General features: G+C 32.7%; 6 protein-coding genes and 1 long non-coding RNA gene across 12 annotated transcripts; 3 read left to right on the top strand and 4 right to left on the bottom strand.

Moving 5' to 3' along the window:
* Positions 1-5,742: 5,742 nt before the first annotated feature.
* LOC112712597 (uncharacterized) lies at positions 5,743-12,437 on the top strand. Of its 2 annotated transcripts, none has more exons than XM_025765527.2 (14): positions 5,743-5,978; positions 6,433-6,793; positions 7,003-7,101; positions 7,800-7,956; positions 8,059-8,136; positions 8,498-8,572; positions 8,686-8,805; positions 9,204-9,368; positions 9,526-10,048; positions 10,139-10,295; positions 10,451-10,560; positions 10,960-11,072; positions 11,486-11,846; positions 11,957-12,437. In XM_025765527.2, the coding sequence occupies exons 3-14, from the start codon at positions 7,055-7,057 to the stop codon at positions 12,265-12,267; spliced, it is 2,217 nt and encodes a 738-aa protein (XP_025621312.1). In that variant the 5' UTR covers positions 5,743-5,978; positions 6,433-6,793; positions 7,003-7,054; the 3' UTR covers positions 12,268-12,437. The 2 variants fall into 2 exon arrangements, with proteins under 2 accessions (XP_025621312.1, XP_025621311.1); XM_025765526.3 differs by having other exon boundaries at positions 5,783-5,978; positions 7,003-7,241.
* An 846-nt stretch (positions 12,438-13,283) lies between these two features.
* LOC112712600 (GCN5-related N-acetyltransferase 4, chloroplastic) lies at positions 13,284-16,013 on the top strand. The gene is made up of 3 exons (XM_025765530.2): positions 13,284-13,688; positions 14,425-14,821; positions 15,556-16,013. Exons 1-3 carry the CDS (start codon positions 13,514-13,516, stop codon positions 15,851-15,853), a joined length of 870 nt encoding a protein of 289 aa, XP_025621315.1. The 5' UTR covers positions 13,284-13,513; the 3' UTR covers positions 15,854-16,013.
* Positions 16,014-16,121: 108 nt separating this feature from the next.
* On the bottom strand, positions 16,122-23,001 carry LOC112712598 (uncharacterized). Of its 4 annotated transcripts, XR_011866247.1 has the most exons (19): positions 22,678-22,997; positions 21,847-22,080; positions 21,495-21,573; positions 21,106-21,289; positions 20,594-20,646; positions 20,029-20,117; positions 19,300-19,536; positions 19,048-19,112; positions 18,735-18,795; positions 18,488-18,605; positions 18,329-18,410; positions 18,152-18,224; positions 17,932-17,993; positions 17,661-17,756; positions 17,219-17,373; positions 17,027-17,123; positions 16,772-16,849; positions 16,388-16,683; positions 16,122-16,304 (listed from the first exon to the last, which is right to left on the bottom strand). XR_011866247.1 is itself a non-coding variant. In XM_025765528.3 (18 exons), exons 1-18 carry the CDS (start codon positions 22,682-22,684, stop codon positions 16,570-16,572), a joined length of 1,884 nt encoding a protein of 627 aa, XP_025621313.1. In that variant the 5' UTR covers positions 22,685-23,001; the 3' UTR covers positions 16,312-16,569. The 4 variants fall into 4 exon arrangements, 2 of the variants coding, with proteins under 2 accessions (XP_025621313.1, XP_025621314.1); XR_011866248.1 differs by lacking the exon at positions 21,847-22,080 and having other exon boundaries at positions 22,678-22,978; XM_025765528.3 differs by lacking the exon at positions 16,122-16,304 and having other exon boundaries at positions 16,312-16,683; positions 22,678-23,001.
* Positions 23,002-23,476: 475 nt separating this feature from the next.
* Positions 23,477-28,775, bottom strand: LOC112712601 (uncharacterized). Of its 2 annotated transcripts, none has more exons than XM_025765531.3 (3): positions 28,301-28,775; positions 25,492-25,593; positions 23,477-25,034 (listed from the first exon to the last, which is right to left on the bottom strand). In XM_025765531.3, exon 3 carries the CDS (start codon positions 24,967-24,969, stop codon positions 23,515-23,517), a length of 1,455 nt encoding a protein of 484 aa, XP_025621316.1. In that variant the 5' UTR covers positions 24,970-25,034; positions 25,492-25,593; positions 28,301-28,775; the 3' UTR covers positions 23,477-23,514. The 2 variants fall into 2 exon arrangements, with proteins under 2 accessions (XP_025621316.1, XP_025621318.1); XM_025765533.3 differs by having other exon boundaries at positions 23,477-25,001; positions 28,301-28,633.
* On the top strand, positions 27,782-28,791 carry LOC112712602 (uncharacterized). Its single transcript, XR_003157835.3, has 3 exons — positions 27,782-27,917; positions 28,006-28,125; positions 28,226-28,791. It is a non-coding gene; the product is annotated as an uncharacterized lncRNA (long non-coding RNA).
* A 10,602-nt stretch (positions 28,792-39,393) lies between these two features.
* On the bottom strand, positions 39,394-41,835 carry LOC112712603 (auxin response factor 16). Its single transcript, XM_025765535.3, has 2 exons — positions 40,692-41,835; positions 39,394-40,463 (listed from the first exon to the last, which is right to left on the bottom strand). The coding sequence occupies exons 1-2, from the start codon at positions 41,685-41,687 to the stop codon at positions 39,789-39,791; spliced, it is 1,671 nt and encodes a 556-aa protein (XP_025621320.1). The 5' UTR covers positions 41,688-41,835; the 3' UTR covers positions 39,394-39,788.
* A 17,896-nt stretch (positions 41,836-59,731) lies between these two features.
* LOC112712604 (GATA transcription factor 8) lies at positions 59,732-63,324 on the bottom strand. The gene is made up of 3 exons (XM_025765536.3): positions 62,910-63,324; positions 61,941-62,216; positions 59,732-60,978 (listed from the first exon to the last, which is right to left on the bottom strand). The coding sequence occupies exons 2-3, from the start codon at positions 62,187-62,189 to the stop codon at positions 60,169-60,171; spliced, it is 1,059 nt and encodes a 352-aa protein (XP_025621321.1). The 5' UTR covers positions 62,190-62,216; positions 62,910-63,324; the 3' UTR covers positions 59,732-60,168.
* Between the last annotated feature and the right edge of the window lie 8,561 nt (positions 63,325-71,885).

The raw sequence follows: 71,885 nt of genomic DNA on the forward strand, positions 1-71,885 counted from the left end.
GAATCTGTCCAACACTTGTTTGTTACGTGTGAGTTTGCTTGGAAGGTATGGTGCACATGGGTCGCTCACGTGGGTTGAGTCTGGTGCATCCCGGGGTCCATAAGAGAACATTTTGAAAGTTGGAGGACGATGCCTATGAAAAAAGATGAGCGTAAAATATGGTTTGTAGGGTTCTTCTCAGTTATATGAAATATCTGGTTATGTAAAAATGAATTCATTTTTTAGAATAAGATAACAATCGTGATGGAATGCATTGCTAGATCATTTTGTAGCTCAAATGAATGGTGTGAAACTAACTTATGTTAGTGATGGCTATGTCAGAGATAACACAAGAGTTAGTTGGTATCTATTATTTGTTTTGTATGCTCCATCGAGTATGTTGAACTTGTTTTAACTTTCAAAAAAAATTTGTCAATTAAAAAAAATATAAAAATTTGATAAAATATTATATATATGATGATAGAATAATTAAATTTTAAAAAATTACTTCAAATATAATAACGAGTTATTTTATTTTTATGTGAAACGTAATGCTAAGTAATGAATTTTTTTCTAGCTTACATTGGTCAATTATTTTTAAAATATGTTTTTTTTTCTCTTAAATATAAACCCTAAGTCATAAATCATTAACTCTGAATTTTAAATTATAAATTTAAATTGATTAATGTTGATTAACTAATAATTAATTCTTTATACTTTTTCTTTTATCAAATATGGTCGAATAATTCTAAAATACTAAAATTTATTTCGACTTTTACTTAATAATTAAATTATTGACTTGATGTACACACGTGCTAAAAATTATATTTTATTAATTTTTGTTATATTATATTTTAATTTATTTTATATTTAATTTAATTTTATCTTATAAAATTTTTAATTCCACCACTATTTTTTTTTTTTTGGTAAAATTCCACCACTATTTAGTGCAGTTGTACAGGACAAAAATTTTGTTATAACTTATAAGAGATGGGGTTAGTGGGTTACATCCCAAAAACAACAAAAATTAAAGAATAAATAATTATTTTAGCACCTAAAAAATTTTAAATTTTGACTACAAACTTTAACCTTTATTTCGATTTTTCTGTTTGACAAAGCATATCAGCACTACCTGATGATGGCCATTATTGGCAAGCATATCAGCACAGAAATGGTTGATCTTCACCGCCGATTCTGCTCATCATATCTTTGATTGAGCGAATTAAAGAGGCGCCTCCATAGTAGTTCACCAAACATTAAATTTATTTGTATTTTTGTATAAATAGTTTGGGTCTAATCTTACCAAACAAAAAATCTATACTCACCGTATTTGCATCTTTGATAGAGACACCTACTAACCAAATTTTTTATGGTGGCGGTATGCCTCCTAATAAAAGCACTAGCTCGATCACAAAAGCTGGAACACTACTAAGTTTGGGCATTAAATAATCCCCCTTTTATTGAAAAAATATATATATGAAAATAATTCCGCCGATGTTACTCTTGTGATACATAGCTGGTCTCAAATTCGGAAAAAGGAGAAGGGTTGTGTTAGGTTTTTGACAACCAACATAAAAATATAGTCGAATCCCCATGACATGAATCAAAGATATTATTGTGTTAAAGTTAGGTCGTTGCTCAGAAGCAACGCACTGTATGACTCAAGTACGGTGTCAAATGAGTAAGAGTCGCTGCATCAGTACCCAGATGTAGTGTTAAATGAGTAAAGGTTCCCGCATTTTCGTGAACGGACGAGGGTAAATAAGCTAGTTCACAAAGTAAAATGTAAAGATCGGAGCAACAGAAGGTTGAGATTTGGGACATGAAACATCGGTACTCTAACAGGAAAATCCACGGAGGTGGTGGGCACCATGACAATGAGGAAGATTAACATTAAGTGCCTACAAGAAACAAAATGAGTTAGTACGAAGGCTAGGGAGTTGGATACTTCCTGTTTCAAAGTTTGGTATACAGGAAATGTGAAGAATAGGAATGATGTTGGTATTATTGTGGATAAGCAGTTGAAGAAGAACGTAGTGGATGTCAAGAAGGTGGAAGATCGGATCATCTCTATCAAACTTATGGTGGAGGGAGGTGTTTTGCATGTGATTAGCGCCTATGCACCTCAAGTGGGTTCGGACAAACAATACAAAATAAGGTTTTTGGAGGATTTAGAGAGTTTGGTCCAAGACATACCTTCGGAAGATAAGATTTTCTTAGAAGGAGATTTAAATGGCCATGTTGAAAGAGAAGTGACTAGGTACGAAAGTATTCACGGAGGCCATAGTTTCGAGGTGATCAATGCCGAGGATAAACATATTTTGGACTTTTCCTCAACCTTTGACATTCTCATCGCAAATACATGTTTTAAAAAGGGAGACGAACATCTTATTATAACCTATAAGAGTGGCATGACAAGCTCTCAAATGGACTTCTTCTTGTTAAGGAGAGTCGACCGAAAATTTTACATTAATTGTAAAATTATCCCAGGAGAGAGTTTGACAACACAACATAGGATGCTCGTCATGGATTTTCACGTTAAGCAAAAATTGAGGAAAGATATCATACGAAGAACCCAAGGACGAGGTGGTGGCAGATGAAAGGTGAGGAGCAAATAAGCTTCCTAAGACAGGTAGGAGAAGAGGCAAAGTGGGATGAGAATGGAAGCGCAGAAGAGATGTGGAGGGAGATGGCAGAAGTTATTAGAAGAACAGCAAAAGAAAGTTTTAGTGAATCTAAAGGAATAGGACCAAGAGACAAAGAGTTCTAGTGGTGGAATGCGAGTGTACAAGAAAAGATAAAGATAAAAAGATAGTGCTTTAAAGAGTGGTTTTTATGCCGTAATACAGATAATTGGAAAAAATATAAGACGGTTAAGAAAGAGACAAAAATAGCTGTAAGTGAAGTAAGAACAAGAGCATATGAGGGTCTCTACCAGTCTTTGGGCACGAAAGAAGGAGGAAAAGGTATATATAGAATCATAAAGAGTCGTGAAAGAAGAATGAGATATTTGGATCAGGTTAAGTGCATAAAAGATAAGGATGGAGAGGTACTGGCTCAAGAGGAGAAGATTAATGAAAGGTGAAAAAGCTACTTCTACGAGTTATTTAATGAAAGACATAAAACTCTTTCGAACCTTGGTCGGTTATGCACAAGGGAAGAAGATCAAAATTTTGACTACAATCGAAGGATTCGAATCTTCAAGGTAAAAGAGGCTCTAAAGCAGATGAAAAATGGCAGGGCAGTAGGACTTGATAATATCCTGATTAAGGTTTGGAAGGGCCTTGGAGGAAAAGGCATCAACTGGTTAACCAAGTTTTTTAATGAGATTTTAAGGTCAAAGAAGATGTCTGATGAGTGGAGAAAGAGAACTTTGGTACCTATCTACAAGAATAAAGGGGATATACAAAGTTGCGAAAACTATAGAGGGATCAAGCTCGTAAATCATATCATGAAGTTATGGGAAAGGGTGATAGAACGTAGGTTGAGAAAAGAGACACAAGTAACAGAGAATCAATTTGAATTTATGCCAGGTAGATCTACCACTGAAGCGATATACCTATTAAAAAGCATGATGGAGAGGTATCATAGTAACAAAAGGGATCTACATATGATTTTTATTTATTTCAAAAAAGCCTATGATATGGTGCTAAGGGAGGTCTTATGGAATGTCTTGGAAAAGAGGAGAGTAAGGATCGCATATATTCGTGCAATTAAAGACATGTATGATGGGCCACAACTAGTGTGAAGACTCAAGGTGGTGTGAGAGAGGAATTTCCTATTGGTATAGGATTATACCAGGGATCATCCTTAAATCCATACCTTTTCACATTAGTCTTAGAAGTACTCACAAAGCACATGCAAGAGCCTGTGCCATGGTGCATGCTTTTTGCCGATAATATCATCCTTATGGGAGAGTTAAGGAAAGACCTAAATAAGAAGTTGGACTTATGGAGAGAAGCTCTAGAAGTGAATAGTCTACGTATAAGAAGTAGCAAGCCGGAATATATGGAATGTAAGTTCATTTTGAGAAGAAAAAAATTCTAATATAGAGGTAAAGATTGGAGAAAACATTCTACGAAAAGTTAAAAGTTTTAAGTATCTTGGGTGTATTATACAAGATAATTGAGAGATTGAACATGATGTAAATCATAGGATCCAATGCGGAGTGCATCTGGTTTTATATGCGACAAAAAAAGTGCCTTTAAAACTTAAAGGTAAATTCTATTGCACTGCTATAAGACTGGCTATGCTTTATGGTACGGAGTGTCGGGCGGCCAAAGAGGAGCACAAACATAAGCTAAGTGTGGCAGATATGAAGATGTTGAGATGGATGAGTGGTCATACACAATTGGAGAAAATAAGGAACGAGAATATAAGGAAGAAAGTTGGAGTAGCACCCATTGTAAAAAAGATAGTAGAATCGCGTCTCAAGGTGGTTTGGACATATAAAAAGAAGATCGACAGAACACCCAGTTAAGAGGGTGGATGAGATGGAAGATTGATAAGGGATGAAAGGTAGAGAAAGACCTAAGAAGACCATCCATAAAGTGGTCAAACGAGATCTACATATAAACAGTCTCTCTGTAAACATAATACATGACAACTCAATGGCGTCGTTTGATTCATGTAACCAACTATACGTCTTTACCTAGTGGGACAAGGCTTTGTTGTTGTTGTTTATATATATGTATGAAAATTTTCGCGTATAAGTTTTTGGGTTTTTATTAAGTTTATATTAATTTTTAATTTCATGAATAACTTTGTCGAGATTATTACCAAAAAAGAAAAATTGCAAATTATCAATTGATAGGAATAAATAAAAAAATTAATGCAAATATCATTATGTAATTATGATTTAAATCTAATTTTTTTTAAATAACAACATAACAAGAGACTCCAGAAATCTACTTTGCATTGTTTGTAAAATTTAATTAATATTAATATTGATAATATGAATATTAATATTAATATTATTTTATAAAAATAATAAAAATAATTTTACTTCTGTATAAAAAATTACAACTAATTTTTGTTAGAAGTGAGATAAGTAATATACTCTCAATATTATAATTTTTCATGTTTTTTAAAATTGTGAGAGGAATTAAAATTAAACGATATAATTTTTGTACTTCAAACTTTTTAATCTTTATGAAATAAAAATAAAAATATTCAATTTTATCCCTTAAAAATTAGAGAGTTTAATTTTTGTACCATAAATAATACCATATTTGAAATTAACACTTCTTTAGTTGATAATATTAAAAAAAATCATTGTCAACCTAATATAAAAATAAAAAAAATAAAAATTTCTTATATATTTGTCAAGTCTACCTTTTCTAATTCCAATAAAAAATTCTATAAATATATTCAAATATTTTATAGTATTTTATTTTATTTAAAAAAAATATTTTTTAACCTAAAAAATAAACGATTTTGATAAATTTAAAAAATAGTTACTTTCGTTTAAGTGATAATATATAGTAATCAGACGTGCATATACAATATTTTTAACGGAAATATTAGAAAACAGATAATATTTATTATTTTTAATTAGTAATTAGTTAATAATATTTAAAAATTTAAATTAAAAATATATTATTAAATTATTAAACTAAAAAAATTAAACTAACAACTAAAAATATCAGCTAAAAACAATAAATCCCACATGTCCTCTCGTTTTTCTCTATTTTTAAATTGATAATATTAATAATAATAATAATACGTAAAAGCACAAATTAATGCCAAAACAAAGAATAGAATAGATAGATAAATCTTTCTCAAACGAAATTTGAAAAAAGATAAAAAGAAAAAAGATAGAGAATATCTTTGAGTTAAATATATAGAACCCAAAAACACACAGCACTTCAGTTTGGGTCAAACCACCATCTCCAATTCATCGCTACATAACTCACTCTCAAGTCTCAATCCCACTCCCACTCCCACTCCCACTCCGTTCTTCTTTCTCTTAACCGTATCATCATTCAATTCTCACACAGGTTCTCTTCTCATCTTCTTCTCTTTCGTTGTTTCATTGCACTTCCATAACGATATCAATTATGTTTATTCCGTTGACTTTAATTGCCTAATTCGCTCTCTAATAATCGGTCTGATTTGGATTTGGAGATAAATATATGAATGGGATCAAGTTAGTAGTTTTTTCCCTTCTATTTATCAGTTTATGTTGTCCGGGGTTCAGAATTATTCACTTGTTTTTAGTTTGTTCAATTTTATAGTCCTATTCCTATAGAACGATGTTACATTATCGGTTGTTTAAAAGACTTGTTTTTTCTTGTGGTTTTGCTCAATTTGTGAACCCCAATTGAGAACTATTAATTGATCAATGAATTGCTGGTATTGGTTATATGCCATTATAGTTTTCTATGTTGGTAGATTTTATATTGTAGCATTGCACTGATCATTTTTGTACATGTCTTGCACGAACTTGAGCAGCTAATTGTCACTAGATTCGCTCGAAATGCGGCAGAGGCGCGAAACAGCTTCAGCTGCATCTAAAGGGTCAAGCAGTGGTGAAGCAAGTGAAAAGCCTAGTGATGGTGTTGAAATCCGCACAAATGTTCGGCTCGGGAATCCAAGGAGGTCTTCATATGTGTGGCTGGCTTTGTTATTGATAATCACTTATAGCTGTTCATCCATTTATAATTACCAGTTTCAGAACATGCCTATGCCTCTTACCTCAGAACAGGCTGGCAAAAGAGGTTTCTCAGAGATTGAGGCATTCAAGCATGTCAAGGCCTTGACTGAGTTCGGCCCTCATCCTGTTGGTTCTGATGCTCTACATAGCGCCCTGCAGGTTGGATCCTTGACTTTGTTGGTGTTTCCTTTTTTAGTATTGCTGTTGAAGTCAGTGAAAGAACTTACTGGTACTGTATTGCGAGTAAGAAAATAATTTGCGGGATCATAATGTGAATAGGAAAAGAACAATCTATTTAAATTCAGTGTGGTCTTGATAGTCCATTCTCTGTTAATTGTGCAATTCATTTAACATGCTTCATCTTGCAGTATGTTTTGACAGCATCTCAAACCATCAAGAAAACAGCTCACTGGGAGGTGGATGTCGAAGTGGATCTTTTTCATGCGAAGTCTGGTGCAAATCGCCTGGTCAGTGGCTTATTTATGGGGAAAACACTTGTTTATTCAGATCTGAGTCATGTCGTAGTAAGAATCTTGCCAAAATATGTATCTGAAGCAAGAGAGCATTCTATTCTGGTCTCTTCTCATATTGATACTGTTTTTTCAACGTATGTTTTCTTCATCTATCTACTCCCATACTTCTTTTTATAACAATGTTTATTTATAAAATTTCCAATATAATGCTAACAGTTTTGGGATGTACTCATGTTTGGAACTGCAATTTACTGACGAATATGTTATGAACCGGGGGAGGGTAATATTGTTGGATCCCCTATATGCAAGGAGAAAGATTTGATGTTATACAAATATGTTTGTGTTTTGCTGAATTGTTAACACATTAATCACTTTAAACAGTGGAAAATGTAGTTCTTTGATCTATAACTGTGAAACATTAATATATCACTTCCTGCTATCATAATGATTTGAAACTAATGTACAGGAGTAGGACAATTAGAAGATTAATGATGAAATACTAGTACTTTTATAGGAAGATCACTTTATTAGAATATTATTCAACTGCCATTCATTGTTTTACTTGGAGCTTTGTTTCTGAAATTCTACAAAAACCTGTGAAGGGTCAGCTTTGAGTATATGACATATGAGATAGTTAATGATTTTTTCCAATCTTATCATTTGCCACTAAATATATAGCATTGATTTTACAGGGAAGGGGCTGGAGATTGTAGTTCATGTGTCGGTGTCATGCTGGAACTTGCTCGTGGAATTTCTCAGTGGGCTCATGGATTGAAGAGAGGTGTTATATTTTTATTCAATACTGGCGAGGAGGAGGGTCTCGATGGTGCTCACAGCTTCATAACCCAGGTTTGGAATTCTACTTTCAACGTATTCTTAAATTGTTACCTGAATTTTTAATTTATTATAAAATAATCCTTGCTGGAAAAGTAAATAAATTTGTTGATGCAGCATCCTTGGAGTAGTACTGTTCGTATGGCAATTGATCTGGAGGCCATGGGCATTGGAGGGAAGTCCAGTATTTTTCAGGTCTGGTTATTGATACTCATAGTGCTATTTCTTTTGGTTCCACTATTTGCAAGTTGCCTCTCTTCTTTGCTAATTGAAACATATAGAATGTACACAGTAATGGTGTCATAGTTGTGTCTTTTGAATCATTGTGAAATTAATATTTTCACTCCAAGCCTTTTTTATAACCTACAAATGTTCATGCCTCAAGTTTGAAAACTGAATTTCCCATTAAATAAAAAGTAGTTAAATCAATTTTCGAAAGTAGCATGGTGATTTAGCTATTTTGACATCCATATCTGATTCTTCCTGGAATTTGTCTGTGAATACTGATAATAAATTTATGGGTCTACATTCTTATTATTGCCTTTGCATTTAGTAGGCTGGTCCCAATCCATGGGCTATTGAGAACTTTGCTTTGGCAGCGAAGTACCCATCTGGCCAGACTATTGCACAGGTTTGTAGATTCCTTTATTTAACCTTTTTCTTTTTTGGTACTGCTTTTTGTCAATGATTTTATTTTTAATGTCTTTAAAATATCCCTTATATTAGCTAACATTAATGCTGCAGGATCTTTTTGCTTCAGGAGCCATAAAATCTGCGACAGATTTCCAAGTATACAAAGAAGTTGCTGGCCTTTCTGGGCTTGATTTTGCATATGTAGATAACACCGCCGTATATCATACCAAGGTCTTCTTCTGTTCTTGCAGTTTTTTCAAAATAATGCGACTGCTTTTTAGTACTTTATTGCCAAACATTGAAATACATAGTGTTGTTGATGTGCTGAAATAAGTCATTGAGAATATATATTATTAACTTGTTTTAGTTACAGAAGAACATAAGAATAAGAATTAACCACTTGATAAGTGAAGGTATAGTTATTACAAAGAACTGATCAGATGAAGAATGTGTGTTCAATATAATTTTGTCACTATGGATATTTTAGGCTTGATTAATGTACTGTACCCTACAATTTATTGATGAGTAGCATTTATGAATAAAAAGCGGTGGTGGCAGAATTGGGAGATGTCCGGCGTAAAAACGGCTTCAAATGTTTGCATGTCTCATGTATCTTTTCCCTGATGCAGAATGACAAATTAGAGCTTCTGAAGAAAGGTTCTCTTCAACATCTGGGGGAAAATATGCTTGCTTTCCTGCTTCATATTGGTGCAGCTGCCGACTTTCCAGTCGGCAATGCAACAGAGTCAGAGGATGATATGAGCAACAACAATGCCATCTATTTTGACATTTTGGTACTATATAATGCCATGTTTTATTTATTTTTTTGTTTTAAAAAATTTTCAGAGTCATGGCAACTGTATTTCCATTCCCTGCTTTATTATGTATGTGGTGCATTGTTTTCTGTATGAGGATGATTATAAATTTCTTTGCCGCCTTTGATCTTTTCAGGGGACATATATGGTTGTTTACCGTCAAAAGCTTGCAAATATGCTCCACAACTCGGTGATAATGCAATCACTTCTAATATGGACTACATCGTTGGTTATGGGTGGTAAACCAGCTATGGCTTCACTGGCCTTGTCGTGCTTGAGCGTTTTCCTGATGATGTTTTTTTCCCTAAGTTTCGTCTTCCTTGTTGCGTTTATTCTCCCCTTGATATGTTCATCACCTGTACCATATGTTTCAAGCCCATGGTTGGTGATTGGATTATTTGGTGCACCGGCTTTTCTTGGAGCATTTACTGGTCAACATTTCGGTTATCTTCTACTCAAAATTTATCTTTTAAATGTACACTCAAAGAGAAGGCAACTGCCAGCCATTATTCAAGCTGATATCGCCAAGTTGGAGGCCGAAAGATGGCTCTATAAAGCCGGATCCTTTGTGTGGCTTATTCTTCTCACTTTGGGAAACTACTTTAAAATTGGGTCTTCCTACTTGGCTCTTGTTTGGTTAGTCTCTCCGACGTTTGCATGTAACTATCACAACCTCTTCTCTCTACTTGTTAGAACAACTTTTTTGTTCTCCCTCTCTCCTAATGCTAAATTTCGATTGAAATATTCAGATGGATTTTTTGAAGCAACGTTAACCCCTGCCAGGTTACCGAAACCACTCAAGCTGGTAACCTTACTCATAGGATTGGCCATACCAATTTTATTTTCTGCTGGAACTTTTGTTCGGCTTGCTGCCACAGTTGTTGGGGGTATGGTTCGCCTTGATAGGTAAATGTTATGTTTTTTCCCCCTCTTTCTATTCTTTGTTTACTGATAGATACAAGAAACAACCTTTATACGAGCCATGCCTATTGCTTATAAGTTTGTCATAAAAAGATTTAGTTTTGTAGTCAGGTTCTTATCTACTTTTCATTACTATGCAGGAATCCTGGTGGCACTCCTGAGTGGCTTGGAAATTTTTTGATTGGTGCATTCATTGCTGTTGTCTTGTGTCTGACATTGGTGTATCTCCTTTCATATGTCCATCTATCAGGTTTTCTTTACTATCTAATCCGAAGTAATATTGAAAACTTATTAGTAATAATCGGATGTCAACTTTGCTTGGCTTTTGATGTTGCTGAGTTATCAAAGAAATTCAATTATCACAGCACATGTTTACTGAAACTAACTAAAATTTTATCGTCAATGATTTTACTAAGTAAACCATTAGCTTTCAAAATTAAATTAATGATTAAAATGTATGTATACTTAAAAATCCTAATTCATCCTCCTAGTACCTAAATAGTTAAATGGGAAAGAATTTGAATGTATATCAAAATGATAAAGTCTAGAATTAGGAGGATAGTTTAAGACTTCCAATCATATATATATATATATATATATATAGCTCTAAAGCATCTGATGTTTATCTTAATGTTAAATTGGTGTGCAGGTGCGAAAAGGGCAATCATCTTAGCTACTTTGGTGTTGTTTGGTTTATCACTTGCAATTGTATCCTCAGGTGTTGTTCCACCATTTTCTGAAGACACTGCTAGAGCTGTGAATGTAAGTTTCAATCGGCGTGTATATTATTCCGTTCTTTTTGGTTCTGGATTGACGATCACTTCAGAGTAAATATACAAAAGTACTCACGAAAGAGTGTAGAGGGGACAAAAGTATTCCCAAAAGATTAGAAAATAGTCTGATATGCTCTCCCAAGATTGTTTTTACAATTCAAGATTGCCTCCCATTGTGTATACAAACTGGAAATGGAAGAGCAGTTTTGACTTGTGGAAAATAATCTTTGGGGTATATCGGATTATTTTATAATCATTTGAGTGCACTTTTGCTCCTTCTATACTCTTTCCTGTGTACTTTTTCCATTTATGCTAAAAATAAAATTGAACTGCATTTGATGAATTTAAGTTGATTAGCCATCATAAACAAGTATAATTCAGTCCTTGTTTCTGTACTTTTAGGTTGTACATGTTGTGGATGCGACTGGAAGAAAACCTTATGCAAGCCAGAATCCTGAGTCATATGTATCTTTATTTTCTACTACTCCTGGAAAATTGAACAAGGAGGCAGAACAGATTGATGAAGGTTTTGCATGTGGGAGAGACCAAACAGTTGATTTTGTAACCTTCTTGGTCAAATATGGTTGTCGGACCAATAACGATGCTTCAAGCGGCTGGAATGAATCAGATATTCCTACAATGAATGTCGAAAGTGATACGAAAGGAAATCGAAGAACGTCACGAGTTTCAATTAATACAAAGGGTTCCGTCCGGTGGGTTCTTGCGATCAACACCAACGAAATAGAAGATTTCGAATTAAAAGGTACTTATTTTTCTCTTGTAGTTGTTCATATGTTTATACTTCTATTTGTTTTCCAATTCTTTTTATGATACCCTCTTAAGTCGAAGTAATGTTTGTTTTTCACTCCTCAGATGCAGAGAATTCAGAAGAATTGATTTCAGTTGACAAAAAGACTAATGTGGATGGTTGGCACATTATTCAGTTTTCCGGAGGAAAGAATGCACCAACAATATTCGATCTGAATCTTTATTGGAGATCGGATTCGACTCGGACAACTCATGAAACTGACAGTCCTCTGCTGAAACTCAGGACTGATGTTGACAGAATAACGCCAATAACCGAACGAGTTCTTTCGAAGCTTCCGCGATGGTGTTCTTTATTTGGAAAGTCTACCTCTCCCCATACCTTGGCTTTCTTGAAAGATCTCCCTGTTCAGTTTTAGGTGTTTGAAATGTATCCTTGATTTCTGGTTACTATAGCCCAAAGTGAGACATGTTAGAATCTTCAATTTTCCACTCATATTATGGGGGTTCTAACTTCTAATCTATTCTTTCAAGACCATTTTTTGTTCTGCTATTTGTGAAAATGAAATTAGATTTAATTGTTGATGAAGATTTGTCTAATTAATGCCTTTATTTTATTTTTCTTTCGGTATTGTGAATTTCTTTTTCATAACTAACATTAAATTTTCTCCCTAAAATTGCACACGTTTATATTTACAATGCAAAAGCCAGTTAGTAGGTTAAATGAACAATTAACCAACTTGAGTTGGTTTAGTAGTATTTGTCCGTTTAAATAAGTGTCAGGAGTTCGAATTTTATTGTGCATACAGCAATCTATTAGTGACAGACTCTTAAATGGAATTCAAATTCGTAACAAATTAGTCTTTGACCTATCGGATTGAAAATTATCGTAGACAAAAAAAAAATGTTAAATTAACAATTATCTTTCTATTTTATTTTTTTTCAATCGGCTTATAATTTGTAGGTAACTATTTTTTGTTTTAAGAATATATTTAAAAAATATAATAATAAAATCTTATAATTTTTTTATGTATTTAATGCATTAATATAAATAATTTTGTGAATATTTTTTTTATAATGATCCTAAGTGCTTCTTTAGAATATATGACAAGACCTTAATTTATAATATGAATTCGTGATGCACGTGCACATGCAATGCAGTAACTTGGTAACCATTCAAATCAGGTAAGAATTGCAAGGTTGTTCTATTTGCACGCTGCATGAGTTTTATTAGTTTCACATAAATGTCTTTCATAATTTCTTACAAGTGAAAAAAGTTCTGATTATTGGAACTAATATGAAATTTTCATCTTGATTTTTTTTTGGGGGATAAGATTTTTCAACTAAGCTATAGTTATAAAATCAGATTTACACTGAATCTAATAACAGCCTGATAGGAACATGAAATAACACATAAATAATAATAAAAAAATCCGAAGACATGGATAGAGATGCAAGGTGAGTGGACCCCACAAGTTTGGAAAATCAGTGGAGACAACCAATCTTGTAAGTTAAGCAGTCCAACTTGGCAGCTTAGTAGTTATGATTTTTTTTATTTTTTTTGATGTTGTTCTTGTTCATGACTTCTCATGGCTCTCCTTACAGTAACCATAAACAGAATCTTAGGATTCTTCCGAGACCAATACAAGAACACCCTTCTACGAAATGCGGTCTATTCTTCTTCCTCTTGGAACCTCACTCTCTCTAACTCCTATTACACTAAACACCTCAAAAATCTCACCTTTCAATCTTAATCTCAAGAGACCAACCACTATCCCATCTTGGTCTTCTTCTTCATCTTCACCTCATCAATTCTCACTTCTTTCTCTCTCCCAATCAGGTACCTTCCCTTTCTTTGTGGCTTAATTTCTTCAAGACTTGGTTACAGTGATTGCTGGGTCATGCATGTTCTTTGAGTTCTTCTTCTTTTTATGTTGAAGTTATTTTCTTTTTCAGAAATTAAGTTGATGGGGTGATTAAAGCAACCATTTTTAGCTGTGTACAAGATGAAGAGGGTCAATTAATGGGGTGGCTATTTGGAATTCATTCAATTTTTGGAAACTGATGGGGTTGGTCAACTTGGCTTATTAGGAACACTAGCATAGCAGCAAAATTGGGCAAATGAGGGAAAGATGATTTGATTGGTGCAGAATTTAACTAGATTGTTGATGGGAAAGCATGATTGTGCAAATGAATCTTTTAAAGAACCAATTTTGAGTTTGTGAGAATGGTATTTAGCAAACAGTAGCACATAATTTAGTTCATAAAATTTAAAACTTCGTGATATGCTACCTTAGTAAACTACATTTAGCAATGTAGCACAGTATACTAGATTATCCAACAATTTTCCAGTTTCATACTTTAGGTTTTGATTTGATCTAGTACAGAAGCACACTGGTTTCTTGGCCTCTTTGATTTATTCATGGAAGTCAGTGAGTGAATTATGAATATGTGGGGTAAAGCAATATTACCCTTCCTTTGTTTCGAATAATAACTCATTACAATGAATATGAATGTTGTCCTATTCAAAGAGAGCTTCTCTTAAGTGGTATAAAGGCTTTAGTGTTTGAATGTAGGATTATGCAGGGCAAGTCAAGTGGTTGACTTGTTCCCAACTGTGTCTCCTGAAATCATAGTCCGCGAGGCGAGGTTAGAGGACTGTTGGGAAGTTGCAGAAACTCACTGCAGCTCCTTCTTCCCTGAATATTCTTTCCCATTGGATTTCGTTCTGAGGATGGACAGATTGGTTGCTATGTTAGCCGGAGTCTCCATACCGAGTGGCTGCAAAAGGACCTGTTTGGTTGCTGTTATCGGCAGCTCACTCGATCAAACTTTCTTGTTTGGAAGTGATGATTTCAAGATTGGTGGATTTGATGGCAAATTCAGCCTCAATAAAGGTTATGTGGCTGGTATATTGACTGTAGATACTGTTGCAGACTTTCTACCTAGAAAGGGACCATTGAGACAGAGAAGGTAAGTTAAAGCTTGCTTTTTTTTTTGGAATTTGGATAGTGAGGATTTGCGTGTCTTTAAGATTTTTTAGCTAAATCTGGCCTATGTTCTTGTCAACTTTTGGCTTTGGTTTCTTCCTTAAGAATTTGGCTTTCTAGATTATGTGTTCTTTTCTTTTGTTTTTTTGTCTATATTCCTCATAAAAAGGAAAACTTGTTTAAAAATGTATGCACATATTGGTTGTTGCACCTAACAGAAATTTTATTTTATAGAAAGTTATTTTATGTTAAAACCTACAGACCAAAATCTAATGCTAAAAAATTAACTGTATTATATCCCTGTATTACATATCATACAAGTTACCTTCCAATTGTATTATGAGTTTATTTTTGACATATTGACCGTTTAAAAGTGTTTTATACAGTAGTCCAATCACATTTGTTTTTTTGGATGACCATTCACATTGTCAATGTAAAACTGTTTTATACTTACGGTGTATCAAAATTAAATTCTTATAATATATTGTAAACTTTTGCCTGTTTGAAACTGAAGGTTAGATCTCTTCAGACTGATCACTATGAAAAGTATACAAACAAAAAACGCCAAAAATATTGTCTTTTAAGACTTCTATTCACCTGGAATCTTTTCTTTTTAATACATGAAATCTTTTAAACCCTCCAACCCTTGAAAATAGCTAACTTTTAATCTTTACACATGGTTTACATTTCATTTTAATGGTGAACCCTTTCTTGTAGGACTGGAATTGCATACATATCAAATGTGGCAGTGAGGGAAAAGTTTAGGCGAAAAGGAATAGCTAAACTATTGGTAGCAAAGGCAGAATCACAGGCCAGAAATTGGGGTTGCCGCGCAATTGCATTGCACTGTGATTTGAAAAATCCGGTGGCCACCAAGTTATATCAAGGCCAAGGTTTCAAATGCATTAAGGTTCCAGAAGGAGCAACCTGGCCTCAGCCAAAGACATCACCTGATATTCAGTTCAACTTCATGATGAAGCTTCTCAACAATTCACCTGCTTCTGTATCTAATTAGATACATAAGAGGAAGAAATATCTATGTTGTGATATATTTAATGGGGAGGAAAGGTGCTAGATGTGAATGGCTTGTAATTGGAGTGTGTGTATATAAGTAAACCAAAGATAAATCAAAATCACTTTGGAGCATTTTTTAGTTTGCTTCAGTGTCAAGCAAATTTATAGCTATTACAGAATTGAGAATTGTCCAGCCATTCTAAATTTCTCGTTTGAAACAAACGTTTAACTGAATCCAACATCCAATAGAAATTTGCACATTAAAAATCTTAATAAAAAATGTTTTGCTAATTAAGGAAACAAATTAAGTAATGAACATTCAAATTAGCTGCTTTTGTATTGAACTTCCAGAGCAGTGGGACTCTGCTTTTTTCTTCTAATTCTTTTCCTTCAAACTGTATTTTTCTTATGTCTATATTTTTCTTTCATTGTAAACATAGAAAAATAATAACCTGGAGATGGATTCAGAACTAATATTAGCACATGCAAAGTTCAACAAAATTAGGAATTTAGGATGCTGCTCTCAAAATAGTACCTCGCACTGCAAATTTTATCACAGATATGTCGTATATTTCTAACCCTGGGACACTGAACGTACCCTTCACATCCATACAACTGAGCATCTCTGATATGTTCATTCACACTCACATTTGCAGTTGCTAAGAAATATAAAGCAAACGCTTTTCCAGCACAAAACTCAATTCTACCATGAAGCATTTAACTTGCTTCTCTCAAATATTTGTCCAAAGCCGATATGTCTAAACCTGCAAAGTCCTTCACAGCCGCTAGCACAGCAAGTGCAAGCTTCACAGCGTCACCCTTAGTTGGTGCCTACAATTCATTTTTGAATTAGTTGCAGACTTGCAGCATATTAATATTGCGTATAAAAGCTCAAGCATAAGCCGTGAGAACGTTTTACCTCAATGTTAAGGGGAAGTACAGGATCATGGAGTGAAAGTCTAAGAAGAAACCACCCACCATAGCCAGAAACTCGAACCTGATTGAAAATTAGATCAGACAAGATACATTCTACAAATTATTGCAGAAAATTCGAATACTGGTTTTGTATGGTTCGAATGCCCAAAAATATAGCCTTTATAACTTCTTGGATAATAACTTTTCTCAAATGCTAATCAAACATTAAAAATCTAGCAATAAGAAGGGACAGACATACCCCTTCATAATTTACAGGAGCCTTTCGTAGGTTTGGATCAGAGCCAATTGATTTCTCCAACTGCTTCAGCACAGTTTCCCCATATTCCCGGAAGGATCTAAAAGCTCTTGGATGTCAGTGAATTCATAACACATTTTTTCTAGTGGAGGAAGAATGTGGTTTCAAACAGAGAATCTCTATGCACAGACTTACCCTCCTTTAAGATCTGGGTGGTTTTGGTTTATCTTTAATCTCAGTTCTAATGATAAAGCCGGTTCTTGGAGTCCTTCTATTAAGTCAGTCAAAACCTTGCTTCCACCATCCATTCCTGAAGCTCTCACTGAGGCAAGTTTGTTTAAGATCTTGACCTGGACATGATTACATACAGAACTTGAAACTAATCTTGACACGAACTTAACTTACGCTTTTAGGTTGACTGGTTGAGCAGTTCTTTACATAATACCATCGTCTCTTTAACCAAGTAAACTACATTCCATGTTCAGTTTTGCAAAAAGGCACCAAAAATAGAGAGAGAGAGAGAGAGGGGGGGGGGGGGGGGGAGGAAGAAAGTATTCATATGATGAATGGAGTAATAAGAGATGATTAATTTGGCAATGAGTTGTCTGGCCAATACAATTAAAAATTTAAAACATACCATTAGGTATGCACCATCATCAAGCCAATGGTTCTCCTTGAGAGCTCCATGTCCACTAGTTTCAATCGCCAGATGTGACTCCTCACCAACAGAGTTCTGGCAACAAGATTGCTTCCATAAGTCAAATAGCTTATATTGTTTGAAATAAAATAACAAAGAAGCTATTTGATAATGGTTACAGTCAAGCACTCAGATGAAGGGCCTTTCCTTGACTAACTACAATGATTTGTATAATTTATTTATTGAATAACAGGCAAAGCATTCATCATACCAAACGAATAGCTTCATCAATCACATTTTTGTAGCCTCTTTTGAACCGATGGTGTTTCCCGCCTGATACAAAATAGCATTAGTAAGTTATTAACCGTTTCTGAATACAAGAAATTCACAATTCAAATTGAATTATTGAAATGAATAAGGTTATAATAAACCCTTAAAGTGAGGTGGGAGAGGGAGACTATTAGATCATGTCAGCTTAGATTCTGTTATACCAAGTTTATTCTCAATAAATGTGGTAAGGCCATCAGAAGTGACACTGTCCGTGACAATAGTTGTACCCGGATGCTAGAAAAAAAATATGATATAACGAAATAATTAGTAATATTAACTATTCAGTGAATAAGGATTATCAAGCAAAGGCCAGATAAAGCAAAAATTAAGAGCCTTACTTCCTCAAGAACAATTGCTGCCATTAAGGCAATTAAACGATTCCGATTGAATTCACGGCCTTGAAAATCCACAGCAGCAGATCTAGTGAAGGTGATAGATCTTTAACAAACTTAAAACAGTATGCATGTGGCAAGACCAATTAGGAATAAGATCCTTACCTGTCCACATCAGTATCAAAGATAATTCCAAGATCAGCTCTGCTTTGAAGGACTGCCTTGGTTATAGCTCTCATAGCTGTTTTGTCCTCTGGATTGGGGATATGATTTGGAAATAAGCCTGTATACAGGAACGATTATTAATAAAGTCCAAGAACTAAAGCTAGCTGAAATCATTCCTTTAGAGAGAGAGAGAGAGAGAAAAGAGAAAAGAGAAAAGGAAAAAGAGAGGGGGGGGGGGGATAATTACCATCAGGCTCCAAAAATTGACTACCGGTAGTAAATGCTCCAAGTGGTTCCAGAACCTTTTTCTGATTAATTATCAAAACGAAACATCAAATATTAAGTTTGGAGAAAGAGTCAAATGCACATTGCACTTCAGCATTAGGCCTATTGAAGACTTATAAATCATACATTTGTTGCTCTGCTAAGCTCATCCCTTTTGATGGATTTTTTAAGAAAAAAATCATTTTACAAATAATTTTTTTTTTTTTGATAAAAGGTTTTACAAAAAGGTTATTTTAAAAAAACAATTAAAACTAAAGATTACAAAGGCTACTTACAACAAAGAAACCTCCTGCTCCATTGCCTGCATCAACAACTATATGGAAACCACCCAATGGCTTCTCTGTCAGTAGACAATGCAATATAAAAGATTAGCAAATACGATCAGAACATTCAAAAAAACGACAGAGGAAAAACTGTAAATGCTACAATAAAAATAATAACACATAATGTCTCCCAATTAGAACTCCATTATTAACCACTTCATTTACCAAACAACTATTTATTATCATACCAATATCAAGCCATACCTATGCTTCCCGCTGCTTTGCGAACTGCCTTTACTAGGTCAGATGTATATACATTCATGTAATCAACTTGCTTAATAGATGATGAAGCCTTTCTCTCAGAATTTGCTAAACTTTCAGCTGTAAATTGATTGTATATATCAGCAGCTCGCTCTAATACGTCTTTGATATCAGTCTTTCCAAGTCCACCAGCATTTGTGAAAAATTTGAATCCATTCCGGTTGAAGGGCAGATGACTCGCTGTTCACATATAGAGATGTTTCATAAACAATTGGTGAGTTAAATATTCAAAATTTCATTTTATCCATGAGAAATTATTTTTCAATTACCAAAACCAAACTAAACTAACATAAAAGTGTCTGTCAAAACCCATGGATGTTAATTATTAACAAACAGGAAATAGTAAAAACAATTCATGACCACCAATACAATAACAAGCTAGTAAGGAAAACCACTCAGTCTAACAGCTAAGGGTTAAGGCATAAATAGTAGTTCCTTGACATAGTATATCAGGTTTCATGGCTAAGTGATTTTGTTTGAACCCTCCTTTCAACATTCTCCAAGATTCATTATAGTTTCACAAGAAGAAGCATGTGCAACACCAATCTCTACAGATAACTCAAAAGGGCTTTTGCATTGAAGAGCATGTTACAAACAAAATCTAAAGCTTTCAAACAACTATGATGTCTTACAGTTAGAATAGTGACATTCAGCTACAACCTCATCATGTACCTGTTATCATAATGGATCCATCAACAGGACACAAGAATGCTTCATCCTTTGTGAGTGTGCTATTGAACATGGCTGGTGTTGATGCTAATCTGAAAATGAGCAAACAATGGTATTAACTGACTAGGCCATTAGAATGGTCTTATCCATGGTGAAAACTACTAAATTAGGCAAACAAAAGAAAGACAACCAATTAGTATCATGTCTGACCCAATGAACAAATAAGGAGAAAAAAAAAACACACACACACACACACACACTCACTCATTTGCAGATAGCTATCCATGATAGGTTCAAGAGACTACTAAACGTCAATATTATCAATAATTTTATGGTGTAAAAAAAACACTAGACATTTGATTATGGGGTTGTGGCTCAGGAACTCAGGTTGGTTTCATCTGAAGGTTATTAAACACTGATAAGACATAGTTAGGGTCAATTTAACAAGAGATCTCTTTGGCCAGATGCTTACTATCATTAGGGTTTAAACATGATTTCACCTGTCCTCATTATCAAATCAAGAACATAAGGGATAAAAAGTAATGCAAAAAATAAAAATATCACCCACCCATATTGGACAACTTCTAGGCCAGCACCAGCAAGACCACGAGAAATTGCATTCTGAAATTTAGCAAGTTTATAAGCAAATAGTCAGTTCTAGCCAAGTATTTGTTATTTAGATACATGCATGCTCTAACAATAGGAAGCCTGTAAAGAAAGACCCCTTTCATAATTATACATTTCAAGTTATTCATGACTTCAAATCACAATCCAAAAGCAAACTCAAATATTAAGTTTCTGTATTATGGAGAATTTCCAAAGGAAATAAAAGGAAATGAAGCGTAGAATATATTCCTACTCAAAACATTGACAAGAAGTCAAGAACAATATAAAGCAATAGATTTTCAAGGTTATATTGTTCGTTCCAACCTAATTTGAGACAGTAGACTTATGTTAAATTATATGTAGTTTCTAAGTCATAAATTTTTTTTAACATAAACAACAAAACCTTCTATATTAGATGTATTAAACAAATATTTCCACCAAATGATATAAGGAAAAAAAAAACTAAAGTCTAACCTGTAGTAATTTGGCTGATATTCGGGAATCATGGCCAATAGAAACTCTCAAATTCTGAGAAGCAGCTGCTTTCTTTCTCTCAAATAACCATGCTGCAAAACCAGCGGCAATTGCTTCAGCAACCGGTTCAGTGAGGCTAATTGGCTCTCCCTCAACACCATCAACAGCCACACCACGTATGTCACTGTTTAAATTATTGTTATTTATATGTAAAAACCACAACAACAACAGGATGTAAGATCTAAGAAATGTTGGTCATCTAAACAAAGAGGAAGAAAAAATTGGGCTTCTACAGCTGGAAGCTGCCCAAGAAATACTCTAATACTCTACTATGCAGTTGCAGTTAAAGTGAAACACATTTAAACAGATCACAGGGCAGTGGTCCTGACCTGCCATTTTGAAGCCTTAGAAAATCAGTCTTGTCCAGATACGGAACAGCAGTAGCAGATGCAGATGCAGATGCAGAAGCTGTAACCATGTTCCAAATGGAAGGAACAAACATCCATCAGAAAATTAACTTTTTTTCATTTTAAAAAAATCCTAAAGGTAAGATACAAAACAAATTCTGTAATAATACAAATGAAATGCATGCTCATATACAGATGCTGATATATCAGTACATTTTGTACATATAAAAAGCCTAGGAAGGAAGAGACAAAGTGATCAATATTCTACTAAATGTGTTCAAACTACATGATTTTCCAGTTATATTAACCTGTATAATGAGAGTCTAGAACAGACCATTGCAGTGAATGTTTCTCTGGATAATAAAATCATTGTTGGGTTTTGACAAATTGCGCAATTGCATGGATGGGTTGGAAGTCCATGCCAACTTCCCCGGTGGTGAGGGAAGCGAGTTGCGCATATAAGGGGCAAAATAGGCCCTCTGACTCTGTGAATGGAACTGCCTATTCTGTTGGTAGTAGCAATGTGACTGTGACACAAAAACATTTTGGACAATCTTCCCTGATGTTGCTGCATATAAACACATTGACACACCTTTATCAGATTTCATATATTCCAGGTTCATAAAATGCCTTTTGCTCTTTCATTCCCTCACCTATCTAATAATTTCCAATCAAATGTGAAGTTTTTTATTTCTTTTATTTTTTTTAAAATTATTTTCTGACTATCATCATGTCAAGTTAGTACTCAATCACTCTCTTGCTCCTACATAATCGTAAAATTATAGACGATGAGAATTCTGTGAATCTTGTTACGAAACACTATCAATTTCAACCATTCTTCAATCAAACTCGATTTCATTTTATATCCCTTTATTTAACAATTCTTAGAGTAATTATTCTCCTCATAACATAATGGAAAAAAGGTGCAGTGATTCAAAGGTTGTACTGCAGAAGAAAATGGTCCATTCCGAGATAGAAAAATATTAAAGATAGAACATAAATTCAACAGGATGTTTTTCCGCACAATCAGAGTACGTATAATGTTATTCAATGATTTCAATCCATGATTACATTAAGAAAGTTCGAGAAAGAAAAAAATGATTGAAATGGAAGGGAAAATAAAATAGATATTGAAAGCGGAACGGGGTAAGGAGAGGAATAAGACCTGCCATGTTGAGACTGGATTGAATTGCTTCACACACAGAGAGAGAGAGAGAGAGAGAGAGAGAGAGAGAGAGAGAGAGAGAGAGAGAGAGAGAGAGAGAGATGGTAAGTGGAAGAAAGAAGAACAAACTAGTTGGTGAAGAAGCTCGATGAATACATTGCTGCTTCGTTTTTCACTTTTCTTTTTTTTTCTGTAACCTTCCAACAACTCTCTACTACACTTGCACGTGTATCGCACGTGACAGAGAGCTTCAAGCCTTCAAAACAGTTAGTTGGTTGAATCACAACTCTGTCTAAATTACGTTTTATTCCGATAGGAATGTGTGTTATATATTCTTCGTTTAATTAATAAGTAATGTTAGAGAAAAAAAAACAGTAAAATTTATTTTATTTAGTATTTATAATAATTAATAAATATTAAATAAAATAAATTCTAATTATTTTTTATTAATTTATTTTATCAAATATTTTTAAATTAATAAATACAAATAATAATTATTCTATTATGTCTTTATTTTTATTTTGTGTGTGTATTTCGGGACTCGAGAGGATTGCTCCAACCGCCAATCCAAGCTGGCAATTGTTGTCTCCATATTTAGTAGTTATCAAGTTAGAGAGAATAGCAAGTCCCTTTCTTCAACATAAGACAAAGTTATTGCTTATTGGCTGCTCGCGCACTAAAGAAAAAACATGGACCTATTCTTTTGCATGGAATGGATTAAGGTATATCCCACCATATACTTGGAGAATATGCTATATGATTAAAGACATTACCCAAGCAATACAATGAGATAATAATGTAATATTAAACTTTAGAATATATTAGCCTTTTGTGTCATCAAGCAATTAATGGAGTTTTTCTCAGTTTATCAAGTTTCAATGCAAAATGTATGGCAGTATTTTCCATCCCTTCGTAAATTAGAGCTTGCTTGAAGGAACTAAACAATTGTGCAGGAGGGCGAATCCCCATATCCAGCATTTCCTGAAAGTACCTACAAGCTTCATCCACCTTGCTTTCATTGCACAAGGAACCGATCAAACTCGAGAACATATGCATTCCAGGAAGGATTCCCTTGGATTTCATCTGATCCCAAACTTCCATTGCCATCTCCAATCTCCCTTCATTGCAGAACATCCTCACCATGATCTCATATGTGCTCACACTCGGCTCACACCCAAACTCGCTACTCATTCGCCGGAAAATCGAATAAGCTTCTTGGTTTCTCTGAGCCTTTATCAGGTGATGCAGTATTATGTCATATGTTCTCGAAGTTGGACCAATCTTCAATTCTTTCATCTCCCCAACCACCCGATAGGCATCCTCCATCTTTGTCGACCAGCAATAAGCCCCGACAACAGCGTTGTAAGTCGGCCCCTCCGGGGGGAAACCACTGGCCTTGGACATCTCAAAGAACTGAAGAGCTTCATTTAATCTCTTATCAGAACCTAACCCATTAATCAAAGTGCAATATATGTGTGGACTAGGCCTAACACCCTTCTCCACCATCTCATGGTAGAACCCGACAGCACTATCATACTTCTTTGCCTTGCAATATGCGTTCATGACAATGCCATATGTGACTACATCAGGCTCAAAACCTTCACTCTCCATCTCTCTACGAATCTCATCCACCCTCAACAAGTTCCCTTGGGTACCCCAACCTTCCAACAAAATAGTGTATGTCTTCAAATCAGGCACAATTTTTCTCTGCCGCATTTTATCAAACACCTCATGTGCTTTCTCAACACTCTTGGACTTGCATAGAACATCGATCAAACGGTTAAAATCCAAGACCTGTGGCTTCATCCCATACTGTTCCATCTTCTCGAATGCCTCCACTGCTTCCTTGACCTTCCTTGCCCTCGCGTACCTTCGAGAAACGAGTGAAAATGTTTCTCTGGTCAGCAATTTTTTGCGGTTCATTTCAGCAAGCAAAGTCCAAATCATCTTGAACTGTCTGATCTTACCAAGTGACTCGATCAACTCGTGGAAGCTCTCAGTGGTGTGCTTGAACCCTTGTTGCTTCTCGACCCAACGAAAGAACGAGAGGGCAAGTACACCGGCGTTGCTGAGCTTCTTCAGGACATCAACCGCGAGCTCTGGCGACATTTGCACGGGAATGTTGGCGAGGGAGGCGTCGACGGTGGAAGTTGGATTGGCGGATAGGATTCTGCAGATGGTTTCGGCATTGAAGGGTTGGGGTTGGGGTTGGGGTGTGCTGGAAGAACAGGTTCGCCTTTGAAGAAGGTTCAAGGAGAAGAAGAATGTTTTGGATGATCGTGTGAATGCCATTGTTCTGCTGCTCCAAATTGCAGGCTTTCTCACTGTGTCAGGGTCTCATGAAATTTAGATGAGAACTGAAAACAAAGAGAACAAAAAGAGGCAATAGAATACCAAATAACATTAGACTAATTAATTATTTAATTATCTCAATATTATAACAATTAATTAGTCTATTATACTACTGTGAATACATAATCATCACTCTTTGAATACTGCTCACCATCATCATTTTTTTTTTGCATTTGTTTCTTCACCCCCTACCGGAAGATTTGAAATCTTAAATTCAATTTTTGTTTAATCATTAATCATTAATTTCGGATCGTTTTTCTATCTTCTCCAACCCAGTTGTGAAGCCATTCTTTTATCTTCATGAGAAGGTTACAAGTTAGAAAATTAGATAGGAAAGAAAATAATTGAAATCATATTTCCCCACTTAAAACATATTGGAGTAAGCATGAAAAGGCTAGTTAGAAAAACCACCTATGGCGCTAAAAGAAACATGGCTGCAAATATAATGACCAAAGTGCAAACCTGCTCTTGTTTGTCATGAAGTTGTTCAATTAGGGCATGTTTCTGCAGGGCAAAGTGTAAGTAGATAACTCATGCTGCTTTCTTGCGAAGATGCCACTTGAACTGTGCAAAACAAATACTTGTTAGGTAAACATTAGCTTTAACTGCATTAAGATGTCACTAATTATGTTCAAAAGATTATCAACAATATAGACATTCTTAAAAGAACCTTAATGAGCAAGTATAGGCATAGAGACAGAAAACCATACATGATAAAATCAACACTGTTCCATAGATAGTAAGTCGCTAACCATAATCCACTAATATTAATACAAAAATTATATCAAAGTCATTGTACAAAATATTTGATAGGCAAAAGAATCAATACCTTATATTTTCCTATTTTAGTCCTCTCAAGTCATGCTAACATATTTAAATTCTTAGTTAATAAAGCAACCATTCCCACAAATTCTACTTGTACAATCACTATATATAACACATTAACGCCAAACTCCATGTATTCTCCTGAGGAATTTTGCCCAACAATGTCATGCTGGAAAACTCAAGCTTAGGAAATTAATGATATAGATCACAAAATTGACAAATGACATCTTCTGAACACCAAATTCAATTTCAGAGTAGTGTGAGTTGTGTGTGTGTGCAAGTAAAGCACCACACTTCACTCCTCTTTTCCCTCTTTCCCTCACATCTCTTGGAAGCTCAAAGCGAAGCACTATTCACTATTCAGCAATCACTTACTAGCTTTCATAGACACACCCATTTGTTTCAAACACTTTTCTGCTCCCCATTGAATCAAGCACTAACAACCAATGCTCATATACCATGAATAGCCAAACTACATATTATAACACACAAACACTGTTTCTTATTAATTACTAACTTACATTGTGATTATCAATTTCATCCATCCAAATCATATTAAGTGAGCAAAGTGGCTACACTAACATAAATATATTTTTTAATATATCTAAAGATGCAAAAGGACACTCATTATGAAACATCAACTGAAATGTTCTATTCAGTAATGTAAGAGGCTAAATGATGTGATTTAGTAGCCAAAATTCAGAAACATGGAATTAGTAGAACAATAGACATTTAGCAATAGCAGGAATCAACAGTTCATTGAAAATTTAGTGTATCATTAAATCAATGCATATACATTCTATATGAAATTTGTTTCAATTAAACTTTATAATGTATCATCGTGTATTGGTTTAATTTTATAAACGATACATCATTACAATCTATGGACCTAAATCTCCACTTTGTTTTTTAATATGTTTATTTATACATATTGATTTTAAACTAAACCTAAGTTTGTGGCATATTAAAAGAAAAAAGGAAACATTGCAGAGAGAATACAAGTTAATACTTAAAACTCAATTTGGTCCCTAAGCTTGCACGCAAATTTCAATTTAGTTCTGAAATTTCAATAGCCTCTATTTAGCAAGGTTCTGAGAACCGGACTGGTCATCAACCGCTCTAGTCACTGGTTCACTGGTCCAACCGGCGGTTCAACCGGAAAAACTATTTTAGAATAAAATAATAAATAAATTATAAACAACCATCCTAAAATATAATTATAATCTAATATAAATCTTAAAATATCTTCCAAATTTAAAACACTACATAAAATATTATCAACCAAATCCATATGATCTTATCAAAATACAAACTCAAAACTATGAATGGTTTTGAATAATTATTATTCCTACAACGGTCAAACACAATATTTTCATAAAAATCCTTAAGATCGAAAAACCATAACACTACTACTTTTTTGGTTGGTTTTAGAAAACAAAACTTTAATCCTCTCAATACAGTAATTCCACATCAGATTCAAAGCAAGTAAAACCAAAAAATTCTAAACGTATATTCCAAGAAATGATGAAAAACCAAACGTGAGAGCGGTTTTCACATAAACCAAAAGTTAGTTGACAGAGTTACATAATATAAAGCTGTCAAAATTATTATAACTAACTACATACATCAACTAATAAGTAAGAACTTTAACCTTTTAGCCCCCCAAAACAATCAATTAAATATAATTTACAGTTCAATGAAGCCCTATTTGCATTACAATTATTTACAAATGTTGAGTAATAATAACATGAAAAGGTAGCTACTAGCTAGTGAAGTCGAACAGAGAAGGCATGGTAGTAGTATCACTGTAAATGTTTTAGTACATCCAGTGGCCACAAAATCTTACTGGAAATCTGGAATATGATGAGTAATTATATAATTTAACAGCATGAGAAGAGGATTGCCACAAAAACTTAATTTCAACTTCAAATAGTAGAACTCCCCAAAAGAGTTGTTACTGACAAATTTGGTACAATTTTATGTACCGATTCATCGCCAAACCCCAATTTTTCCTCTCTCCCAATTCAATCCCTTTCCAACTCTCACATACCCACAAACCAAAGGTTCCAAAAGTTTCATCTTTTTCATCCAATCCTTCATTGCCCTAAGCTCTAAGCGCTAACCTCATTTTTCCCTTTTCTTTTGTTGCAGAAATTCAGTGGGTTTCGTCTGTTCTCAATGGCTTTGGAACCGAAGGAGTTACCAACTAACAACCCTGGTCTTACTGCTACCCCTGACCCAGCTACTAAGGGTTACTTCATGCAGCAAACTGTTAGTATTTTTTTCTAAGTTTCTAAATTTCAGTTTTTTAAATCGTTTATTGTTTTAATCAGGTGTTTGGATTTTGTTTTATGTGGTGTTCCAATGGCAGATGTTTAGAATCAAAGACCCCATATATAAAATGGATTTGAATAGCTAGAACTAGAAGAAGTGAAGTGCCACTAACCTTCGACGGTGACACGGACGGCGACCGGCGAGACGACGGCGACCGAAGACACGGCGGCGAGCTGCTCCAAGCCTCGAACAGAGAAGCCAGGGAGGACGGGAACAGGGGGAAGGAGGACGCCGAGCTACAAGACAGGGCCTGGGCTCGGGACAGCGGGAAGGAGGAAGCCGCGGAGGCGCCGACAGCACGGACGGCGGCGGCAGAACCGTTGCAGGGATAGGGTTTAGGTTTGAGGATTTTGAACTTTGCTTCAGGGTTGAGAGGGATAGTGATTCACGAACACCAGGGTGTTTTTTTGGGGGGGGGGGGGGGGGGAGCAGGCGTTGAGTGAGTGAGGCTGAACGTTGGTTTTTTTTTTCTAAAAAATGAAAACGACGCCGCCGTTTATCAAGAACCGGCCGGTTCCTAGAACAATTTTTATTATCAGCGAACCGAATAATTTTCATTACCAGTTTTCGGTTGAATCAGTTCAACCGGCTAGTCTGATCCAATTTTTAGAATTATATTATTTAGTTTCTAAATTTTATAAACATGAATGGCATTAGTCTTAGACAATTTTTCTGGCAACTTCCAACGCATAAACATTTTTGTTTTTTGATTATTTGAAACCAAAATGTGGTTTTACTTAGTGTATCTGACTATCCGCGTTTTAGGATATGAGTCATGTTCACAAAATTTAGAAATTACAACTTTAAGACCAGATTAAGACTCGTCCATAGGGCTGGCAATATATACCCTACCTGCGAATATTCACTCCAAACCAAACCGTTCGGGTAGGGTTGTCTACTCTATCCGTTGCGGATAAGGTAAGATAGGTCGCAAATTTGCTTGCGGGCAGGGTAGAGTACGGGTTTAGGGTATATCCTATCCTACCCTACCCTACCCTACCTGTACCCTTAATATATTATATAATACATATGTAAAAATTATGCATGTAGTGAAGAAAGTAAGTTTTGTACTCACAATCATCTTCTTATAAAAACTTAAAATAATCATTAAGCTAATTGATGATCATATTATTTGTAATTTTATGTTAGATTTCTTTAAGATTTTATTATTTTTAATTTTAATTTGAATTTAGTTTTTTATTTTCTATCTTATTAATATGTATGAAATTTGGAATGGTTGAATTTTGTATTTATTTTTTAAAAAAAATTATTTCCGCGATGAGTAGGGTTGGATAGAATAGAATTTAGAATTTTAGGGTGCGGACATACAGTATAGAGTTTAGGGATGAGAAGGGTTATAATAGAGTTGGATTCTCTAAATGCAATCATGTACATTAAGAGAAACTTTAGTGACAACCATGGCCATAGACCACAACCATATAATCCGAAAGATAGCAGAGTGGATGAAGCGACTTTGAAAGATTATATTTAGACATGTTCATAGAGAGACAAATCAATATACAGACTGGTTAGCTAAAAATATTCAGAGTCAATTACCAAGTTATAGTTTTATAGACTTGTCTCCTTCAAATCTTCAGAGCTTGCTTATTGATGACTTAACGGGAGTCTCTATCTCTCGTACTGTTTTTATGTAGTCCTTTTGCCTTTGGACTAGTGCTCCATATTATTACAAAAAAAACAAGTTCTCAACTTGCGAATATGATAGGTTAAAATTTTAAAAAAAATTTTAACCCATAAATAGAGTTAAAGTATTATACTCTACCATACCTATTATAAGTTCTATTTGTCCAAGTTCAAGACCAAATTGAATATCAGAAAATACTCACTAAATCGATTAGAAAGAAAGCAAACATTAGAAGGGAGATGATGATATACCAGTTCACAGATAATAGAACTAAGAACGGTGGTCCAAAACCTGCCGGCAAAAGTCTCAGCAGATAATAGGGTTTTTTTTTTTTTGGACGTTGGTAATAGGGTAATTGATCACGGATTCACGGTAATAGGAAATTTTTGAGTGTTTTCTGTTTTGGTATGAATTTTTTAGTTTCTTGTGGTGATGGAAATTAGACAAAATAGCTTTCTGGGTTTTGAGAATTGGATCTGATACATGGATAATGGAGGCCCATTATATTAACTATGTTCATGATCTAGGTCTACATATCCATAATCCGCTACCATTAGTAGACTTGAAAATGCTTCACCAAACTCAAAAGAGATATCAATCTCCCTTTTGGGCTTAGCCCGGCCCAATGGCTAACTCCAATAAAAATAATTAGAATCACACATTACTCTATCCTAAAAAAAAAAGTAAAACAGAAGAACTAGAGATTTTAATAGAACAAATCTCTCGCCCAATTCAATATGTTGAAATTGATCTTACTTGGAAACTGGCATTGAAGTTATTCTGGGAGAAATGACAACCTAGACCAAATTCACCACATCACATCCATATGTCTGAGAAATAATAGTTCCATTGACTTTAATTCTGAGGGTACCGACTTTGACTCAACAATCAATTTGAACACTGAAGAGCCAGTTCATTATTTCAACATGTCCCATGTTAATACTAATTAAATATGGAATTGATATTTTTGACAATCCCCATGTGTGAAACTGAAACCTGATAGTTACATGATTCATCAGTTGACTTATGAAAGATGTCCTCTATCTTAACACAAAAAAGACCTAATTGGGATCTGTGCTTGATCCCAAAAATATTATATTTAATTCACATGGCTGGTTCAGCCAACCAATTCCAGCCCTTATAATAATTAATAAATCCAGCATTAAACATTCACATGCAACCACTAAGCCTATCTAGCTAGTAGCTTAATTCATACAATACAAGTAGTATTATAATAAACAAGTGTATGTTTATGTGTATGCACATAATCTTTGTCCAACATAAAAACACAACTTGTGCCGATGTTGGGGGCATGAAGTAGTTGAATTGAGCTGTGTTTCTTGACCTTTGCATATCTTTGTTTGCCTTATTTCATTAAAAATTCATCTTCTTATATATTATAATAACAACGTTATACATACCATTTATTTATATTTATTGCGGAAAAATATTAAATTGATCTTTTTACGTTTGGTCGTAATCCTATTTTAATTTTTAAGGTTTAAAGTGTTCTATTTGAATCCAAAAAAGTTTCATTTAGCTTCAATATAGTCACATCGTGAAGTTAGCAATACAAGAACAAGGTCGATAATTTGGAGAAAAGTACAAGCTCCAAAGACACAAAATTAACCGTGGATGCATCAATATATTTATTTATCATTTTTCTTATAATTTAAATGAAATATTTTTTATAAAACTAAGGAGAATAATAAATAAATGTATTGATATATTTACGGTTGATTTTGTACTTTTAGAATTTGTATTTATTCTCCAGATTATCGATATTGTTCTTGTATTATTGTTATGTAAGACATTTCATTAATTATTTAATTTTGACCTCATACTGAGACTACATTAAAATTAAATAAAACTTTTTTGGATTCAAATAAAATATTTTAAACCTTAAAAATCAATTAAGAAATCAATTTAATACTTTACCCTATTTATAAATATAAATATAAATATAGAAGATAACCACGGTTGAGTAAGTCATAATCTAAGGGTCTCAACTCTCATGTGAGCATAGAAACAATATTAATTATATATGACTGAGATCCCAAGGTATCATTCACTCTTTTTTCCTGTAACTGCGGCATACTTGGGGAATGGAATGTGGATTATTACATTACATAGAACTATTCCCTTTCGGCCATTTCTAAGGCGCATGAGTAGCACTTACTTGCATGCATGCCATTATTATTATTCATCTTTATGCTTCTTTTTTATTCACATTTTCTTTTAAATAAAAGAGAAAAGAAAATATTAATTGGTCAATGTTATTGGTAGCTACGAATATTAATCTTCACGACATTGTTGAGATAAATTAAAAAGAAAGAAGATGATAATGTTAATTAGTAGTTACCTTAATCAATAATCCCTAAAGTGAATTAAAGTTTTCATTAACTGAAGTCCAGGGTCGTTAAATTAAAAAGTCAAATTGTTGTTAATACCACCTAAAAGCACACGTCAAGCTAAGCCAGCTTTAAAATATATATGCATGAGTGCATCGTTAATTAATTAATAAGAGATTATTTAAGCTAGTTTTATAAACATATACGTGAGTAGGATAACTTTAATTTTTATATATTTTTAGCATTAATCGATGTTTAATTAAACTAACCCTGCTTGAGATTATGAGTTTACCGTTAGATAGGTCAATCATAAAGTTGACTTCTTCTATTATATTTGTTAAATTAGTTTCTTTTATGAAACCAAATTAAATAAGATAATTATAGATTCAAAATCCTTAGTAATGGTGTTACATGATTATGAGGTATAGAAAATCTCGTATAATATGTAAAATGGTATCAATCTTGAGCAGTAAATTAACGATAAATAGAGAAAGAATTGTTGTTAGCCACTGAAATAGTTGCAGCAGAATGAGGAAGAACAAAAAGAAAAGAATGATTGAGAAGAAATCGAAGGAGAGGAGTGTTGTGATGATGAATTTTCTGATTGCAATTGAATAATACATTATAAGAACTTCACGTTATGTTATATAGTTTATATAGCTGTACAAAAGGTGTAAAAAGAAAAAAAAGAATAACAAATTATATATTAGCTAGTCCTAACAAACTAGTCAGCTAAACAATTTAACAAACAAACAAAAGTATACTAATAAATTTTTTATATTTAAAAATATTATTTTAGCATCTATATTAACTAACATCCCCCACAAGCTCGTATTACTTGACTTGTGTAGATCAAGTAATCCCAGGATAACAAGTAGGAGAAGGTCCCAGTGCAAGAGGCTTTGTAAACAGATTAACCAGCTGCTCACTAGAGACAATAAATTGAAAATTTGAAACTCCTTCTTTATATTTGTTACGAGCTACATGCATGGCAGTCAATTTCAACATGCTTTATCCATTCATGAAAAATCGGATTTGAGGCAATATACATATAGCAGATTATTGTCACAGAATATATCAACGGGCAGGAGAGGAGAAATCTTGAATTCTTTTAGAATTTTTAGCAACCATACAAGTTCACAAGTTCTATTTGTTAAAGCTCGATATTTGACTTCAGAAGAGGATCCAGAGACTATTATTTGCTTCTTGCTTTTTCAAGATATAAGAGTTTGGTCAAGAAAGAAGCAACAACCAGTAATAGATTTTCTAGTATCCTTACAATCTCCCAATCAGAATCAGTATATCCAGAGAGAATAAAAGAAATAGACACACAAAAAAAGACTTGTTGCTGGTAATTGTTTCAAGTATCGAATCACTCTATAAATTGCCTTGAGATGAACATCAGTGGGACAATCCATGAATTGAGTAAGACAACCTATAGGGTAGCTCAAGTCAGGTCTGGTATTTGTGAGATAAAGAAGGCGACCAACTAGCTTTCTATAAAGAGCAACATCGGGTAGAGAAGAGCCACAATTTCTTGACAAAGATGTAGGATAATCCATAGGTGTAGTGGCAAGTTTGGCTCCAAGTAAGCCACAATCATTGATCAAATCTAAAGCGTATTTTCTTTGATAAAGAGCAATCCTTGTTTTGCTTCCTGCTAATTCCATGCCAATGAAGAATTTTAAAATACCAAGATCCTTTATCATGAATTTGCTGTCCAAAAAACGTTTGACAGCTTCAGTTTCTAAGAAATCATCACTAGCTAATACAAGATTATCGACATAGACTGAAATAGCAATGAAGCTAACATTAGTGGACTTGGTGAATAAAGAGTGATAATTTTCAGACTGAATATATCCCAATTCAATTAGAGCATTGGATAGTTTGATGTTCCATTAACGGCTCACCTATTTTAAACCATAAAGATATTTTCTAATTTACAAACTAACTTGGAATTATCACACTTCAGCCCTTTTGATAACTTCATATAAACATCTTCACGGAGATCCCTATAAAGAAAAGTAGTATTGACATCAAGTTGATGAAGATACCAATTCTTAGATGCTACAATTGCTAAGAGAACTCTCACTGTGCTCATTTTAACAACCGTGCTGAAGGTGTCAATATAATCAACGCCCGAAATTTAAGTGAATCCCTGAGCAATTAATCGAGTCTTATGTCTATCAATTGTCCCATTTGGATTGAATTTTGTGCGAAAAACCCATTTACAACCTATTGCATTCTTGTCAGGAGGAAGAGAAGTGACGATTCAGGTCTTGTTTTGTTCAAGAGCAGCAAGTTCTGCATCAATAGCTTTTCTCTAACAATCATGCATAACAGCCTCAAAGTAGTGCTTTGGGTCAGGGTTATTTATAAGTACAAAAGTGAAGGTTAGGTGTTTTGGAGAGAAAGATGCATATGATAAATGGTGTGATAAAGGATATTTACAGTTTGAAGAAGAACGAACAGCATTGATAGGATCCTCATGTGACGCCATATTGAAACAATGAAAGTTCTTAAGGCATGAAGGTAGTTTTCTATCCCTCTTAGACCTTCTCAGGGCAGGCTGAGTTGATTCAGGTTGAAGTGATCAACATGAGACATAAGGGCAGCAGTATTATCACTATTTTCATGAATGTATGATGCAAATGTAGATGATGTAGAATTCTTACTAATGTTATTATTCAAAGATGAAAGAGAGCTATTTGTTATTAGAGACATCAGCAGTGATTCTAAGATGTGATGATGTATGAATAATATTCTCATAATGTGATGTGGTAGGCAATTGCAAATCAGGAAAAAGATCAAAATCTGTTGGATCAAAATCTTTTGTGTTTAAATCAAACAAAATAGAACCTTAGGTTCCTGACTTGGATCCTAAGAAAATATACTTTCGAACTCTAGGATCTAGTTTTGTTCTACCAGCTGTAAGTGTTGAAACAAACACAAGACAACCAAAAACTTTAAGCTCATTTAGATCATGTTTTAAAGGAAATAAAGCCTCATATGGAGTTATATTGTTCAAAAATGCACTAGGTAACCTATTAATTAAATGAACTGAATATTGCATAGCATAATGCCAAAAATATTTGGGAACATTTGAATGAAAAAATAATGCTCTTGCAACTGTTAGTAGGTGTTGATGCTTTCTCTCCACAACACCATTTTGTTGTGGAGTTTCAACACAAGAAGTTTGGTGTTTTATGCCTTTTGAACTATAAAATGAGTCCATTTTGAATTCCATACCATTATCAGTTCGAATTCGCTTAATTCTTTTGTTGAATTGTGTTTGCACGAGTTGGACAAAGTCTTAAACCAATTTTCTAGTTTCAAATTTTAATTTCATGCAATAAATCAGTGTGAACCGAGTTTTATCCTCAACTATAGTTAGAAAATATTTATGACCTAAAATTGATTGAATAGAAAGAGGTTCTCAAATATCAATATGCAATAAATCAAAAGCATTTTAAGAATTTGTATTTCTGGTTGTGAAAGATAATTTTCTTTGTCTAGCATATTAACAGAAATCACAAACATGTGAAGAAGTAATGCAATCAATAAAAAAAAACTATTTTTCATGGTAATCATTCTACTGTAAGGTAAATGACCTAGTATAGCATGCTAAAGAGCTCTTAGGTCTTGCTGTACACTAAGAGCTATAGATTGTATCCTAAAATTTAATGAAGGCAGTTTCATAGATTCAGCATTCATCACATATAAACTTGCCCAATCATCTTCAATGAAAGAAGTGCATGTATCTCACAGTAAGAATTAGTGAATCTAAATTCACAATGTAATAATTTAGTAAACTTGGAAATAGAAATTAAATTATATTTAAAGTGAGATATGAATAAAATATTGATAAAGATCAAAGAGGTTGACAATTGCACAGTTTCACAAATATTTGTAGAGGTCTTTAGATCCATCAGGTAGATTAACCAAAATAGACTTTTGTGCTTCCATAGAATTTGTGATTATCATTGTATCTAAGAAATTTGAACTTAGTTTCCTCTCTTGTTGAGTTAGCATTGTCAAAACAGCATTGATATCAGGCAAAGGTTTTATTAACATAATCTAAGATTTTATACTAGAGTATTGCTCATTCAGACCTCTGAAAATTTTCACAACGTACTTTTCAGAAGCATAATCTCTAATAATTTTTAATCCAAGGTTGCATCCATTAACACAAACTATACAGCTAGGAATTGTATGAAGGTTCTCTAATTTTTCCCAAACAGACTTCGATTTGGTAAAGTAGAAAGTAACAGTTAAATCACCTTGCCTGATAGTGTAGAATTCCTCTTCCAATTCTCCAACTCTGAAGACATCTCCATATGAGTAATGATTCTTCAAGTCCTTCCACAAATTTGAAGCATTATATTGCTAATCCGCATCACACTCTTAGCAATTTTTGGGTAGAGCGAGAGATTGAGCCATGAAAGCAAGATGTTATTGCAGCGATCCCAAATTTCAAACAAAGATTGATTCTCAGCTGGTTTCGAAATCGAACCATCCAAGAACTTCACCTTGTTCTTCGATCTGAATGTTCTTCACATATCGTGTGACCATTGGTAGTAGTTTTGAGAAATAAACTGAAGCGGAATCAAAGCCATACCTGGCCTTTCACTCAAATGCAGGTACTATGAGCTGATGGGGTCAGAGATTGGAGAAGAAAAGTTCGATCTGTTGAGCTGAGTTTGAAATTGCGAGAACTGATGTATAAACGCTGTGAATCATTCGAAATTTGTAACAAAATCTACTTAAGTATTGGCATTTGAGCTGTTTTCTTCGATTGTTGCCATTGATGTAACTTACCTTTGATATTATGTAAAATAGTATTAATCTTGAGCAGCAAATTAACAATAAATGGAAAAAGAGTTGCTGTGAGTCAGTGAAATAGTTGTAGCAGAATGAGGAAGAAAATGAAAAAAAAAAGAATGATTGAGATGAAATCGAGAGAAAGAAGTATTGTGATAATAAATTTTCTGATTATAATTGAATAATACATCATAAGAATTTCACACTATGCTATATAATTTATATAGCTGTACAAAAAATGTGAAAAAACAAATAAACTATATATTAACTAATCCTAACAAACTAATCAGCAGAATAATCTAATAAACAAACAAAAATATACTAACAAATTTTTTATATTTAAAAATATTATTTTCAATATCTATATTAACTAACATAATACACTGTAGAACATGTTCTTCACTTTTCTTTTTTCCCCCTCCCCGTGTCAATGAGCAATTAATTTCATCATAAGAGACAAATGCCTTTCTTTGTAATTACGTGATTCCCTTTTAGTGTATTAGTGTATGTATGTCATAATTACTAGAATTTTTCTATATATTTAACCATCCGTATAGAATAAATATTAAAATATAAAATATAATAATTATTAAAAATAAATTAAATAATATATATTTATATATAAATATAAAATAACTAATTTAATGATTAAATTTTTGTGTCAACATAATATTTAAAAAAATAATATTGTATTTATAAAACATTTTATTATTATATTTTATAAAATACAAGAATATTTAATCATACTTTACTTAGAAAACATCAACATTTGTTTGAAAGAATAAAGAAAATATTTAGTTCAATTATACCAAATTTTAAAGAAGAAAAATCTAATTTGCCCAAAATTTCATGGAGATTAGATTCTCTTACTAAGGTATATATATATATATATATATATATATATATATATATATATATATATATATATATATATATATATATATATATATATATATATGTACCTTGTAAGTTTTAACAAATTAAAAGCACACGGTTTTATTGTCCAATTGTGGTGCAAAGAAGAAAAACGGCCAACGGAGTTTACAACAAGAAATTAAAGGTGTTGTTAGTTGTTAGCCACTTCAAACTCCAAACCCTAATAGTTTGTTACAGGAAAGAAAAAGTATGAGAAATCAATGGAATATTTGTATAATATGTACAATAGAGATTTAGAAAGTATTAGAGATATAATTATTAATGTTATCTTTTTCTATCAGATGAAGTTTTTAGAATGAATGGTATCATGACATGGTATTAGAGCTCTAGATCTGAAAGGTCAAGAGTTTGATTATTGGTAAACTCCAAAATAAATTTAAATTTTTAGGATAAGTGATTTCATGACCTGAGATGTTTATTATTCCTAGTTTTCGGATGGTTATTTTAAATAATATAGGCGATGTTTATTTTGTAATTCAATAGCCCATTATACACATTATACAAATAGTCTATTAACTCTAGGACTCTTTAATATGTTAATACTTAATAACTAAATTGCCTCATTAGTGTTGCCTCCTGCATAGTGATTATCATCAACTCCAATTTAATGTAACAGTATTATTATATTCAATTGTTAGGTATATATAATTCATCCAATCTATACATTGGTGTTTGTCTTCACTCTTTTATGATCCAATGTCCCATGAAAACTTTGTTTGCAGTGAGATCACCATAATTTGTGGGCCATACCCCCCACAGTGAAAATAGAAGATGAAGAAACTGAAAAAAGAAACAAGTACTTTTGTTTGATTTGGGACAACACTACCTTATTAGTTTATTGTCTCCCAAAGTAAGGACAAGGATGAGATTAATTGACCTTTTTCTTGTTCCTTCATAGTTAAATAATAACCAAATATTAAAAAGTAACATAAATAGTACCTAGTAAAAGTAAATGTTATTTACATAGTAATTGCCAATATTACCTTACCTAGCTAGACCAAAGAACAATGTATAGCCTTCAATAATATGATGCTATTTCTTGCAATCTTTTGTGGTTGTAAAGTTATCAACAACCACAATCACATGTCTTCAATTTATTTGAATGCAGTTGAGTTGCATGTTTTTACTAGCTACAACTTTCAGTTAATAATATTGGGCATTTATGTTCTTGTCAGAGTGGGGGACCTTTAACATTCAAATTACTGTGTGAGAAATGAGAATACCATCTTTAATAAACATGGTAAATAAATCAGTCATGAAATAAATTAAAGGAATACACGCTTTTTTTTCTAATATTGAGAGTTTAATTTTGTTATATTTATAGTGTAAAATAAAATATTTTATATAATTATCTAATTATATTTGTTTTTAATAACATAACATTTATATAAATGAATGAATGTATAAATCACTCAATATCCAGAATATAGTAATGAGATTGAAACTTGAACATTGAGTCAAAGAAATAAAGATCTTAAGATAACAAACATTCTTGATTCTTTCATAGAAATTCAAGAGGTACATTGTGCCATAACTTGCTCATTTCTTTGAACAAATCTAGCTGAAAATTAAAACAAGTTAGGTGCAAGTTAACCAAAATATTACTCCTCATGATAATTCATTTTTTTTGCAGCACAAAGCAATTATTTTTTTTAAGTTAAAACTAAATAAAGAATATTTTGGTTAACTTGCACCTTAATAGAATCATGCCAAGAAAAAAAAATCCAAAAACTATACATACAACAGAAAGGAAATCAAATAAAAACTGCTAAGGCTTATTGGCCAACCGAAAATGTAAAAAAAATATTTAAGAACTCACTGGTCATCACTCACTAAGTTTGATTTTGTTATAAGGCCATACACAATATGTTAATGTTTTCAGTTCCAACAAGATCATTATTCTTGTGCTGATTTTTGAACCAGGGAGACCCTCCATCATCATCAGAAGAGTTTTCAATTGATGTCTTGAGTGATGAATTAGTTCCTTCATAAACACTATTTGAACTGTTTGATGAATTGTTCTGCTGATCAGTGTGAATGAGCTTCCCAAACAACAAAATGTGTGGTGCTTTTGTTTCATTGGAACAAGACTCCTCCTTAGTGAAACTCTGGCCAGGATTTCCCACACTCAACAAGCAAGATATCTCAAGATTGTTATTGTTCTTGGTGGTGGCAGAGTTGTTCTTGTTGTAGATTCCAAAACTAGGCCTATGAGGCTGTTGTGCTGCATGATCAAGCCTTGGAAATCCATCAAGAATGTGGAAATCTTGCGGAGCGAGCCCAAATTGATGGGCATGCCTGGCTCCCTGTATGCCTTGAAGATCTTGAATGGTGGAGAATGATGATGGAATTGGAATCTGGTTGATGAGTTGAAAATCTGGTTGGTCTTGTAGGAACCTTTGTTTCTTCCTTGGTGGTGAGAATGGAGAGAGATGAAAGTTTGGCACATTTGAGACTAGTTCAACTAACCAAGGATTCACACACTTCACATTTTGGAGTAGATCTGGTTCATCCCATACCACCTGAAATTCCCATCATAATTAACAACTTATTAATAATTTAAATTACTAGAAAAATCAAGAGTTGTCAGCACAGTAATTTAACTGGTGATACTGTACTAGTACTGTTAACTCTAACCATAAAAAAAAGATCCATTTATAGCAACACATGTTGTTGCATAAAAGTTCACAAAGCTCAATATGAAGTAACTATTTAATAGGGGAAAGTAGAGATCTAAGAGTGAATGGGACCTGAAGAAGACGCCAAGGAGAATGAGGCCAATGAAGAGGATCTGAAAGCTGGACAGAAGAAATAGTCCCCATGAACCAACTGATTCTGGAAGAGTCTTCAGTCTCAAAGGGCATCTTGAATCTCATACCAGAACACCATTGAATCTGCATTGAAGCTCTCACTGAAGAAGCCTTCACACAAAACTCTGGTGAGCTTCCTCTTGGATAATACACCACCTCAAATGGCCTTCCATTCACAGCACAATTCACAGCCTCACCAACATTATTATTCGTAGTAATATTAGTATTTGTGGCGGTTCCAGCAGCAATGCCACCCTTCTTGGCCCTCCTAATCCCAACACAAAGGTCACCATTTTGGGCTCGGAGGAAAACAATGGAGTCACCGGCAACAAGCTTCTTGTGGTTAACGAAATTGCTCCAACCAGTAGTCAAAAGGTGCCTCCTTGGCGTGCCTCTATAAATGTGTCTGAACTTCCAACACTGCCCATGCACGTCTTTTGCGATTATGGTCTGAACCGGAGGCTCTGCGGAGTAATCAAGCCTTGGGAAAATGGTTTCGGCGCAGTAACGAGGCACAGAGAAACCGCCGCCATTGTTGGCATCGGATTGTGTTAGAGTCTTTGCAAAAGAAGCAGGCTTTTCACCATTATTGTCCAAGAAACTATTATGATTACTACTACAATGATGATCGTGTTCTTCTGGGTCTGAGAGGAGAGGGGTGAGGGTGATCTTGACATAGACCTCGTCGGTTTCAGGTTCTGCCATGTATTTGATGGCGGTGAGTGTGCAAGGGAAGAAGGGTGGAATGGGGGTTTTCATGGCAGGGGCAAAATGGGGTTTTCGACCATGGGCATGGGCTTGTTGGTGTTCAGCATGGCCTTGTGGGAAGTACAAGACTTTGGTGTTGAGAGGTGGCATTTGAACCATGGGGCCTGCGCAGGCGTGCCATAGTTGAGAATCTAAGCATGTTTGTATTGGTGTTCTGGTTCTGTCCATGGAAGAAGAAGAAGAAGAATTTGAGGAGAGAAGAGAATAGAAGAGAGTGAATAGTGTGTTGTTGTTGTTGTGTGTGTGAGAGAGAGAGTATGTGAAGTGGAAGATAAATAAAAAAGGAAGAGAGAGAGAGAGACTCACGCGTTAAAGTGTCTCACTTGCCGACCAAAGACCAAATATATGTGACACTTTCATTCACATCAATGAGCAAATGGTGTTTCTACTTATTTTTTGTTTTAGATAATTGCTTCAATGTGCTTTTTTTTTTTGGAAGATTAGGGATAAAATATTATTTCAGTATATACTTGTATCATAAATTTATGAATTTTGTTAGGCAAATAATAATTTTTGTGAACAATGTGAATAATAAACTATAAAATTGGTTTAATAAAGTAAAAACACACTACATTTTTAAATTATCCATCTAAATCTTAATATTAAGATAACTATTCACACACGTACTGAATTGAACATCTGATATATCTATTGTTCACATTATTTAGTATTTTCGTTGTCTACATATCTATATTTTTCCTAAATTTATTATGCATATTTTTAATATACAAAATCATCTTATCTTTAATTAATTTTATTTATATATAGTTAAAATTTGAATAAAAATAAATTTTAGAGTATACATTAAATATATTCAAGAATTATATAAGTTAAAAAACAAGAAAATAATTATTTTTATAGTATAAAAGATGAATTTTTATTTTTTATCAATTATTTTTAATATCTAAAATAAACTTGTCTAATAAAAGTATACACAAAAATTTATAATATATATATAATTCTTTTAAATTAACAATACTGTTTTACCTTAAAAAATTTAAGAGCTAATAATTCTAACAAAAAGAAATAAAAATTGAGATAATCTCACAAATTATTAAATACTTAGAACATAAAAAGTTCTACATTGTTATCTTTTTTTATCCTTTATATTATTCATGAGGTCATAAGGCCCAACAATATATAATGACATCCAAAACTCAAAATGTATTATCCAATTATTTTATGGACTTACAAGAATATCAAATTTAGACATTTAACTTGGTTTTTCAAAGAAAAAAAAATAATAATTAATAAAAACTTATCATAAAAAATTCTAACAAAAAGTAAGTTAATATAAAGATAAAGAGATAAAGAAACTAATATAGATAATTTTTTCTTTCTACTTAAAACTGTTTTATGTATGTTTTTAAAATAAAAAAATTTCTATTTTTATTATTATCTCTATAATAATCAATTATTATAACTTTAGGGCGTATTTGTTTCTGGAAATAGAACAAGACAAGACACTGAGAACAAGACATAAAGGATAGAAACACCAAATTTTGTGTTCTTGTATCCTGTTTGGTAATAAACTAGAACAAATTATAAAAGTCTAATTTATTCTCTTTTTTCTTTTCATTCAAACAATTTAAGACGAAAATTATAATAATAAAAAATATAATTATAAAAAATTAACAAGAATAATGAAAAAAATGAAAAATAAGTTGTATCCTTTATTAGTGTATGTGTGTTCTTCCTATTAAGATGGACATAAAATATAGTAATTCAGTGTCTCTAAACACATTGTTTCTGTCCATATCTCTTCTATCAAACACAATTTTATATTTCTGTATCCCTATTTTTATATCCTATCTTATAAACAAACGCAACCTAGATGTACACACTTTTTATTTCTTTGTGATTTCCAAACTCACCCATTTTTTTGGCTCCATTTTACACTTGTTTATGGAAATATAATATTTTGCTTATTACGTCCCAACAAATGTTAACAAAGTAACAAACTAATTAACACATAAAAACATAATAATTTGATAGATGAGTAATGGTAGTTAGTCACATTTGCCTATCATTTTTTAAAGTATAAATAAATTCTGCGATTCACATAGCAAGGTCCTACCACGAAAGGATGCCACATGCAAAACCTATAATTTGGAACTTAAAAATATGGATACTGGCTCTACCATTTAATAATACAAACACTAATTAAATCAATTAATGAAACTTTCAGTGCGTGTGTTCAGATCAATGAAATAAATAAAAGTGGAAATTTCAATGTGTAATAATATTAATGGGGTCAAAAGAGAAACAGCTCCTCCCGGGACACAAGTAGGGAGTAAATTAAATAGTACATGAACTAAATTAAGATTATTTTCGGAGAACAGAAGCGTCGAAGAATTTGTGTACTAAACTTTCTTTTTTGGGTGCATTGTATTATAAACCTTTAATATACCACTAAAGGTTAGATAGCAGCAATTAGTAGCTAGAAGCTAGTGATTACAGCTTTTCCTATTATTAATTATTACTAATTGTACATTAATTAATTAATATATCTAAAGATATTAAAATATAAGTTTTAATTTTGCAGTACCCTCGGAATATAAAATAAAAAGATTTTTTTTATAAAAAATAGTTGAATTTATTTGTACTTTATATTATTAAAACTAAAAAAAAAAAGATTTTGAGAGTCAATAAATTTTAGTAATTTTGACTAATAATTAATTAATATAATTATTAAATTATTTTTAATAAATAAATTTTATTAATTTATATATAAAAATTATAATAAATATTAATATAAATTTTTATAAATATATATACAAAATATTACTAATTAAATATTAATTTAAAATAATAATATTTACTAGTTACATAATATTGTCGTTTTAAAAAGATATTTTTATATAAAACATTTTTATTGTAATCTTAAAAATTCTAAAAATAAGGAGGGTTTATGGTGATGGCGTGATGCATAGCATAGTGCTGAAATCAAGGCAAAAGAAAAGAGATGGGATATTAAGGATAGTCAACACTAAAATTTAATGGTGGCAGAGGCATAAGATGAGGAAAACCACTTAATTATCTTAAGAATAGTCAACACCATTGCTATTGGTTCTTGCGCGTATGGATAACCTCCCTACATTATTTTAGTGCAACCCTAGATTTTACTCCTATCATCATACTTTTTTAGCATCTAAGCGTTTTATAATAAAATTTGTTTAAAGACTTATCTTTAAAAGTTTATTAAAAATGATAGAAAAATCATTTTCAAAAATTTTACACTAATAAAAATTAATTAAAGATTAAAATATTTAATTTATAATCCGTTGGAATCAATTTATTAAGTGTTTACTCATAAAATTATAAAAAAACATTCAACTTCCCTTCTCCTTTTGTTTGATCATTGTAAGTTATTGAAATAGTTTGGAAAAACACACAGAGAGAGTAACGAATCTAAAAGAATTTAACAGTGAGGTCAAATATACATACCACGTTCATTTTTATAATTGTATTATATTTTTATAAAATATGATTAATCTTTGAATTATTTAATAAAAAAATAAAACTAAAATTATAATTTAAAATAATAACATAATTTAAAATTTTATTCGTCTTAATTTTATATTTTATAAAGATTGAATAATTTTTTATTATTAAAATAATTAAATATCCTTTTTTTATATGTAACTAAATAATTATTTAAATTTTATTTTTTATACGATTAAAAAAGATGGCTCTTTATAATGTTCATAATAGAAAAATTTCTATCAATTAATGTAGTTGTTACTGACAAAACTATATCTAACTTTTAAAATAAAATATCAATGGATAAATAGTTAATGAGAAAGTCTAGAGAACCAACAATTATTTTGTAATGCAAATGTAGTATTAACGTATGATGTACTAATGAATGCAATGGTGTGTGAGAAAAAATACTGAATACATTTAGCTTAAGAAATATTTATTTAAATATGTGAATTTAATGTATGCGAGTGATTGCAAATAATGAGTGAAAGATGTATCGTACTAAAAGAGGTCAATCTAGTATAGAGTGAGAGTGGGTATCGCAGTGATATCAATACTTGTGGAATATAAAAAAGAAAACTGATACTCATACAAAGTTACATTTTTAAGATAAATTATTTTTTTGAATTTTAAGTTAATAAATAAAAAACATTTTGTTGTAATTTTAGAACCGAGAAAAATTGTCTTTCTGACTCTTGAGTCTAATTTTATTCTTGAATTTATTAATGTAGAAGCATATGCAAGAGAACTAAATACCCTCTTAAATCTGAAATGTTGGATAATTTATCATTCAAAAATTTATAAGGACTACATTCTTCAATTTAATGTTGGGTAGTCTATTAATTAAATGAATAATATAAATAATTGCATATTACAAAAAGCAATATAAAACTCTTAATTGAAATAATAGTACTCTAGCAACATTTAAAATATACTAGTATTTTTTCTTTACAACCCTAATTTTTTTCTGATATTTCTACACAAGAAATTTAGTGTACGTAAAATGCCACTTGATACTCTAATCATAGTAATGCTCTAGCAACATGATAAATTTGGTGTAGAATACCACTTGGTATAGTAATGCTCCAATATGTTCAACATCATTAGTCTCAGATTTTCTTATGGTTTCGTTGATAAATTTTAGTTTATTCTTCTTACTCAACGCTCTAATCATAGCATGACTCTAACTACAATAATTTTTAGGTATCAACACGATTGAAATAATCAGTGTACCTGAATTTTTTTTAATGTAAAAAAAATAATGACTTGATTGATCTTGAGTAAGGCTTATTGCTCTTCAAAATTTGAGACTAAATATTCATGAACTGATTGAGGAGATTTGTTAAAGCATGTAGTCTATCTGTATTGTCTGTGTTGTTCTGACTGTTAGAGCCACCAATCGAGGATCTATTCACCATGTCTGTCATTGTTGAGAAATCAATGAATCAGAAGTAATGAGGATTTAGATCTTCTTTCTTCCAACTCGATTTTAGAACATTTATATTCACCAAAAAAATCTTACGAAATAGCCTTTCATAAAATTTTATTGAATGAGTTTAAAAGAAGAGGTAAAAAATTAAAGGGAAAAAATAAAATGTCAAAGAGAAGAATGGGGAAGAAAAAAATGGTGATGATTGAATCTTAATTCATAGCTTCTTCAATTCAATTCACAACTTAATTGCTTTCCATGCTCATTGTACCATAAAAAAATCTCATGCTTTGAGTTATTTCAAATTGTGATATTAAGGATTTTGATAAACTGAAGAAAAAAGATGAAGAATAATGTTGAGAAAGAAAGTAAACTCTTCTTATTTCTAAAAAAATTACAAAATAGTGAAAATTGAACTATTAATTAGATGGTTACACCTTATATACTTCTTCTACAATTAGTTATAGCCACACGTTAAATAACTAACAAGCTAATTAATTTCTATTGATTATGCTGAAATGACTAACTAATCGCAATTAAGCCTACATCTGCTACTAATAAAAAATGCTAAGTGACAATAATAACACTCAAAATGTATTTTATTTTTTAAGGTTAAGTACTGATGGAACTTGAGAAGGGGGTTGAATCAAGTTTGCTCAAAAATAAATTTTCAAGTTCTATTTTCGCGGAAGCTAAAAATGCAGGAGATTTTTTTGTTTTGTCTCATTTGGATAACAGAAACAGAGAAGGGAAGAAGAGAAAGAAGCCAGCATGTATCCTGGTTTGGATTCTAAGTGCCATGAATTCTACGTCCAGTCTCCACCACAACCATGGTAGAATATTCATTATAATCCACTGATTACAATCACCAATACTATTGAATTACAACCTAATTCAACTAGTATCTACTACTAAGCTTTCTTCACCAAAACTCAGTAATCCAAAGTGTTGTCCCAACTTAGAAAGAGAATCTACACAGATTCAAACCCACCAAGTACTAACCCAATTTGGCAAGGGGAACTAATCCTAGTTCAACAACTCAATTACACAGAATTTCAGTGGCTCTTTCATGCACCTTTTGCCTTTTCTCTCATAGCTTTTACACTTACATTTTTAGCCTTTTTCTCAATACAAAAGATGACTCAAGATAGCCATAACAAATAAAATCAGAAATAAAGCACTAGTAGTAGAAAAAGAATTCAGCTCAATAGTAGATATGATACTTTTAAATGTGCTCTCTTTTTCTTGTCTTCAAATGTTGAAGTGATGCTCCTTATATTATCAGCTTGCTTTTCAATTTGCCTCTTCCATTTCCTTGTCCCAACTACCCGTTGGAGCTGTCTTTGAGAGCATGTAGTCTTTGCTCATCCTGCTCCACTGTCTCTGCTAGTTGAGAAACCATTCCACCATCTCTGCTGTCCTTGGATTTGCTTTCATCCTTGGCATGTTTTACTTTTTTTCTTCTACTCCATTACTCTTGCTATCTGAGGAGCTACTCTGTTGCTTTTGTAAGTTTGTGTTTTTCTCTCCCACATTCTGAATTGTGCTTTGCTGAAGTGTTTGGAGTAGTGGAGTTGTCCTTGTGTCTTGTTGTTTTGTTAGAGCCACAGCTGTCTTTGTCGTTGACAGATGTTCTTGTTGCTTTTTCTTCTTTTTGTTCCCACTATTCTATTCGGTGCTCTCTCTCTCTCTCTCTCTCTCTCTCTCTCTCTCTCTCTCTCTCTCTCTCTCTCTCTCTCTCTCTCTCTCATGGGAATTGATTTGTTCATTAGCAAGTAATGAGCTTGAGTGTTGGAGCTGTGGCATGTTATGTTGCTGAAGTAATACTAAGTTGGGGTGAAGCAACTTATAAAATGGGCCTGCAATACTTAGCACACACATTACACCAACTTCGGCTTTCACCCCAAATTATGTTTGTCATCATATATATAAAATCCAAAATCAAACTAAACTCAACAAGTACGATTTTGGTCTTTATGGTATAGGCTAAAAAAAAATTTTATCCTTAACCTTTTTTTGCATACAACATCGTCCCTAAGTTTTAATGTAATTTTAAAATCGTCCTTCGAACCAAAATACTCTTCTCTTCTTCTTTATCACATCATCTCTTATTCTTCTTCATCAAAAGCAAAAACAACACCCAGCCCTTCCCCTCCTGCCTAGACTCCCTCTCCTCCACTATCAAAACCCCTTGCAAAAGTAAAAAATGCCAAAGCTTCCCACAATTGAAGTACGTGCTCTTTCCATCGTTTCCACCAGCACCCAAATCACCTTCTCTGTTGCAATCCCTAGCCAAATGACCAACCTCACCACACCTATAGCAACTACCACCGTTACCGCCACCTTTACTGCAGTCCCTCGTCACCATGTGCCAAACTTACCACCGCCTCCACCTCCACTGCAATCCCTCGCCATGTGTCCAAATTCACCGCTGCCACCACCTCCACTGCAATCCCTCACCATGTGTCCGAACTTGCTGTGCTTAAAGTAGCCCCCACCGTTTGCTCCTCTTCGGCCGCCTCCGCCACCTCCACTAATGCAATCCCTAGCTATGTGTCTGAATCCGCCGCAATTATAGCATGCACTGCCGCCGCCACCACCATTGCCAGCACGGTTGCAATCCCTAGCAAGATAACCGAAATCATTACATTGGTAATAAGCTCATCCACCTCTTCCATCAGCACCAGCGCTACGTCTATTATCATTATGCGCCTGGCCCTTCCCTTCCCTTCCCCTCCCCTTGCCCCACTTTTTTCTTAATTAATGTTTGTTTTGACCATGATGATGATTTTCTTGTTTCTCATTAATGATTATAGTTTTAGTGATGAATTGTTGTTTTAATTTTGATATATTTGAAGTTGTTGTTGAAAGTTATTTCTTGGTACAAATAGTGATGGAGTGGTAGTGGGTGGGGTGGTGGTGGTAGTGATGAGAAAAGAAAAAAGGGTATTTTTGTCATTTAAAAAATTAATCAGTCTAAAAGAATAATTTTAAAACTACATTAAATCTTAGAAACAATTTTATATGTAAAAAAAAAGTTAGAGACAACAAAAATTTTGGACCTAAACTATAGAAACTAAAATCGTACTTAATCCTATTTTCTACTTTACATAGTATGAATTTAACTAATTAAAGATATTGGTTAAGAGAATGAAAATAAATCATTTTAATTTTTCAATGCATTTATTTAGTTAAATTATATTTTCTATTAAAATGTTTCAACTTGTAGTATCCTTAATAACTGTATATTTATTAGAAAAACCCTTATATTATTTGTTAGACCATGTATTATTATTATTGATCCATCACCTTATAATTTAGTTATTGTTTATGATGAATTATAACTCGACCTTAATTATTATTTATTCTGTGTTTGTAATCGACACTTTCGTTACCGATTTAATGACCATCATTTTCATCTTAATGACCATTATTCTAATTTAATAACCAACGGTCATAACATTAACTCTCTTCATCAATTCTATACCTATAAAAGGTACCAATTTCTATATCTCAACACACAATACAATACATGATAAGTTCTACAAATTCTATATCATGTCTTACATTCTATATTCATAGAATTATCACACACAATACATGATAACTTCTACTTCATGTTTAACATTCTACATCATCATAGAATTATTCTTATACCTCTTAAACACTTACTGACTTGAACGTCGGAGTGTCTTTTACAGTTACCCACCCCCTTGTTCTTTTCTTGCCGACGTATAACTCATCTCGACGAGAAGCTTGAAGACATTATCGGCGGACAAGCTATACATGGCCAATCTCAACAAGAACAATTGGCGCCGTCTACGGGACGAGTAAAATAATTTTTACTCCCCTCAGATCCATAAAACTTGATTTACATTCAAATTTTGTAGCCAATTTTAACAATTTCGTTCAAGATTTTATTTAATACCTCTTATCAAAATATAATCTATCGTAACTTTTTATAAAGTATATACTTTATACATTCGAATTGCTTCACTTTTACATATCATTATATTTCACATCTCATAATCGATCGATGAACTATTCCGAGAATAAACTCGACTTTCAATCAATTTGAGAACAAACTCGGTTTTCAATCAATCCGAGCACAAACTGGCTTGTCAATTTTGCTAATTTTTTCAAAGTTCTCTATTTACACAAGTAAAATTATATATTTTATTCAACATACTTTTACATTTATATTTTGTGTAACTAATATTTACTAATTTATTAGTTATATTCAAATATCAATATATATTCTATACTTTATACTATTAAATTTTATATTACTATTTGTTTAATACAAAAAGTTAAGCAAAAAATAGTTACAAACATGCAAATTTACTATTAATGCAAATATACTATTATGCCAAATGTATCATTCAATGACTGTTATCTTATTGCTTTATTATCAAATTAAAGCGTGTCCTACAAAATAAAATTCAGATATTCACATCTGGCATTTATGGCATTTATATATGTCCTCTTTTTCTATACAATTATCAACTTTCAAGGTACATTTTTCTACTTTGAACTCTTTTATTTTTACAATATATATTATTCAATATATACTGCGACTTTGTATATATTCATTTTCTCAATCTTTCTTATTCATGTCATATGACCTTCGATATAAATTGTAAATATTTAATAACTAATTGCTTTGAGCGAGAAATTCATCAATAAACTATTGTGGGTCGAAAAAATTTCCAAGACAATTAACCATTATATGCTCGGATCATACAATCGATTTCGTCAATGGATATCTATTTCTGAACTTTTCGGTTCACATACAATCAAATGATAAAATTGTTTTTAAGCGAAAAAGTATCCCCCACACAACTATCTTGATTGAATTACTCTTATCACTCAATTATTTTTTGAATAAGTGCCGACATATATAATAACCCGACTAAGTTTGGGAGCTCACCATATCATTATTTACTTTTCTTTTTACCGAGTTATAACTTATTTAATTTTTTAAACTTAGCCTGGATCATATGATCAGCAGAGAAAGTTTGGGGGTTATGATCCGTCTCCTTATAACTCGGTTATTGTTTATGATGAATTATAACTCGGCCTTAATTATCATTCATTCTGTTCTTGTAACCGACACTTTCATTACCGATTTAATGACCATCGATCATTTTCATCTTAATGACCATTATTCTGACTTAATGACCAACGGTCATAACATCAACTCTCTTTATCAACTCTATGTCTATAAAAGACACCAATTTCTATATCTCAACACACAATACAATACATGATAAGTTCTATAAGTTCTATATCATGTCCTACATTCTATATTCATAGAATTATTACACAAACACATGATAATTTCTACTTCATTCATGTTTAACATTCTATAATCATAGAATTATTCTTATACCTCTTAAACATTTACTGACTTGAATATCAGAATGCCTTTTGCAGGTATCCACCCCCTTGTTCTTTTCTTACCAACGTATAACTCATCTCATCGGCGGACGAGTTATACACTACCAATCTCAACAAGAACAATTATTATTACTATTATTACTATTTGGATCTCAACAATAAAAAACAATTTTTAACTGGCAAGTATTTCATCACTTTTAGAAGTTAGTGACGCAAGTGTAAAATGAAAATGGGTAAAAAATAAAAATAATAAAAAAAGGATGAAATGGATCCCATGCATGAAAACGATTTAGGTCGTTTTCTGTGAATTGCAGGCATTGATTATTGTAATTAAGTGTGTCGTTTGTATAATAGGGGTACTGGTTCTGAGGTAGGGTAAGAAGACATTGATATATTGAAAGCAAATTAAAACTAATAAGACACCAATAACAATTGCATGGAAAAGCCAAACTATACGGTGAGTTAACTTAATTATGAGGGGGGTCTGTTTTTTATACACAACAATCTTGCATTGAACTTGATACACCCTCACACGCTCAATCATTATTATATATTAGAGAAATATTTTTGTTGAGTTAAGAAATTAATTAAATTAATTAGTGATGACAAACATTATTTTTAGGCAAAATAAATAATTAAGTGTTGATCATTTATATCTACATATTAACTAATTGTTTATTGTTGCAGGCCAAATGTTAATAGCCCAAATGGAATAGAAAGCAAACAGCAAAGATGGTGGGCTGAAAGCAAAATTAAGAGCCCAAGAAAAAGCAAAGAAAGAAGCCAAAGGAACCAACGGGGCCAAGCTAATCAAACCCGATCCAAACCCGTTCCATCAATTCAAAGTTGATCCAAGCTTCTCATACAAGATTGAAGCCTTCATTCCCTCTCACTAGCTTTTACCAAAGCAACGTTCCTCTCCTCTCTAATCAAGTCACATCAAGGCTTTAGAAAAGTAAGAAAGAGAAAGAGAAAAAGCTTCCTCCCTAAGCTAGTAACCAAAGAAGCAAGAGAGAGAAAGTTTAAGCTTGAAGCACAGAAGCTAAAACAGAAAATCCAAACCAAATCAAGCTTAGGTTAAAGGTAATCCATCTCATCTTGCATGCATCAAATGTTCTTCTCTTCTCCCAACTCTCTGCTCTATCCGAAAATGGCATTCAAGAGAAAGTTGCTCTCTGTCCTATTCTGTTTCACATCTACGGTCACAAGTGATACTTAGGGACCAAGTAGTTTTTCAATGGCTAAGATCAAGTTGACCATGAGAAGATTTCTATGGTTACTGCCTTATGGCTTTCGGTCAAGATAAAGAAGTCAGAAGCAAAGTTTCTACTCCAAAGTTTAAGGTGAAAAAGTGAATCTGTGGGTTGGTGAAGCTCAAGGCTCAAGGTGTTGACCTTGGAAGAAGAACCAAGCAACATGCAAGGAGATAAAAGAAGCTGTCTGTTCATTCAGAAAGCAAGGAGAGAAAATTAGAGAGTGAGAACAGTGTTCTGTTAAGAAGTCCATCTACTTGGATAACGCTTTCTATCAAAGAAGTATTCGGCCAATACTGAAGAACTGCATCTGAGGTTTGCGAATCTGGTTTTGCACATAGCTAAGAGGCTGCTGATGAAGTCAATCTCCTTCATGTTTTATTGATTGTAATGTACTTTTCCAAGTTTATCTTTCTGTAATTTCTTGTGAGAAAAGGCATTGTGAGAAAACTCAAGTAAAAGCCATGAGTGGAAAAAGGTTGAATGATACACTTGAGAGAAAAGTCTAGAGTTATTCTTCTGATTTCTTTAGGTTGGTTAAGTGTCTTGTATCTTATACCTGTTTGGTATCCCTTTCTTAGTTGGGTTAGCACTAAGAGTGAATAGTTAGGAGTTAGCATAGCCAATGTCAAGTTAGGTTAGAACTTGAGTGTGAAATTGGTGTATGTAATACTGTTAACTATAGTGAAATTCTTCCATAATTGTGGATGAGACTGGATGTAGGTTGCATAGCACAAGGCAACCGAACCAGGATACATGCTGGTGTTCGCTTTTCTCTTCTCTGCTGAGTTTTGTTTTCTGATATTCATGAGACAAAAATAAATAATCTCATAAATTTCCGCTGCTGAGTTCAAACAGAATCATAATTGTAATTTTATTTAAAATAGTCATAACAGCAACTTAAAAAAGAAGGCATAGATTCAACCCCCTTCTCTAAGCTTACCACAACCTTCAATTTTATATATCAGATTCTTATACCATATAAGAAAATAAGAAATTAAACAATAGAGTGAACCTAATCGTTAACCGAATCTTAAAATATACTAATAATTTAATAAATAAATATTGTATAGCACTTTAAAGATTACCAAACAATATTTTTATTTTAGACAATAAGTAATAAAAAATACGGTAATAATGTGATTTTTTTAAAATAAGAGTTTAATTTTAAAATACTAACAGTATAAATTATCTAATTAATTATTATTCATACGGTCAATATAAAAAATAATTATTTTTATTGATATATATATAAATAAAATTATTTTATATTAATAGTGCATTAAAATTAAATTTAAAAAATATTTGATTTGAAACATATATAAGACTATATATATATAAAGAAAGAAAAAGTCTAGGGAATCAGTATTTTTATTAAAATTTGGTCAGTATTTAATAATTAAAAGAAAAATGAATAATCTCACACTATTAAAAATATTAATAATGATTAATTAATAATTATAAATTACAAACTTTGCTGATTTCTAACTAACACGTCTTATATATATATATATTGCAATATGTCTAAGGGTAACAGATTATATATGATGGATAATTGGTACAAGTTGCATGCTATGTTAATTACTAGTAGAGCATGTATGTCTCAGAATTTTACCAACCCATGCATGTGATTATTTGCCATGACTTGTACGTCAAAACATAACACATTGCATTTTGGTCCATATTTGTTATCGGATGTGTTCTAGCTTCAAATGCCGAATTACTAAGAATTTTGAACACAAATAAAATATTTTATAATAACAAGTATTCAAAATATTGTCCCATGCATTCAATTCCATACAATTTTATGATTAGAGACCGAATTTTTCTCATATATATACTTGGAAAATCAATTACAGGTAGACACCAACTTCATATAACGACGAAAAAGAAAAGAAGTCGGTAGGGTAGGAGTCAGTCAATTAAATTATATAATTTAAAAGTCTTTCATTGGCATAAACCAATGTCTGTAGGGTCCTGAAAGTGAAATGCATAATTTCTTAGTCTTTTCAATGTCTTCTAAGTTCTAACTACAAGTCTCATCGATATATATAGCTAGGATACATCTAATCTTATTGTGTGCCCTTCATATTCAGATCATCAGATATTTATTTTTAAGTTTTTAGTGTGACAAATGTATCTTTCAAATTAAATATTTTTTTCTTACGTAATTCTATTTTAATTTATTCTGAATTTTGTTAGAAAGTTTCAGCTTGTACGTACTCTCATTCTTATTTTTTTTAAATTTATTTTATATATTAATAATTTTATAATTAAAATATGTTATATATTATTTTGTTATTATAATTAAAATCAATTTTTTTTAAATTAAAGAACAATCTCCTTCTTTTTCTCTCTTTCTTTATCTTTTTTATTCTTCATTCATCTACTCTATTTTTCTTATATATATTATTATTAATAACTAATTATAAATTTGACAATCAAAATATACAATATACATGACATTCTTTAATTATAATTATAATTATAATTAAATTGAAAATAAAATATTAAAATTAAAATATAACTATATTATATTATTAGTTTAATAACTAAAATGTATGACATAATACTCATTAAAATTGAAATAAAATATTTCTCTCCAAAATTAATAAACTCCTTCGGCCATCATCTTATCTATCTCTTTTTTCTTCTCTATTTCTCTATGTCATTTTCACTCTATATAAAACTTATATATTTTATATTACTAATTTGACAAATAAAAAAGTATCACAAAATATTCTTTCATTATAATTAAAATAAATTTTTTTTTCTAAAAGTAACAAACTCTATCTCTCTTTCTTTTTTTTTATTATTTTTCTCTCACTTTCTTCTCTCATTTTCTGTCTCTCTTTATTTTTCTGTTTTATAAAAAATAAAATTAATAAAATAATATATTTTAAATAAATTTTTAAAATTATAAAAAATATCTTATTATTATATATATTTTTTTAAATTTTTATTTAATTTCAAATTTTTACCTCTTATTTTTTTTATTTATGTTTTCACTTCTCCTTCCCAAAATGTATAAGCTTCTTCCAAAGCATTCTCTTCTTTCAAATATATTACATATAATTAAAAAAATATATTAATATTATAATTAATAATTAAAATTAAGATATAATTGTTTCCAAAAAAAATAATTTTAAGTTAATATTATAGCTATTAATATAAAAAATTTTATACTAATATCTAATTATTATATTTTTATACATATAGATGAAAAAATATTATTTTTAAATAACAAACATTAAAATTAATTATTTGTATTGGTACAATAGATTAATATCTAATTAAATGTAAAAATATATACATTAAATTCTTTCAAATTTTAGAAAATAAATATTAAAATTAACTATTAGTAAAAAATTAAATTCTTTCACATGAACTAAAAAGTTTAATATTTAAATTTTCTAATTTATGGAGATCTTGGTCTTCTTAGTCGACGAAAATTTTGTTAGTGTTGCAAGTATGAGGAGTGTCGAAGTTAGTCCCACATCAAAGAAAGCAAGGAAGAGTGAGGAGTTTATAAGATGAGAGACTCATTAACTTGACACCTTAAGGTTTTAAGTTGAATGTGGTGTCTTCTCATCTTATGTTCTCTTGCATGATTCCTTCCCGAAATCTCTTCGGTGGTCGAGAGTTCTCCATGGTTGGCCCAACAGATTTTTGTCCCCTACGATTTTTTTTTGTAAAAATAATTTGATTCTATAAGTTTGTTGTGCTATAATTTATAATATCATAATAAAACCGATAAAATTTTAAAATATTTATATTCCTGCAATGTTATTATAAAAAAAAACACTGATAAAAATATTATTTTCTGTCCATAACCTAGAAAATTCAGCAAGGGCTTACAAAAAGACTTCTTAAGTTGTTTATCAAAAAGTTTCTCACAGAAACAAAAATTATTCGAAAAAGAAAATATTTGCAATTAATCAAAGATCTTGCTAATTATTCGAAAAGATGAGACGATGATATGCTGGAGTAGTTCTGTGCACCAAAACCCTTTATATAGATGAGAATAAAATACTGCTTTTTAAAAGAAAAAAAAATTGTACAAAACTTCTATATTGATAACCTTAGTAAGTTTTTTTAAAGTAAAACTTATATTATCATTATTAGTATCTGTATTTTTATATTTTTATTTAATTTTTTGGTCTCCTTTTCAATTCTCATCCAAGTATCTGCGCAGGTGGCAATAATATTGTTTTTGGTCCTTAATATTTTCGTTCAAAGTGGGATTGCAGTTCCATCAATTGGTTAAAAAACTTTGTGGGATTATCTCTGGAATCTCAAGTATAATAGCCCAAAAGAATTACACACTCAAAAGGGCAAATTCTAGTATTACAATAGCCGAAAGACAAAAAAACCTAAAAAAGCCCAAAAAAGCCCAGATTTGCCTCTATATTTTCCATTTATTATTTTTTTGCCCTCAACACAAATATGTTAAGAAAGATAAACACAATTAATCCGGAGAAGAAAAAGGAGAACAGCTCAACAAAATCACAATTAATAAGTGAAAGTTTTATTTACAGATTGCGGGAAGCAAATTAAAAACTTGATCTATCTCTATTTTCCTATGATCTTGTTACTTGCTAAGAACACAAGGCTTATTCTCGTTGCCATTGTTGCAAAAATCAACAGGACACTGAGTGGGATTAACTATTTGTGGTTGTGGCTAGGTTTTCTTTGTTTTGGTGAATCCTTTTTAACCAGTAAATTGCAAGCCCAAGGGTTAATTTAGCATCATTGCTTACCAAACATAACAATTAGCAGGAGCTGAGTTTCAGGTATACCGGGAATACCGATGTTCTAGTTGTTTTAATCGTTGATCTGAATTATAAAAAAAATATATAATATATATTAATTAAAATCAACGTTAAAACAACTGGAACACCGGTATACCTGATAACTTTCCTCTATTATATTATACTTTTATCCCTCAATCTAATTTTTTTAGTTTAGCAATCAAATAATATATTTTTAGCTCATACTTTTAAACATTATTAGTTAACTACCGTCAAAAATAATAAATTTTATTGGTTCTCTAACATTCTATTATTATGATATCTTGTGATAAACCCTATGATTAATCACCCTTGATGCTAAATTCATTATTAGTCATGTGAAATAAATTAAGGCAAAAACTTGGTAAATTCTATAGTTTCGGCTAGAAATGTGAAGCATATGCATAAAGCATTTAATAAATGGACTGTTTTGTGGTCATTTTCTGTTCAAAAGGGTTGGAAGAAGTTGCCCTCACTCTTCCCAGACCAACCCAAGTTTGATAGAGAACTTCAAACAGATTCACATTGTAATAGATTGGTTAGACCTAAGAGGTTGTTGATGAAATTGACCCAATTTCTTTCACATAATAAAATGGCCTCTGTTCAGTAGCCCAGAGCAGTCATGGGTTCAATGTGGCCGGAAACCAAAATTTGTTGATGGAGGACTTTTGATTTTATGATTTAATGATTTAAGTGTTATTACAATTTTATATTTTACATATTTAATTTATATTTTTTATTTTATGTAAAATTTCGATTTTATATTGTTATAAATATGTAATTAAATTAAATTTTGTAAAGAAAAGTTTTGTCCTTCAAATAATTCCTACTCAACTTAAGCAAAATTATCTTGAATAGGATACATGTGGTTTAAAATAATAATAATAAATAATTAGAGGCATAACTTAAAGAAAGGGGGTTGTAGATATTTGAAAGAAATATCATATCGGTTGGAGAAGTTTAAGTGAGTGATTAATTTGAGCAATCAATTGGGTTTACCAGCAAGGTATCATTTAATTTAATGTTGGTTGTAAAGTAGTGTGACAGATCATGACATGTTGCCAAATCCCTTTAGAAAGAGCCTCAAACCCATAATTAGATTTGTTTATATATAAGCATTGTTCTTGCCTTTCAAGGCATGAATGAATGAGTCTTACCAATAAGACTCATCATTTCCCTTCTCTCCATCTCTACCTTTTCCTATTGGTTTGGTACAACTCCACCATTGTAAGTAATTAACATAAATGTTCAAGGTTACACTAATACCCTTTTAACCTTTTTCTTAACACCCCATTCCTTAGCTTAAGCAAGGTCAAATATTTCTTTTCTACTCCATTCTGATTTTGACATTAAATCTTGCATTCATAAAATCACTACAAATATTAATAATCAACCATGTTAAGTGTATGTCAAAATCTCTACTAGTATAAAATATACAAATAAAGGTGTATATATATATTTATATACACAAATACATAATGACTAATTCTGATAATTGATTTTAGTGTGCAAACAACATTTTTCACTAGTCATACATACTGAATTAGCAGAATTTTTCAACCTCATAATTCTTAACAACTTAGTTGAAAAAGAAGCTATTCTTTATGGTCCTCACATAACTAACCAAAAAGACAAAGGTGGTTCCAACAGCAAATGTTTATAGTACGTTTATGCATTTTACAGCACTGAAATAAAGGCAATTTTCCAAGAATCTAATACTGCCATGAGTAAAATAAAAGTCTGATACACTTCAACTTTTACTTGAGAGTGTGTGTAGTGTATATATATTATATAGAGCATATGATATATGTAAGGTGAAATGAGCAGATCAATAGAGAGATTTAGAGAGAGCAAATGGGGAAATAACAAATTTAAAAGTTTCTTACTCAACTCAGAATTTTTGCTACAAATGAACTGCAAAAAGAATTCCCACAACAGGGATATTTAAAAAGAGAGAAGAAAAAATGAAAAGAATGCCAAAAGAAAAAAAAGACAACGGAGACACCAACTCCTAATATAACCTTAAGGGACCTACCAATTACTAGACCTAAAGCCCTACCCTTTTGACTTCCATAACCCCTCTTTTCTTCTTAAGTCCTCATTACAATCTTACCCTAACTGCTAAAATATGATCATCATAATCTATTGTTCCTATTCCCCCATTCCAACCCTGTACAAAAAACCAATTAAAAGAAATGAAATATCAATAAGAAATAGCATATGACCATGACTCTCTAAGAGGAAGGTAATGTAAAGAGAAACAATCTCTCCAATTAGGATCACTTCCCCTGCCCTCAAATGTACTCCAGGGTAAGGCTGCTGTTAGTGTTTGGAATGAGTTCTGGTGAGGCATCTGCATGATGATTTGCAAAACCGGATTTTTCAATGCCCTTGCATCTCATTTCAAGGACCTTCTTGTGGGAATTGGAGTGCAAGGATGGGCAGAAAGTTGGACTGGCGGCTGGCCGGTACTCGGGGAAAAGCCGGCCGGACTTGTAGCGAACGCCGCATGCATTGCAGAGTGTTTTTGGCCCCATTGGCCCTGCCCTCCACTGAGGTGTCTTGGTGATCTCACAATGCATGCATTTCCTAACTGGCTGTGAAGCATTCTGGTTTGAATCATCAGCTTGGCCTAGTGATGGAGGCGTCACCTTGATTTTCTTCTTCTTCTTGGGCTCCCCGGAAACTTGCTTCGGCATCTTCATAACCGGTTGAGACTCGGCAACATTCTGGGAATCCGAGTAAGCCTTGGTGGCCGAGATGACATTTGGCTGCATGTTTTCCCCAACAAAGGATGAGGCAGGGGAGATGAGCTGCATGGCCGGACGAGGATTGAATGTCGCCGGGCGTGGACGCTTGCTGCGTGCACGCCCACACGGCACAGGAATGTAAACCTCCGGGCTGCGAGGCGGCACCTTGCTGCCCGAGCATGAGCTGCTGCTCTCCAGGACAGAAACCGGGCTGGATGTTTGGAATTGGTTGTGAGCAGAGTCATCCTTGGTGGTGCAGGATGGCTGCTCCACCTTCTTCATGGTGAGGCTCCCACCCGAGAAAGAGTCCTCCACAAAATTGGACAGCCATTCCAATTGGACAATGTCCTCGTACTGAAACAAATTCACAAACACATTGATCAAAACCATATCCAATCACATAACATATTTATTTTTAATTCTAATACATTCACAATTGACAATTTAACTAATGCGTAATCAACTAAGTATGGAGCACTTTAGTTGTTTTTATTTCTTTTTTAATTTTTCAATAGTAATAAGCTCTCTGTTAAGCTCTTTCTTTAAAGAAAAAAAAAAAGAAGAAAAACCAAGTATGGAATCAAATCATAGGCCTAGGCCATACCAAAAAAGAAATGTCACATGCTAAGCTATTCAAATTGAATTTGAAGAATATGAATTTGTGCTTATGTACCAAAAAGCATAATCATCAAGCATGGGTTGCTAGTTGCTACAACTAGCCAGAGCAACTCAGCAACCACTCTCTTCCAATCTTTATTATTTATTTATTGTGATTATTATTCGTCACATCACGTGATCGCCACATGCTAAATCACGTGATACTCAATAATGATGACCCAAATAATTTAGACAAAGCAACCGCAACGGAGGGTAGAAACGATGTGACATGCCACATGTCACCGACAAAACCAAGTGTCCGTTTAAAATGTCAAAAATGTCCTCCTCTGATAATATTTAAAATTTTTTAAATTAGTAGCGATAATAATTTTTAAATTTTAAAAACTTCATCTATGGACCAGCTTTAACGAAATAAACAAAAACTATTTTGTTCCCATCACAACAATATTTGGAAGTACCTGTTTCAGTGTCACCAAATTCCAATTTAATTAAAAAACTTACATAAAACCAAAACACGAAACAAAATAAAAAATTGAACTACTCAAACGAAGATATTAAACCGGGAGCGTTTGATATAATTACATGCCAGGTCATGGAATTCATGTTAAAAGCGACAATTTTATTTTATTTTATTTTTTAATTTAAAATAAAAGAAATATTCAAACGCAGATAAAACTACGTCGTTTAGGGCAACTCACCGGAACTGAAAGCTCCGCCGAGAGGTCTGAGGCGCTGTTGCGGGAAAACACCGAGTCGGAGCCGGGGAACGAGTCGGTCTCCGGAGGCCATATACTGGCGAGCGAGTTGCAGTTCCCGGCGGCTGCGGCGGCGGGAAATGTGGCGGCTCCGGCACCGTCGACGTCTTCGACGGGGAAGTCGAGGAGGTCGTCGATGTGATCGAAGAAGTTGCCGCAGTCTAGCTCGTCCATGAAGTTTGGTCCAACCATTTTCTCTGCAACGGAGAGATTTTTTTCCTGAGAAAATTTGAGAGAAAAAGAAAAGGAAAAGGAAAATCGGGTGAGAACTGAGAAAACGAGTAAGAGTATATTGTTATTATAGAAGCAATTGTTGAATGGTGAAGCTTATTAATGTGGGCGCATGTTAGCAATTTGCTGTGACTGTGAATCATTTATTGCATTATTTCGAGAATCAAATAAATAATTTTCCTTGTTTAGGAAAATCATTGTTGAAAAGAGACAGAAGGAGAAATAAAAAAAGTTTATAAAGAGAAAGCGGGTTTAATATTTTTATCATTTTTAATTATATATTTTTCCTTTTGTTTGCGAAATGAGAAAAGCCGAAATTGAAGATTTTGCAGCATCTGGATATGAATACAACTTTGAAAAGTTTCAAGTTTGAGGGTGGCGCACGTTAGTGGCAGCTGGTCCCAAAAGTAATAATAACCCACACCAGCTTCAATTTGGTTCCATTTTATCCCAAAAATCACTTTTATTTTATATAATTTTCTTGAGGATAATGAACTCCATTTTCTGCCTCCACAATTATCGAGCATGAAGTAGAATTAAACCTCAAAATTCAAAAAGGGAAAACAAAAGTGTAGGTTTAAGAAAACCACCCATTCCAATTGTTTGATGAAATGCATGGGTTAAGGTTAAAAATGAAAAGTGTGTGAATGAGGAGAATAATAATAAGGCATAGAGCCAAACCTGAAGCTACAAAAGGAAACTCCTTTGCTTGTGTATGTTAGCTCAAACTGAAAGGTGTGTGAGTGAGGAGGAGGAGAGAGGTAGTTTTAGTCTTAGTTGTAGAAAGAGAAGAGAATGAGAGAGGGAGGAGAGAAGGAGGGGTTTTTGAAAGAAGAGAGAGGAGAATGAAGGAGGCTTAAAAGGGAACAAATGAAGGAAGGGGGGGTTATGAAGGCACAACACAAGACAAGACAAGAGAAAAGAAGAGAAAGAGGGTGGAGGAGCACTGGTAGGTGAGGCTCCTCCTTCATTGCTAGCTGTCTTTTACTATCCCTTCACTGTCTTGATGTTGAAGTCTTCTCTCTCTCTCTCTCTCTCTCTTCATATTACCCTCTTTGGCCCCACTTCTCTCTATTTCCTCCATTCACGGATATTCAATTCTTCCCATTCACTTGTCTTAACATTATAACTATTATTATTAACAAAGAGTTAATTAATTTGGATTAATCAATTAATTAGTTGATTAGTTATAGAAGGTTCAAATTTTGTACCACACTTGTTATATGTAATGTATTGATCGACGATAAATATTATTAATTATTACTACGTTAATATATAACACTCATCCTATTTCTATATTCAAATTTTTTAGGCAAGTTTAGCATTACAAAGCCAACAAAAAAAATAGGGGCTGGCTTTTTACTTTTTCATTGTTTGTGAGAGTGCAACCACTGATTTGAGTTTGAGTTTGAACTTTGAAGATTATTATTGGTAGGGATAAAAACAAGGTAAAAAAAAAAGCTTTGCATAAATAGGAAGAAGAAATCTGTGCCCACATTGGATGTGTCAGGCCTTTAACCGCCGTTGTTTCAGACACACTGTTTCTTTCTTTCTTTTTCATTAACCTCAAAAACATAGTACTACTATTACTATAATTATACAGTAACTGCATTTTTTTCATTTTCATAATTAATTATTTTCTTATTTACCACTGCATAGGGAGCAGTAATCGTAAAATGTCCAAAAAAGTCAGAATTTCTGACTTCGCTTGAAGCGCGTGACATACACGCAAAGTGTGCTACTTAGGGTCCAGAATTCGATGATTCCTCTGTCCACTATTCTACTCTACGTGGTAATTTTGGATAGGGTATTTTATTAATTAAATATTTACGCGCTTGCCACCCCAAAATTATAATAATAATATTAAATATTTACGTGTGTTAGCCAAAGTTTACGCGCTCGCCAGTGTTATCTTTGATTTTGCAAATTACAGCTTTCATTTTTCTTTAAATTATTGACTTTTCCGAATTATGGAAAAATCCTTTCTTTTACTATGTTACGAAATTGAAGGTAGTGACAATTATGAAAATTAGTAACCGTACAAATTTGAATGCAAAAGAGAAAATTCAATCGAGAATTTTGGATATATGTCCAAATTAAAAATTCCGTGTTTTCAGCCATATACGCCCAAAAAAGAGTTCTAGATACTCTTTTTCTGTCATTTTATATCAATTTGAATACTTCGGCAGTTTCTCTTTTCAGCACCCTGGTTTTCTATTTTCGAAACACTCATTTTTCTATTATCAAATGCTTATTTTGGTTACATTATATTGGATTTTTAAAAGATAATTAATTAAATTATATGTTTATACTTAAGAAATTACAAAAATTGAAATAATTTTAAAAAATATATAAATATAAATATAGAATTTAATTATTTGCTATAAAAAATCTCATTGTATTTGTTATGGCACATTTTTTAGTGTCATTTCTATGTTACACCTCGTGCGTGCAATTCTTAATTATGAATATTGTGGTTTTTAAAATCAAAATTTATATCATATAAGAATTAAGACAATTTTATTTATATAGAATATATATATATGGGAAAAGAAGATAATATATATTCTTACGAAAAAAGATAAATGCCATACAAATGTGATTAATTAGTTCAACGGGTCTCATTTTTTCAGTCACCGTATATTTACTTCTAAGATAATATAATAGGCAAATTGTTTCAAACTTATCTTCATAGCTTTGACTACAAATTTAAGAGCTTTAATTGCAAAATGTATAATTCCAATAAATGCTGCTGTATATTTGTGTAATGATACAAATATTGAAATATATTTTAGTTGGTTCTAGATAATTTGGCATGTTCAGCTTCAACGCGTGAAGTTATATTTTCAGGAATATATTTTTTAGGCATATTATATGTATAATTGTTGGATGTGTTGTAAAACTTGTTTGTCGAATATTAAGAAAACTTAATAATTTTTTTTTTAGATTTTAAGGAATAAAATAAAGACCTGTTTAATGTAATATATATTTCTATTTTAGTCATGCTTCTCTAAATTCTTGGTATTACCCATAATAAGGAGGTATAAATATTGTGACAATTTTACTATTTATTTTTTACTCTTTAAAAAATTATTTTAACAATTTTGGTTCTAGCAATATATTGATAATAAGTACAATATTAAACATGACATCCTAAATGAGTCAAACACATTTTTATTATTAGTTCCATGCATGAAGGACTCAATTGGTTCTCAAATCTCAACCCGGCTTTCTTATTATTATATAGCTAAATTTTATTCAACTATTTAACATAATCTCCACGCTACAAGAAAAATATTGAATAGCGTCGAATTTATCAAAAAATTTTATTAATAATATATTTATCGTCGAAATTATTGACGAAATTTTTTTTACTGTTAATTACTGTCAACAAATTTTACTAATAACTTTTATTGTCGGATTTATCTGATAATAAATCTGACGATAATATATTATTAATTAATAATTAAATTAATATTTATTGGTAAATTTATTCGACAATAAATTTGATGGTAAACTTAAATTTTAAATTTTAAAAAAACTATTTAAAAATTTATATATAATTTTAAATATTTAAATTCAATAATTTCTAAACTAATAAATTAAAAAATACAACACTAATTAACTCACAAAACAATTAACTCAGATGGTAACAAACTTGAAAAAATTGACAACAATAAACAATAAGTCAATAAAATGTTTAATCTCCTTAATTAAATTTAAATCAGACAATTAACTAATTAACTCATAAAATCTAGAGGGTATGTTAATATTTAACCATCAAATGATAAGAATAATATAACTACCAAACCTTATTTCACTAAGAGAGAACAGCTATATAAATCAAATGCTATCATAATATCCTATTATAAACCATGTCTAAAGTTAAAATACTAAAATCTCAAGCTACAAAGACAATACTAATAACTAAGTTCAATATTTTAAGAAATAAACAAGGACTGCAAATTAGATGGATAAATTAAAAGTTGTTACTAATAACTCGATCACCAATATTACATTGATTGTGCTCGTCGTGTGCCATACCTTGGTTGTCCACTTTGTGGCTATTCCACTGTCACTACCACACTAACTTCTGCATCTTATTGGAAGCCACCATTCCTATGGCTTGTTTCATCGTTCTAACTCAACTTACACAATCTCTAAGTCAGATTTCGATATACAACAACTACAACACAATAAAAAACAAAAAATATAAATAATAAATGCAAAAATTACATTTCAAAAATAATAACTAAAGATAAAAATTCTAGTAGATCAGGACATGTTTTTATTACAATTACCACCCCCAATTTTCATAACATAGTAATTTTATTTATGCCTAAAATTTAAAATTATTGAATTTATTCGGTTCAAATAACACAAGAATTCCAGCACATATACGTACTCCATAGCAAATAAGTAAAAGGCACATTAATAACATGATAGCAAATAGGTATTGATTGCACATAATAACCTAACAAAGAAGAATATGAAGAAAGCAATATAAATTTTTAAGTATTCAGCTCAATTGACGCATTTTAACAAACAGGTAAATGGCGAAATTGTGACCAAAACAATCTCACTCGTTTTGTTCTGTAATTCTTACAAGTCTCATTATGCTAAGTACATTTTAGAATTACATAAAATTGACTTGTATTTTTCAAACATTCAATACATCAACAATGTTTTTAATGCAAACTCAAGTAATAAACCGTTAATAATGTAGAAATTAAACAATCACTTTCATTTTTTATGATATCAGAACAATAAACAGAAATATATAATAAACAACATTTTAAACATAGAATCATCAAAACATAATTAAAAAAATTCCTAAATCAAAACAGAATTAAAAAATTCTAAATCTAAACTAATATATGAACTAAATCAGAAAAAAATAGGAAAAAAAAGGAGGACAACATGCCTGGAGGCAGGAAATAGGCAGCTCTGATGAAGTGGTTGTGAGGGAGAGAGAAAGAAAAGGAAGGCTAAGAGTTATTATAGGAAAGTTTTGTTTCTATCCATTGAAATTATAGCATATAACCACTATATAAACGTTTGTAGAATTTCAATTCAATCATCATCAACAATAACAATTACATTCACATCTTCTCTTCATATTATTATTATTTTATTTTATTTCCTTTTCTCTTTAGTAATTATATAGCGAGTGTATTATTGTGAGTAGTGTTCAATTTCATATTACTTTGTAGCTATTAGAAGTCAAAATTCCGCTGCAGACTCAACAATTGGTATCAAGAGCCAACATTATATTATTCATTATTTGAGTGGTAAAATTCAATTTTGAATATAATGGCTTCTACTAGTAGTAATGTCAAAGTAGTCAAATATGAAATCGAAAAGTTCAATGGGAAAAATGATTTTTTCTATTGGAGGATGCAGATGAAAAATCTGCTTATATCACAGAAGTTACACAAGGCACTAGCAGGAAAAGAGAAAAAGCCGGAAGGAATGGAAGATGAGGATTGGGAAGAATTAGATCTTGAGGCACGGGCTGCAATAATCTTATGCCTTGAGAGGGATGTTGCTTTCTTGGTGAACGAAGAAGCAACTGCAGCAGGCGTCTGGTTAAAGTTAGAGAGTAACTTCATGACGAAGACTCTAACTAACAGGATCTACTTAAAATCCAAATTGTATACATGCAAGATGGAGGAAGGCACCTCAATCCGAGAATATATCAATAAGTTCGACAGGATCATATCAAACTTAAAGGATATAGATGTGAAGGTTGATGATGAAGACCAGGCACTCATATTGTTACTTTCATTACCGAAGTCCTATGAAAATCTGGTGCAGACATTGATGCTGGTGGGTGACACTCTGACCATGGATGAGACGAGGGCATCACTTTTAGCGGATGATCTACGTAAGGTTGCTACAAGTATAATGTCATCTTCAAATGGAAGAGAGTATAATGATCAAGCACAAGGATTGTTCGCGGCTAGAGGAAGGACTAATGAAAGAGGAAAAGGTAATAAGCGTGGAAAGTCTAGGCCAAAATCTAGACCTCACGCGGAGAGAACATGCTTTAAATGTGGTGAGGCTGGACATTTCAAAGCAAATTGTCCAAATAAGAAGATAACTTTCAAGAGACAGAACAACGACAACCCAAAAGAAAAGCAAGAAGCAAGCTACGTCTCAAATGATGAGGAAGATTGTTACTCTGTGACAGAACAATCTTATGAAATCTTCGATAAGTGGATTCTTGATTCAGGAGCCTCTCACCATATGTGTCCAAATAGGAAGTGGTTTACTACCTATGAAAGCATAAATGGTGGCACAGTTTTAATGGGCAATGATCATGCTTGTAAAACTGTGGGGTTGGGTACTGTAAGAATCAAGATGCATGATGGTGTCGTAAGAACCTTAAAGGATGTGAGACATATTCCAGACTTGCGGAAAAATCTGATCTCCATAGGTTTGTTGGAGAAAAATGGTTGCAAAATAGTTGCGGAAAATGGGGTACTGAAAGTTGTTCGTGGTTCTTTGGTAGTGATGAAAGGAGTTCGTCACGGTAATCTTTATTCTCTTTTGGGGACAACAGTTATAGGTGAGTTAGCAGTTGGAATCGGTGGAAGTAGAGATCAAACAGATTGCACGAGAATATGGCACATGCGGCTTGGACATATGTCAGAAAAAGGTCTATCATTGCTTTGTGGACAAGGTTTGCTGAAGAATATGAAGAAACCACAAATGGAATTTTGTGAGCATTGTGTGTATGGAAAGGCACATAGGGTGAAGTTTTCTACAAGCAAGCATAAAAGCAGAGGGTTATTAGACTACGAGCATACTGATGTTTGGGGCCCGGCTAAAGTTACTTCCAAGGGTGGTTCCAGGTATTTTGTTACTTTTGTTAATGATTATTCCAGATATGTTTGGATTTACTTCCTCAAACATAAGAATGAGGTATTTGAAACTTTTAAGCGGTGGAGAGCAATGGTTGAAAATCAAACGGGTAGGAAGTTGAAAACTCTACGATCAGATAATGGCACAGAGTACACGGATGGAGTTTTCAAGTTGTTCTGTGATCGAGAAGGCATTGCAAGACACTGGACAGTTAGAGAAACACCACAACAGAATGGAGTCGCCGAACGAATGAATCGTACGCTACTTGAGAAGGCAAGGTGTATGCGCTCTAATTCCGGGTTAGGCAGAGAATGGTGGGCAGAATCGGTTGCTACAGCTTGCTACATAGTGAATCGATCCCCACATTCTTCTCTAGATGGAAACACACCTTATAAGGTATGGTCAGGGGAACATGCAGATTACGAGAAACTCAGAGTCTTTGGATGCACAGCCTATTATCATGTCAAAGATACTAAGCTTGATAATAGAGCTAAGAAGGCAATCTTTTTAGGGTATCCAAGAGGGGTTCAAGGCTATCGCCTTTGGAGTGTAAATGATTCTAAGTTTGTAATTAGCAGGGATGTTACATTTGATGAACGATCTATGGTAGCTTTGTCTAAAGATGTGGTGCCAGATGATGGTGATGTTGGAAAAACTTCAAATACTCAAGTGGTGGAGATAGAGTCTAAATACCAACAAATAGATTCTAATAATGTTCAGGTGGAGCATCCTAATGCTACTCGAGATGACGTAGAGGATGAACTTGATCATGAGGAAATTCAGCGAGAAAATGCACATGCATTACAACAGCAGCAGCAGGATTCTTTGGCATCTACTAGACCAAAGAGGAATTATAAATTTGTTCAGAAGTTCGGGTCAGACAAGCCTTTGAGACATTATGGGCAGCTAAACTTGGTAGATTATGCACTCTCAGTGGAGGATGATGAGCCGGTCACCTTCAAACATGCTATCAAAGACAAAGATAGAGAGAGTTGGTTGGTCGCTATGGAGGAAGAGATGCAATCTCTTCATAAGAACAAGACATGGGATGTGGTCCCATTGCCCGTGGAAAAGACTGCAATTGGTTGTAAGTGGGTGTATAAAAGAAAAGAAGATCCTACTAAGTCAAATGGTACAAGATTCAAAGCTAGGTTAGTAGCAAAGGGATTTGCACAGAAAGAAGGTGTTGATTACAATGAGATATTTTCTCCAGTGGTGAAACACACTTCCATACGGGTGCTTTTAAGTCTTGTCGCTCATGGTGATTTTGAGTTGGAACAACTAGACGTGAAGACTGCATTCTTGCACGGTGACTTAGAAGAAGAAATCTACATGTATCAACCTGAGGGTTTTAAGGTTGAGGGTAAAGAAAGTCAGGTATGTCGCTTGAGGAAATCGCTATATGGATTGAAACAATCTCCTCGATAATGGTATAAGCGATTTGACTCCTTTATGTTAAAACAAGGTTTTTCCAGAAGTAATTATGATTGTTGTGTATACATTTGTAAGCTTCCTGGAGGTGATTATATCTATCTTCTATTATATGTGGATGACATGCTTATTGCCTCTAAGAGCAAGGTAGAGATAGATATGTTAAAGGTTCAACTTGGTAAAGAATTTGAAACAAAAGACTTGGGTGCTGCACGAAAAATATTAGGCATGGAAATTAAAAGGGAGAGATCAAGCCAAAAATTGTTCTTGAGCCAAAGAGGATACATTGAGCGCATCATTGAAAGATTTGAAATGAAAAATGCTAAATCAGTGGTAACGCCGTTGGCTCCACATTTTAGGCTCTCTGGTAAACAATCTCCCATAACAGCAGAGGATAAGGCTTACATGGAAAATGTACCTTATGCTAGTGCAGTCGGTAGCCTAATGTATGCTATGGTATGTACACGCCCAGATATTTCACAGGCAGTCAGTGTCGTTAGCAGGTTCATGGCAAACCCGGGTAAGGCACACTGGGAAGCAGTCAAGTGGATATTAAGATACTTGAAGGGTACCATTGACACAGGTTTATGCTTTAGTGAAAAATCATGTCAAATCAGCGGCTTTGTTGATTCTGATTATGCTGGTGATCTGGATAGAAGACGTTCTATGACTGGTTATGTATATAAAATACAAGGTGCTCCAGTTAGTTGGCGATCGATGTTACAAGCTACAGTGGCACTATCTACTACAGAAGCTGAGTACATGGCAGTAGCAGAAGGGGTGAAAGAAGCATTGTGGCTAAGGGGTCTTCTAGATGATTTGGGGTTGAAGTAAGATTGCGTGAATCTGAGTTGTGATAGTCAAAGTGCAATTCATTTGGCTAAAAATCAGGTTCATCATGCTCGTACCAAGCATATTGATGTTAGATATCACTTCGTGCGTGATGTTATGGAGAAAGATGACATTTCTCTTGTAAAAGTACACACGGATGAAAATTCCGCTGACATGTTGACTAAAGTGGTGTCAGGAAGCAAGTTCCAACACTGTTTGAAATTACTCAATATTGTTCCATGTTAGGCAGTCATTGTCAAATGATGCAACCGAATACGAATTGTGAACATCAATGAAAAAATTGTGAGGGAGAGAGAAAGAAAAGGAAGGCTAAGAAAAGGAAGGCTAAGAGTTATTATAGGAAAGTTTTGTTTCTATCCATTGAAATTATAGCATATAACCACTATATAAACGTTTGTAGAATTTCAATTCAATCATCATCAACAATAACAATTACATTCACATCTTCTCTTCATATTATTATTATTTTATTTTATTTCCTTTTCTCTTTAGTAATTATATAGCGAG

The sequence above is a fragment of the Arachis hypogaea genome, chromosome 9, assembly GCF_003086295.3.
Source record: "Arachis hypogaea cultivar Tifrunner chromosome 9, arahy.Tifrunner.gnm2.J5K5, whole genome shotgun sequence".
Classification (NCBI taxonomy): Eukaryota; Viridiplantae; Streptophyta; class Magnoliopsida; order Fabales; family Fabaceae; genus Arachis; species Arachis hypogaea.

Bases quoted from the DNA above. Each gene is read 5' to 3' on its own strand.
- LOC112712597 (XM_025765526.3), top strand. From the start codon at position 6,458: ATGCGGCAGAGGCGCGAAACAGCTTCAGCTGCATCTAAAGGGTCAAGC. The intron at 7,242-7,799 runs GTATGTTTTCTT...TTGATTTTACAG, and splicing joins ATTGATACTGTTTTTTCAAC to GGAAGGGGCTGGAGATTGTA. The intron at 10,561-10,959 runs GTTTTCTTTACT...ATTGGTGTGCAG, and splicing joins TTCATATGTCCATCTATCAG to GTGCGAAAAGGGCAATCATC.
- LOC112712600 (XM_025765530.2), top strand. From the start codon at position 13,514: ATGCGGTCTATTCTTCTTCCTCTTGGAACCTCACTCTCTCTAACTCCT. The intron at 13,689-14,424 runs GTACCTTCCCTT...GTTTGAATGTAG, and splicing joins TCTTTCTCTCTCCCAATCAG to GATTATGCAGGGCAAGTCAA. The intron at 14,822-15,555 runs GTAAGTTAAAGC...CCTTTCTTGTAG, and splicing joins GGACCATTGAGACAGAGAAG to GACTGGAATTGCATACATAT.
- LOC112712598 (XM_025765528.3), bottom strand. The intron at 18,796-19,047 runs GTAAGTAGCCTT...ATAATTAATCAG, and splicing joins GAGCAGGAGGTTTCTTTGTT to AAAAAGGTTCTGGAACCACT. The intron at 18,606-18,734 runs GTAATTATCCCC...TCCTGTATACAG, and splicing joins TCAATTTTTGGAGCCTGATG to GCTTATTTCCAAATCATATC.
- LOC112712601 (XM_025765531.3), bottom strand. From the start codon at position 24,969: ATGGCATTCACACGATCATCCAAAACATTCTTCTTCTCCTTGAACCTT.
- LOC112712603 (XM_025765535.3), bottom strand. From the start codon at position 41,687: ATGGACAGAACCAGAACACCAATACAAACATGCTTAGATTCTCAACTA. The intron at 40,464-40,691 runs GTCCCATTCACT...TGGGAATTTCAG, and splicing joins CTCCTTGGCGTCTTCTTCAG to GTGGTATGGGATGAACCAGA.
- LOC112712604 (XM_025765536.3), bottom strand. From the start codon at position 62,189: ATGGTTGGACCAAACTTCATGGACGAGCTAGACTGCGGCAACTTCTTC. The intron at 60,979-61,940 runs GTGAGTTGCCCT...AATTTGTTTCAG, and splicing joins CGGCGGAGCTTTCAGTTCCG to TACGAGGACATTGTCCAATT.